The following is a 71,862-nucleotide window of genomic DNA, read 5'->3' as shown; positions in this document are numbered from 1 at the left end:
TGGGTCCATTTTTCATGACGTCACATATATGTTGATAAGTTTATTTTTAGATGTCTACAATAGTCGTGACCATGTAAAGGATGTTTTTGGTTCTCTGTTATGGTCTGAATAGCCTCTATTCATGGTCTTATTTGTTCTTTGCGTGTCATATCACAGCAGTCTGTATGTAAGCATAAGAGTCCACCAATTTTGTCACAGCATTGCAGAGTTCTCATGAAGGCATTGTATGTATGCACATGTTTTTGCAGATGATGTTCCTGCACAGTCACCATTGCTGAACAGCCGGGTCATAAACGAGGATGAACTTCCTGTTCAGGAAGAGTGCCTCAACGCAAGCAGACGAACAGTGGTCGTGCCAAATCAGAGCTCATCTGAAGGCATCCCACCAACACAAACTGCTCGCACGAGGGCAGGTGGCCCCCGTGTTGCTGCGGTAGAGCGGACGCTGGCTCCTGAACTAGCTGCCAGAATTACGGCCATTGAAGCTGAGGAGCGGCGCAAGGAAGAGCTGCACCAACTCGATGTGCAACTCCGCAGGAGCCAGCTGGCCGAGCAGCGGCTAAAAGTCAAAATGCAGCGCAAGCTGCTTTCTCTCGACATTCAAATTCGGAAAAAGCAGTTAGAAGCAATGCAGCGCTAAATGGAAAAATAAAATTTAGTTGTACATATTTGTCTGGGAACACTTCTGTGTATAATTACAAACACTGTCGTCATTTTGATGCAGTCGTACAGTATATGCTCATTCCTTCAGTTTCTTAAAAACAATGTTCTTTATTTAACACACTGCACATGTATAAACAGCACAAAGAAATATAATATGGAAAAGATCAATCAGAAAAAAAGGGAGGTAGCCTAAAAGCGGCCAAAAGGAAATCCGTCGTTGGCCGAAATTGGAGAGTGCCATAGTCGTTCACAAGGAAATTGACAAAATACTAGTTGTGAAGGGTGTCACGCAGGGAGACACGTCTCCAGTACTATTTGCCACGTGCTTCCAGGATATTTACAGAGAACTAGAGAGGAAGCAACTGTAGATGAAATTTAATGGCGAATGCCTCAATAATCTGAGATTTTCTAAAAATATTTCACTGCTAAGTAGCTAAGGACAAACTTCCAAGCATGATCGAAGACAAGCAAAGGAAGCAGAACGGTGGTTGTAAAAATAATATTGACATCTCCAGTAATGTTAACACTCGGAACGGAACAGCCCACGAGAGGCAGCAAAGCATTGAAAGTTGTAAGGTAAATGCATCTATTTAGAGCATAGTGACCACAGATCCGCACCACACGTGTAAACTAACTAGGATAATAAGAATGATGGTGCAGCGCATTTGGCAGGCACTCTCCAGCCATGAATGGCAGTTTACTAGTATTCTTCAACAGCCATATCTTGTGGGGCAAAGCCTATAACCTATTTATTTATTTATGAATACTGTCAACCCTCATTTGAGGGTCATTACAGGGAGGGAAAGTGAACAGAAAAAAAAATGCATGTATAACCATGAATGAACAAGCTTCTTTGAGCATACAATACAAGAGAGCATTGAAACGCAACACAGTTCACACCACTGTAGAACCACTTGCTATACAAAAAGTAATATTGGACAATCAGTTACGCGCCCATCTACAAGAATCCCATGCCTAGACGGAATCCCCAAGTGCATTCAAGAATGCCGCTACACCTGTAGACTCAGTAACGTGAGCGGGCAGTTTATTCCAGTGCTCAATAGCATCCGGAAAGAATGAGCAGCAAAAGACGTTAGTTCGTGTCAAGTATGGCCGAATCGCTTTGTGGTGGTTAAGGCGGGAGCTTAGTCTACCTTTAGGCTGCAGATATTTTTCTTTATTGATGTTAATTTCTCCGTGAATTATTTGGTAAAGTATTTTTAATCTCTGCTTTTTACGTCTTTTTTCTAATGTTTCTAGACTACATGAGTTTAACATCTCCGTTACCGAATCTGTTGTCCTGTATTTTGAACAAATGAATCTCGCTGCACGTCTTTGAATCTTTTCTATTTCCATTGAAAGAATCTTCTGCCGAGGAGACCATACTACAGATGCATATTCAAGGGAAGGCCGTATGAGAGATTTGTATGCTAAACGTTTGACATCTTTCGTTGCTCTCCCCAACTTTCCTCTTAGAAAACACAGTTTTCTGTGTGCCACCGCACAAACATTTTCGGCATGATTGTGCCAACTTAGGTTGTGAGAAATTGACACCCCCAGATACTTGAATGTACTAACCAAATCGTGACCTGCAATACTGTACTGAAAAGAAATTATATTTCGTTTGTTAGTTATATGGGTAAATGTGGTCTTATTGAAGTTGATTTTCATTTCCCATTTCTCACACCAAAGTGCAAAAGCCTGCAGGTTTTGGTTAATGTTAATCTGATCTCCTTCACATGTGACAGGTGCATAAATGAGGCAATCATCCGCAAATAGTTTCAGTTTAACAGAATTTCCAACAGCACATACTACGTCATTGATATAAACTAGAAATAGCAATGGCCCCAGCACAGAACCCTGTGGTACACCAGAATACACATCCAAAAAGCGAGACTCACAATTGTCAACACGTACCGCCTGTTTGCGTTTCGCCAAGTACGCTTCTATCCATCTAAGGATGTCTCCATTAATGCCAGCCCTTCGCACTTTCAGGAGTAATTTGTCATGAGGAACCTTATCAAAGGCTTTTTCAAAATCTACACAAATAACATCAATCTGTCCCCGGTCATCTATAGCTTTAGAAAGGTCATGTATTGTCTCAATTAACTGTGTCACCGTTGAAAACCCTCGACGGAAGCCATGCTGACATTCAGAAAGTAGTCCGTTTGTTTCCAAAAAAATGATAATATGTTTCGCAATAACATGTTCCATTACCTTACAGCAGATTGAAGTAAGTGACACAGGCCGATAGTTGTTCATAAGTGTGCGATTGCCACTTTTAAATACGGGTATAACAATGGCAGTGCGCCAGTCTTGTGGCAGATAATGAGTTACGAGTGATTTTCGGAATATAATTACCAAGTAGAAGGACATCCATTCAGCATACCGTCTCAAGAAGCATGTAGGTATTCCATCCGGGCCGATAGCTTTTTTTTCGTCCAATTGTATCAGCTGCTGAAACACGCCCCTCTGAGTAAAGCTGATAGCATCGATAGACGTTTCACGAGAATGTGCTTCGTCGTGTGCGTCGCTTTGGCTCGTGTTTCTTGCGAATACAGATTGGAAATACTTATTGAAGTGGTCGGCCATATTCGTTTTATCTGCAATAAGTTCGGCTCCCACTGTCACCTGCTTTACTCTTTCCTTTCTTTTATCAAGATAGCGCCAAAATTTCTCTGGAGAATTTCGCAGAAAACCACTAAGAGTGTGATTGAAAAATCTTTCTTTTGCAGCCGATAGCAACATTTTTATTTTTTGACGTAAAACCTGTATGTCGTTGAAGTCGGCCTTCTTTCTACGCAATCTTTTCAACTTCCGTTTCGCGTGAATGATATCCCTGGTGACCCATGGGTTGCGCTGCTTTGTTTTCTTAACTCTAGTTGGAACGTACCGGTCGACACAAGTACTGATGATAACTTTAAGACGCTGCCATAAACATTCAACTGATGCATTTTCAGAGGCACTTTCAAATTCATCAAAACAAGTTTCCAGGTAATCCAGGATAGATGTATCATCGGCCTTCCCGTACTCTTTGATTTCTACTCGAACCATAGGTTCCGCGGGAACGTTTGCAGAAGTAAGCACTGTCACGAAAATAATTTTGTGATCAGATATTCCATCGGTGACATTTGTTTCAATATCTCCTACATTATTTGAGAGGAACACCAAGTCTAGTAATGACTGTGACTGAGGCGATATCCGTGTAGGTTGTCCAACTACTTGTCTCAAATTGTAAAAGAAAGCAATATCCAGCAATTTTTCAGCGCTAGAAATTTCTGTATGCCCAGGCGTAGTCAATCCCCAATCAATATGTGGCAAGTTGAAATCTCCAGTCATTACCAGGCGGGTGCTCCTAGTTACATGACTGAAAAGAAACTCATTCAACTTATCTAGAAAATCGGATGAAGTATTCGGTGGCCTGTAAATTGCTCCTATGACGTACGCAGCACCAGAAAACATAATTTTACACCACACTGACTCCGGCATTTCGCTCGTAATCGTGGAAACTGAGAGCGATGACTTCACAATAATGGCCACACCACCCCCACGGGAATCTCGATCCCATCTGAGCATTGTGTAGCCAGGAGGAACAATGCAATCAGAAGAAACATCACTGTTGAGCCATGTTTCCGTTATGCAAACGACATGCGGGTCCTCTGAGAGCAATAAAAATTCCAATTCTGTGACCTTGTTAAGAATGCTGCGAGCATTCAGCAGAACTATCCTGAGCTATGAATTACTTTCACTTCTGGAAGGTGATCCATTATGGCTGTTATCTGTTGTCTCCGATTCGTTGTGGGTGTTTCGAGCACCCTTACGTTGGGTCCGGCAGAGGAAACGCTCGTTTCGAGTGTTGTCCCAAGAGTACAGACGGTCATCTATCTTCAGTTTATCGTGAACCAGCGATACCTTTTGTCCGTTAGATCGTTCGACAGCAGCAGACTGCCACAAATTCTTCCGAACTTGTACAATATCTTTTGCGTAGTCATTGCTGACGCTAACAGAGGTGCCTTTAAGTTTGTGGCAGTTTTTAAGAACGCTGTCTTTTTCCCTGGAATCATAGAATTTCATAATTACTGGTCTAGTAGCTCCTGTTTTCTTTCTTCCTAGACGATGAATTCTTTCGACTGAAGTAACCTGAACACCAAGATCCTTGTGGAAAATATTGTCTACAACTGCTTTTCTCAGATCTAACTCTGACTCAGTGGCTTGTTCAGGGAGCCCAAAAACTAAAAGATTGTTACGCCGGCCGCGGCTTTCAAATTCCACTAACTTTTTAGCTTGCTCTTTGATGATAGACTAAAGGTTATCAATTCTTGTGCTCATTTCCTTGAATGCCGCTAGAAAGTCCAATAACCCTTCCGTCCTTGCATTCAGCTCACCGATTTCGTCTTGAATAGCTTTCAATTTTCGATCCGTGTCTGCCTGATTCTTTACAATCATCTGCAAGTATTCCTCTGTTGTAGGCCCCGGATTCTCCTCAATATCGCCCGACGTCAACAGCAACAACAACACTGTCCAGAAATCACTCAAAATTGCGCGACACCTGCGAGGGGGGCCGATACACTGCAGAACTACAAAAAGGAAAATGATAAATGTAGCGGTTAAAGTGCAGAATGAATGAGGGAATAAATGAGAGTTGGTGACATCCTAGATGGAATCAAGAAGAAATGGGCATGGGCAGGGCATGTAATGTGAATTCAAGATGAATGTTGGGCCATTGGTAACAGAATGGATCCCAAAAGAAGGCAAGCATAGGAGAAGGCGGCGAAAGTAGGTGGGCTAATGAGATAAGGAATTCTGCCACAACAAGGCGGCCGCAGCTGACACAGGTCAGGGTTAATTGGAAAGATACAGGAGAGGCCTTCGTCCTCCCGTGGACGAAGTTCAGCTGATGATGACATTAAATTGCTATAAGAAATAGAAAAAAGAAATAGGCAAAAACAATGCAAATACCATAAAAGTAACGGTTCTTTAACACTAGAAAAGTATTGTACACATTTGCCGAGAAGGTAATTAGGACACCTAACGGAATGATCTGGCTATAAGCCCCACCCGAACATGAGAGCCATTCACTGTGTTGGCAGAAGGCTGCGGTGGCACATGGAGCTGCTGGGGTTGCACGCTGGGCCGTGGCTGCTGGATAACGGGGAGGGCCACAGCAGGTGGCTCCGGGTCCTTCCGTAGAACAGCGAGGTTGTGAAGGGCGCCGCAGGCAGTTATTATAACTGCTGAGCGCTCAGGGCGGTTTTGGAGGCCCATATCTAAGCATGGAAAGCGGCGCTTCCAAACTCCAAAAGCCCTCTCCACACTGTTTCGGGTTTTGATGTGGGCCGCCTGATACCTGCGTGAAAGACGAGCAGTTTGAAGTAAAAAGTTGTATAGCTGTGCTAAACTGAAGAGCACAGCAGTCTGCGCATTACATTCTCAGTGGCCCCATTGCAGCTACTAATGAAGCTTTAATTACATTTGCACGCCTCGGGAAGTATTAAGTCATCTTCAGGGGCCTTGTCCGTCAACCGGTGGCAAATGTATTAAGTCTGAATGTTGAATTTGTGTTGAATTTGATTAGAAAAATGGGAAAAGCATGGGAAAATTAAGTGTTTCGGTAACAAAAAAAATGGAGGATCCACTCTTTGATGTAAAGAGTTTACAGAGCAGAACAGCAGCAAAAGGAGATGACATTCGTACATTTGTGTTGCCTTCAATCAAAGAAACTATGATGTATAAGTTCCCTCTTGTACTTACCTGCCCTCTGGGGTATTTGGTGGGTTGGCATCTGCCAGAGGTGTCATTAAAAATGACATGCAGGGATAACCTGCGTCTCCCAGTAGCAACCCGGGAACTCTCTTCGTCTCGTAGAGGACTCGTGCACGGCTGTTATCAAAAATTCTGCTGTCATGGACTGATCCAGGCCAGCCGACGACCAAGTCGTAAAATTCCAGTCTTGGCCCCGTTATTGCCTGAGGATAAAATATTATGTCTCTGTCATGAAGATATTCTCAGGAAATGAATATAAATTTTTGTGGCTACATGTCAAATCACTGTACTCTTCAGCAATTAATATCTATTTATATAGCTTAGGTTCTATGTTTTACAAGCAACAAGAGCCAGAAAAATTAGCACATTCATTAAAACGGCGCAAATTGTTTGCTTGCAATGCAAGTGAAAATTTGGTGCTTCATGTAACAGGAACGCTAGGTAACATACATGGTATTTATTAATTTTTACCCTCAAGGTCATGCAGGCATTTCAGAAGGGTGCAGGCAGAAAGAAATGTAAAACAAGCAACGTGAAAAACAAATGACTCCTCCTACATATACAATGTTAGCTAAGAAATAGAGAACAAATTTATTAGTGGATACAGAAGTGTGCAAGCCAAAATATTGAGGCATAACTAAAATATTGTACAAAAATATCCCTCCATCACTGATAAATTGATAGCACAAGTCGTGATGCAGCGCAGGTTCAAAGCACAGCAAGAGATCGATTATCTTTTTTTGCTCAATGTTTACATGAACATTATTTGAATAAGACGACAGCTATAATGGGCAATGTGAAGGAAAGCGGCCCTTATGTTTGTTCTAAATATCAACACGCGTTAATATGATATAATGTCACCTAGATCGCGATAAAGTTTTGCACAAAGAAAAATGGGCTCACCTGCACATTGATCGAAAAGTAACCTTTTCGGTTGCGGAATACTTCTCCGAGTTGACCGCCAGGAGACTTGATTCGGATGTGGGTGCAGTCTATGCACCCAGTCACCCCAGGGAAACGGCCAAGGCGGTAGAAGGCCGTCGTATCCGCTTGGAACTCGGCCGCTGTAGCAGGGAACTTCACAGTTCGCGGGAACAGATGTGCCGCGATCAGCGTTGATATTCGTTCCACTGCACGGCACACCGTCGGTTGCGAAACATTTATCAAGTCACCGGTGACGACATGGAATGTTCCACTTCCATAAAATCGCAGCGCAACGGCCAGCTGAAGCATCGGTGGCAGCGGGTGACCGCGATTGCTGACGCTCTCTTCCATGGGCAGGCACTTCAGGAGCTCTCGCACGGTGTCCTTCGTAAACCGGTACCGGGATAAAAACTCCCCATCGCTGAAATGCTCCAGCGGGTTTATTCTATCCCGCAAAGCCCACCGTGGCACAACTGCAGCTTCGCTATCGTCGGCGCCATCGTGAAACAGTTCGTCCACACGTAGCACATGTTCGGCGAACTCGGCGAGCGAGCCGGCAGCCATCTTGACACTGTTGAGGGGGGACGCTTCGGCCGAGGAGGCGTTCAAGGTAGCAACAGCGCCACCTCGAGATTTTGGAGGAAAGCGTGGAGGAGTTCCTCCGTTCGAGGGCCGGTAGGAGTGGAGGAGGGTTTAAGAAGCACGAAACCGGCTTCGAGGAGCAACTCGAGTGAAATTTCAAGTGGAGGTCTGTTTAAGAATACGGGGGTAAGTCTAAACACTGAACGAGGAAAGGGGGGGGGGGGAGAAACGTTGTCAAAAAAGGGGCCAGCTATAAAGGAATAGTTCTGTGGGCACTTAGGGCGTCCCCCTCCCCTCTCCCGTTTGGACCCTGACCTGTGTGCTCTTATTTATGTTAGACGTACACCCCCCGTCAAAAGTATACGGCCCAAGAGGTTTGCTTGTGAGGCCTGCTGCGTGCCTCGTTATGCATGCCCAGCGACCTCTCGAGAGAGGAATAGCATCGCTTCCTCAACCCTCCCAATCTTTGGAGTGCTAGATGTGCTAAACGCCCCGCTAAACAGCTTAGAAGTAAACCCCTTGGGCTGTATACTTTTGACGGGGACTGTACATCTTTCTTCTTGCATCCAGTTTGCCTTATTAGGTTGCTTACTGCCTTTAGAATTTTCCATCGCGTGCTGAAATGTATATCTTACTCGCCTTGCGTCGATTTGCCCCGATTTGGGGTTGGTCAAAGATAGAAAAAGCGTGCGTGCGTGTGTGCGCGTTCACGCACGCGTACCTGGAAATTGAAGCGACAGCTGTTATTTTCACACCGTCTGTTGTCAGGCAGCTATAACATCCTTGAGATATTTTTTGATATTTTTTTTCCGCGATATTTTATTTGACACTGAAATGCGATGCCAAGAGCGGCACGCTATGGAAGAACGTTGGCAGCTGCTTCCTTGTCTTGCTTCAGCTTCCCGTAATAATGCACGCGCTAAAAGCAGAGTGCATGCCTTTGTAGTTTTCGAACCAATATATTGGGCGGACTACTGTCCATTATTTCAATGTAACCGGAGTGTATTGTCATATTTATTGCACAGGGAACACGTAAGAAACGTGTGTACAGTCATGAAATTTATGAGCGTGAATACGGGAGCGCATGGCAAGTATCCTCAAGACCTACTTGTGGCGACACGCGGCGGCTGCTTTTATCAACGTGGTGGAAAGGGCTATGCCGCCTTGCCTGCTTCCAGCAAGCAGGACACACATCCCTTTCCACTTTGTTTATGAAGGCGACCGCCGCGTATCGACAAGAGTAGGGTTCGAGGCTATCTGCCACGCGCTGCTGTGTTCACGCTCATAAATTTCACGACTGTACTTTCGTGTTGAGCCCGCCCTTTGGTTTCATGGGTTAGTAGCAAATCATTTTGAGATGGGCCAGTTGCCATGCATTCACACATTCGCAGCAAAATAATTCGCTTACGATTTTCGCTTACGTTAACATTTTTCGGTAACTTGAGGTGTCACGTTACTAGTTATTTCTTATTTCAATTGCCCAGCTCCGCCTATTTTTCAGAAAAAGAAATGCCAAAAATGTTGTTGCAAATAAACAACATCTACAGACCGGTGTTCTCGACGACCCTTGTTGGGGCTAGCATGCATGCCAGAAAACACCTGCCCTTGACGACGCATTCAAGTAAAAAAAAAATGCACGAACACGCATTCACACACTTGTCCCCACACCACTCACGCACGGAACTCTCTAAAGAGTGCACGCATGCCGAGCCACCAAAAGACCATTTGCAGAAATCTGTAAGTCAGTTTCTCTGTAAGCTTGTTTTCCAACCAAAAGGTCTTGTTCCTAGGCAACACTCTCGCATTCTTTGTGGAAGCAGTTCCCCTTCTGAGTAAACTCAGGAATGTCGCCAGTTTACTTCAAGATGGCCCCAAGAGAGCCGTCGAAAGAGTACAATGGTACAGAACAGAAAAGGGGACTGCAGTCAACCGGCTTTAGCACTGAAGTATCGGAAAAAAGAAGGAAATGGACCTTTGTCCCTGTGCTGGCAGTAGTGAGCTACCTCATACTAAACTTTCTAAAAACTTTCTGCTCAACAACACTGTCACTCCAACTTTCTCCCTTCATAGTCATACAACCCCCCCCCCCCCTTTCTCCCCTATCTTGAACAAGGAACAACCCACTCCCCCACTAACAACCCCACTAGGAAGAGAGGCAAGCTGTCCGATGACAGCTTTGCAGTGCAGCTGCAGTAGCAGCAAGTTGTAACTATTAGAAAGTTGTCGTTGTTTATCAACATTGTTTTCAAAATAAATTTTGCTTATTTCTATCTGCAACTGCGGCTACGTTTCTGTTTATTGAGTTCCTAAGCGAGCGAGGCTGACCTTGAACACCTTGACATAAACACTAACATATTTGTGATAATTATGCAGGTTCAAGTGACAAAAAATGTTCATGTGCGCAAATGAATTTTTTTCCGGAACTAAGCATTCCTTTATTGCTACACAATTTCCGCGTAATTTCGTAAGCAGGAGCACACCAGAATTACTGTAAATTTGTTGAGTTCAGCTATGTTTTCTTTGTGAGGTCGGAATTATGTGAAAAATGAGCTTTATAAAATTGTTATTTTCAGTTCTTACATCGAAGCCGCAGTGTAATTATGGCCATGGAGTAGCGGCAAAGTAACGTGCGATCCTTTTTTTCGGCAATGGTAGGTTACGTAGGCGGTAACGCGTTGTTTTTTTTAGCGTAACGAGTAACGTATTTAGTTACTTTTTTTCGATAACGCCTACAACACTGGTTGTACCCGACTTATAGATCCGTTCGATTCGCCTGTACCACATGAACTGGTTCCCGCGGCACTCCAGCTCACATGGCTTCATTTCAGCGGTGAAACACGGTGCGCTCTGAACCACGGCATTCGTTTGAAAGTAGTGCGAGTGTAGTTCAGGAAAACTGCAACCCTTCTCGGTGGTTAGTGCCGAAATAGTGCAGCTGCAGCCGCCATGAAGGCAGATGATGGTTTGCGCGTAGTGATAAACGGTGGAGACTCAAGTAATTCCACTCGTCGACAAGCTAGAACACTGCTCGAGTTCTCCAAAAAAACGGCTACACGTAACTGACATCACTGTCAAAAACAAAGACGTACATGCAGCATGATGCACGTCGACACAGTTCAGTCGCGTCGTTTCGCGCCAGCTGTCACGAGGTGCACATGCACGCATCGAGGCTGGTTCATGGCAACATTTTATTGTGATGTGCTCTTTGAAGATTTCTTCACGAGATACGAGATGTTGGCAGCTGCTGATGTGGGGTGTAAACAGAAACAGCTGGCTGCAATTCACTGGCGTCACCAAGGCTAGCAGACGACCAGGCCTGCACTCGACCATCCGTTTTGGAAGCAGACAGTGCCAAACTGCGCTCAAACCACGGTGAAAGACATAGCCTACTATTACACCGTGGCTCAAACTGCCGGAACTAGCGCTACACACTCAGGGGCACCGCCGCACAGCTTTGCCGAAATGGTACAGTGAGTGCAGGCGAATCGAGCGCTCTCCAACTTCCCCTCCACAGCGCTAGCCGGAACAACGAACAACCGACGGCACGAGGCAAAACCCTGTCTCCTTCCTTCTTCAGCAATGCCAAAGCTGTCTTCGAAAAATAAGACGACGCCTAGAATGCTTTTCGTAGGGTCAGGGAGAGGCGGGAGAGGCGATGGAGAGCGCGCGGCAGCGGCGGTGGCCCCGGCACGCTAGCTATGCGCCGCTACTGCGCATGCGCAACTGGCGAGCACGGCGGCGGCACCTGAGTCACCGCCGCAGCGACGACGACGGGCGCCGTGTGACGTCACTGCTCCTCGCGCATGCGCAGTACCTCCTTTCCTCAGCTCTGCGAAATGGCTAGGCGACTCACGTAGTGTTGCTTTCGCAAAAAGCAATCCAGTAAAGCAATATGGTGTAAATCTGCTCGGAAGCTACAGAGGGCAAAATGGAAGGGAACGTGCAAATATTGTAGATAAATGATTCCCTCTCGTGAACACCTCCTGATATTAGGTGTTTGGCAGCGCCACACTTGTCATTTTTCTGAGCTGTGACCATTTAGTACATGTGCGCTAATGTACATGGCGCTACTTACTACATTTATCGCATGTCGCTGCGTTATTGCTATTATTGTTTGTAATTTGTGGACTTTGTAGTCGATAATTTTTACAAGTTGAATAAAAGAATAAGAGCCCGATATTTTAAGAGTATATTTACCTGAAAAATAGAAGCTGCGGAACGTTCCGAGAGCTTGTGCCCTTCATAAGCACAACGAAAAAGGTAGCTAAAATCAACATTTTTTCAACTAGACAGTGCACGTTCCCCAAACGCCGTAGAGGAAAGGCGATGCTTAGCCGCGTATAGCGCAGTACTAAGTTTCTTCACGCAAAATCTCAGAATTGTGAAGTGCTGGTTAACTGAACAGTTTTGCATTCCGTTTTTAAATATTTCGAAAAAACGCTAACTTTGATCAGAAATAACTTTTAAATTAAACAAGGCAAATCAATGAAAGTTTCAGAATAGATGAGCGATTAAACGTTCTCAAACTGTACAAGAAGTCGCCGCAGTGCAATGCATATCCCAAAAGTTATTGCAGATTATATTGTTCTGTTTTTTATGCTTTTCAAACAAGCGTGGCTAATAAACTAATCTATACACGTACTTCTAAATGCTTAAATATGCGCACTAGCATCACATCTCAAAGCATCTCGAAATATATTTCTCTAGGTGCAAGAGGTTTCTCACAATTTTGCATTTCCTGAGGCAAGTTGAGCTCAACTGCCAGTTTTCATCTTTGCGTTTTCTTTTACAGTTGAAACAAATTTGCAGCTACCGTTAAAAGAAATGCGTCTTTTGAAAGCAGAGAAAACTAGCTTTTGGGAGATATCTGAACCATATTTATGAAGCGAATGAGCGAGGTACAGTCGACGTACAAATATCACCAAAAATGGTTCCCGCTCACCGCCAGAGTGGGACCGCCCCCTTTCTTTACTTACGGGCGCGCTTCGGGTGTGCACCGAGGTATACGAGACAGGCGTCATTTCTTTGACCTCTAGCTATATTCAAGGTCAAACTTGCGGCCCAATGCCTCCAAAAGGAGGCGTAGCGAAGATTTTCGCTTCAATATCTGCAGGGTTTGCGCGTCATTTGGAACCGCATTTGGTTCCATATCTCTGAATACAATGAGCAATAATAAAGTTGTAAATATTGTCACGACCTGAGGAGCCGTGCAGGTAGACGTCGGGGGGAACAGAAGGCTAGGCGCTTTAATCAGACAGCCAGGGCCCAAAGCACAGAGCCAGAGCGCCTCGGGAGCCAACAACACTTCGTCGTCGTCGTTGACTAAGCGTGGAGGCCGCGCGGCGCGTTCGGCACGTGGCATTATTCCCCCCCGCGAAATCAAACACCGTCTCGGTGTGGAATGGGTATGTACAGGGAGAGAAGAAGGGGAAAAAGAAACGAAAAATATGGGTGAGGTGAATTATACATCCGGCGCTAGTTGAGAGGTGAGGAGAGTCAAGTTCACACGTGGGGTAAGGAGGTAAAGGGGCGACACACAGCGTTCACACAGCGCTCAGACACGCGAAAAGTAGGGTTTTAGGCGCACTACATGGACGACTTCAGGCCGTTGACGCTGACGGCTGGCGACCACAGTTACATCGGGGACAACTTCTTAGTTGAGGCTGTTCAGGCGGCGCAGGACTTTGTACGGGCCAAAATACCGATTGATAAGCTTTTCGCACAACCCCTTGCGGCGCAAGGGTGTCCACACCCATACCTTGTCACCCGGCTCGTAGTGCACGTCCCTGTCCCGAAGGTTATAGTGTCGAGCATCGACGGATTGCTGGTCCTTGATGTTCAAGCGGGCCAGCTGACGGGCTTGCTCTGCGTTTTCCACGAAGTGCCTGCTTCAGGGGTTACCTCTTCATCGCCGTACGGGAGCATCGCATCCAACATCATGCGGACCTCCCTGCCATAGACGAGACGGAACGGGGTAAACTGGGTGGTTTCCTGCGTCGCTGTATTATATGCGAAGGTGACGTACGGCAAGATCTCATCCCACGTTTTATGTTCAACGTCAACGTACATCGAGATCATGTCCGCTAATGTTTTGTTGAGCCGTTCCGTTAGACCATTGGTTTGGGGATGGTACGCTGTTGTGGGTCGATGAGCTGTGTGGCTAAGCGTTAAGACGTCACGTAAGAGCCGGGCTTGAAACGCCTTGCCTGGGTCAGTAATGATGATCGATGGGGCGCCGTGTCTAAGCACGATTTCGTGCATTAAGAAGAGGGCAACTTCGGCGGCAGTAGTTTGCGCAAGGGCCTTCGTTTCAGCGTAACGGTTCAAGTAGTCGGTGGCGACTACGATCCACTTGTGGCCGGACGACGAAAGAGGAAATGGCCCCAAAAGGTCCATGCCGACTTTGTCGAATGGTTTTTGTGGCGGCTTGATGCACTGAAGCAGCCCGGGAGGCTTGAACGTCGGTTTCTTCCGCCGCTGACATTGCCGGCATGTCCACACATACCGCTTGACGCTTGACGTGAGCTGGCGCCAGTAATAGTTCTGCCGGATTCTGGACAAGGTGCGGGTAACACCTGGGTGGCCGGAAGTTGGCTCATCATGGCAGGCCAGAACTTCATCTCGTAAATCAGACGGTATGACGAGCAGGTAAGTTGTCGGACTGGAAGTAGAGTTCTTTTTATAAAGCACCCCGCTCCGGAGACAAAACGATGATATCCCACGAGCTAGGTACCGTGGTATCTCAGGGTGCCCACCTTCGAGATGTTCTATGAGCAGACGCAGCTCGGCGTCGGCACGCTGTCTGGAGACGAGCTCAGACGTGCTGACGGCTCCGAGGAAGCTGTCGTCGTCGATGGTGTCTTGTGGAGGAGGTTCGACGGGAGCGCGTGACAGGCTATCAGCGTCGGTGTGGTTCCGGCCGGACTTATAGGTGACAGTGAAATCGAATTCCTGCAGGCGTAATGCCCAACGGGCGAGGCGGCCGCAAGGGTCCTTTAAATTTTTTAGCCAGCACAGCGAATGGTGGTCGGTGACGACACAAAACGGTCTGCCATACAGATATGGGCGGAACTTAGCTACTGCCCAGACTACGGCTAAGCATTCTTTTTCGGTGGTAGAGTAGTTCAACTCAGCGCGCGACAGTGCCCGGCTGGCGTAGGCAATTACTTTGTCGACACCGTCTTGCCGCTGGACGAGAACGGCGCCTAGACCGACGTTGCTCGTATCCGTATGTACCGCCGTGTCGGCATCTTCGTCTAAATGTGCTAGGATTGGCGGCGATTGGAGTCGGCGTCGTAATTCGTTGAAGGCAGTCTGCTATTCGTTGCCCCAGGAAAATGATGTATCATCCCGTGTTAGGAGCGTCAGAGGGCTGGCAAGCTGGGCGAAGTTTCTAATGAGGCGACGATAATAGGAACACAGGCCCAAGAAACGTCGGACTGCTTTTTTGTGAACGGGGACCGGAAAGGCAGCAACGGCAGCAAGCTTCTCTGGGTCAGCTCGGATTCCATCAGCACTAATGACGTGCCCGAGAGACTTCAATTCGGTGAATTCAAAGTGACATTTTTGTGGTTTGAGGGAGAGGTTGGCGGAACGAACGGCTTCGAGGACAGTTCTGAGACGGTGCAGATGTTCCGTGAACGTTGAGGAAAAAATAATGACATCGTCAAGATAAACAAGACAAGTCTGCCACTTCAGACCTGTGAGGACGGTGTCCATCATTCTTTGGAAAGTGGCAGGAGCGCAGCAGAGCCCGAAGGGGAGGACGCGAAACTCGTAGAGCCCGTCCGGTGTGATGAAGGCGGTTTTCTCACGGTCCCTATCATCGACTTCTATCTGCCAATAACCGCTCCTGAGGTCTACCGAAGAGAAGTACTTGGCTTGGCGAAGACGGTCGAGGGAGTCATCAATACGGGGCAGCGGATACACGTCTTTCTTTGTCACACTGTTAAGCTTCCTATAGTCGACGCAGAATTGCAGTGTTCCGTCTTTCTTCTTCACCAGGACGACAGGAGATGACCACGGGCTGCTTGACGGTTGGATGACGCCGTCCGTGAGCATCTCTTTGACCTGTGTTTGTATAGCATCTCGCTCCCGAGGGGACACACGATAGGGCTGCTGATGGATGGGTCGAGCTCCTTCAGGCGTGATGATGCGGTGTTTAACTATCGACGTTTGTCGCACCTTAGACGACGACGTGAAACACGCACGAAACTCCCGCAAGAGGTCCTGGAGTTGCCCCTTTTCAGCGGATGAAAGGCCCGGATTTATGTTGACGTCGTCGAGCGCTTCTGCGTCACCTCCAGTGGTGTCCTCATCGCAAGGAAAACATTCGGCCACTTCCTGGGCATGGTCGACGTAAGCGATGGCTGTGCCACGGAATAGATGTCGATGTTCATTGCAAAAGTTGGTAATAAGGACCTCTGTCCAACCGTCATGCAGGCAGCTAAGGCCTCGTTTCACCGCAATCCCCTTAGTGAGTACGAGAGAGACATTAGGCTCGACAACCCGGAGTCCCCGCTGTGGTTCATCACAGGTAACTCTAGCGAGAATGCTGGCACGTGGAGGTACCGTAACGTTATCCTCGGCGACTCGCAGGGCGGACGGAGAAACCTGGTGCGCCGGCTCTGCTGTGGCCAATTTAGTGGAAAACGTAACCAAGCGATTCGGGAGGTCTATTATAGCACCGTGCTCACGAAGAAAGTCGATGCCAAGGATGACATCGCGAGAACATTCGCGCAGAACAAGAAAAGTGGCGACGAAGGTGCAGCCGCGAACCGTAACACGGGCCGCACACATACCGAGTGGTGCGACATGTCCCCCCGCCGTACGTATGTCTGGGCCTTCCCACGGTGTCGTCACTTTTTTCAGGGTCGTCGCAAGCCGTCCGCTAAGGATGGAGTAATCTGCGCCCGTATCAACCAACGCGCTGACCTCCTTAGTGTCGACGAGAACAGGGATGTCCAAGGAGATCCGGCCTTCAGCGCGGCCTGTCGATGGTTGTGGGGAGGGACTCAGTCGGTGCGGCGGCGGAAGCTGGTCGACGACTGGGGTTGCGACGTCGGGGCGATTCGGGTTGAGAGTCGGGGAAAACTGTGCGGCGATGCGGCGTTCTACGTCGGGGCGAGTCGGTCGGTGCGGCGGTGGAAGCTTTGCGCCGGATCGGCGTTCGGCGGCCTCGCCTCCAAAGGTCGCCGGAGCTAGTTTTCCCGATGTGGGATCGAGGAACCAAGTTGTTCTGAGGCATAACGGGACCCAGAAGGCGAAGACCGGCTTGGAGAAGGCGAACGCGACTCGCGGCGCGGAGACGGGCGGCGGGGAGGAGGCAGGGAACTACGCTGGCGGTTGACATACTCGGCGATGTCAAATCCGCGCAGACCCATTTCGCGATACGGGCACCGCCGGTAGAGATGGCCGGCTTCACCACAGTGGTAGCACAGCGGGCATTGATCCGGAGTGCGCCAAAGATCAGTCTTCCGCGGTGGCTGGCGCCGATCAGCCCAGTAAGGGAGCGGTTGAGCAGCGTGCACCGCGTCCACTGGAGGGGAGTAAGGGGAAGGCTCAGGAAATGGGGGTGGGCGGCGCACGACGTCCGCGTACGTGACTGGCTGAACAGGGGCCGGGTACGGCGCGGGAACGGATGGGGCCGGTTGCGGCGCCGGCACGACCGCAGCAGCGGTTTGTGCCCTGAGCGCCTGCTGAACTTCCTCGCGGATGACGCTGGTGACGGAATCGATGCGAGGGGCAAATGTTCCATGAAGGTGCTGCAGCTCCTCGTGGACCACGGAACGAATGAGTTCGCGAAGGGAGCTCGGGTTCATCCCGGGATCGTGGTCGAACCGGTCCAACGTGGACAGCGACGGCACTGGACGCAGTTGCCGGGCGTACTGATTGGCCCTTTGCTGCAGCAATTTCTCCATGTGGGCGGCGTCGGCCAGAAACTCCGCGACGGTGTTGGGCGGGTTCCGTACGAGACCGGAAAAGAGCTGGTCTTTTACGCCGCGCATCAGGTGCCGCAGCTTTTTTCTTCACTCATGGCTGGATCGGCGCGATGGCAAAGACGCGTCACATCCTCTACGTACATTGCAACACTCTCGTCTGGAAGTTGAATTCGAGACGTCAGGGCGCACTCCGCGCTCTCCCGGCGGTCACTGTTGGCGTACGTAGTCAGGAGCTGACGTCGGAAGTCCGGCCACGTAGACAAGGTAGCCTCACGGTTCTCGAACCACGTGCGGGCAGAGTCTTCGAGGCTGAAATACACGTTAAGGCAGCTTGGTCGTGTCGTCCCAGCCGTTGAAGGTCGCAACCCGTTCATAGTGTGCCAACCAGTCCTCGGCATCCTCGAACTGGCCACCGTGAAAGGGCTTAGGTGTTCGTGGGGCCTGAAGGGTCAGATAGGTGAGGCTGGTCGAAGGTACAGTCATCGTCACGGCGGGCAGTGGCGTCGCCATGAGGGGAGTGAAAGTCGAGGGTTCGCCTTCACGAGCGGCACGAGGATTCGCCGTCACGACCTCGGGGGATAGGCCTCGGATCCTCCGGCTGGCACGATGGGCAGGGGTAGTCACAAGAGGCGGGCGCGTCGAGTCTTCCGCAGGAGAAGGGATCATCAATCGCACCTCCACCAGTAGACGTCGGGGGGAACAGAAGGCTGGGCGCTTTAATCAGACAGGCAGGGCCCAAAGCACAGAGCCAGAGCGCATCTGGAGCCAAGCAACACATCGTCGTCGTCTTTTACTAAGCGTGGAGGCCGCGCGGCGCGTTCGGCACGTGGCAATATCACCGAAGCTATATAAATATATACTGTTTTGTGTAGGCGCCTTTAATGTCGTTTCTAAGAAAAGTATATATTTATCAAATTAGATAAATGCCAGTAGCTTAGCTCGGCTATGCCAGGATATACGTAGCGAAAGCTGAGGCACAGCATGGTAAGCCTTGGTTAATCTTGATTGCAAGTCCACGTTAGTCTGGTTGTCTAGCTATGTTGTTATCGCATTAAAGACGACACAACTGAGGTTGCGGCACACGCAAGCTCTCCTTTTCAATCCTCCGACATGTTATCAGTCGTGCAACGCAGCTGGCGAAACGAGCGGAGGCGAGCGCAAAGGCGAGGAACACGATGTGACGTCATACGAAATGGCGGCGGCGGCGAGCCGCGCGGTGTGACGTAATGCCAGATGGCGCGGCGAGCGCGCAAAGCACAGTAACCATCTCACATGTCTCGGTGGAGACCCGAACCGCTCCGTAAATGAAGGGATAAAAGAGGGAGAGAAAGATGAAAAACTGAAAATTTAAAGTTGCATTTTGAGGAAAGGCGCGGCGCTGTGGCGGTACTGTGGCTCGGTGCTACTAGTGGCTCATGCGCAGTTGTGACTAGGGAGCGAGAAAGAGAGAGAAATATCCGCGGCGAAGCGCACGCTGTGACATCATATGCCTCCTTGGAGTGCGGCCACGGCGAAATCGCAAGTTTGCGGCCAGTAAAGCTTTCGCTCTAAAAGTCTACTACTGTGTGTGTTTCAGTATGGCTACCTATGGAAACCGCCAGTCGCTCGAGCACAAACGTAGCCAGAGAGACGCAGCTTTCCGCTTTCGACCGGGGATAACCAGAGCTAAACTACCTGCAATGATTTTAACCCGCTGAGGTGGCTCACTGGTTAGAATGCTCGCCTGCTCAAGCCCAGGACGCAGCGTGCAATCCCGCAGCGGCGGCCCTGTTTCGATTGATGGGAATTTCAAAAGTCGCCCTACACTACGGAGGCTGTCCCTTACTTCATTCTCTCCCAACTTCTTCAACTTGTCCTTCCCGGCAATAAACTGACACCGAGGAGAAGTTGAAATTAGCCTGCATCGAAAGACCATGGCGTTCGAACGAAGAAGAGACCACTCCAACGGACACCGGAGCTTTTATACGCTAGAAAAGAACAAGACATAATACAGGCGTTGGCACCACCGCCAAAATACGCAAATACCGTGTATGCGGACAGAATTTTTGCGCAGATCCCACTTCCTATTATCCTTCACTGCCATTTTCATCAAAACGACAGCAAACGGTCGTTCTAGCTGCGCGAAAGCTACTACAACACAGCTTCGGTGGTAGTTGATAACGCAGGCAATCTAATCACCGCGCAACTGCAGGTAACGTCAGGATAGCGGAAGCGGAGGAGGTCGCTGTTGCGCTGGCAGCGGCTTAGGGCTATCGAAAAGACGAATAACTGGTTATCCTAACGGACTGAAAAGAGACATGCAGAATCGATACGAAAGGTGGAATCTGCAGGGCTGCCTTGGCTATCCTCAGCGAAGCAGTACACCTCTAAAAAACAGCAACCCACAAATTAATCTGGATTCCGGCACACACGGGGATAGAAGAAAACGTAAGGGCAGACAGCTTGGCTCGAGATATCACGTACCGAGCCGAGCGGCCATACGCCCTGGGCCACCACTTCACCGTGGAGATCGGATTTTCAGAATACCTAAACTACCAAAGAGGTAGGAGAATTAGACACTCCACGCCACATAAGGGCCTCACACAACAAGAAGCAGCTAGTTGGCGGAGGCTGCAAACGGGAACATTCTTTAACTTACATATACTTAGCAAGATGTATCCTACACAGTATAGGAACACATGCCTGTGGTGCGGGGCAACCCCCACGCTTTACCATATAATCTGGGAGTGTAAGCGAAACTACACGTTCCACCAACACAAAACGCTGAGTGCGGAGCAGTGGGAGAGTCGGCTCACCAGCTGCGAGCTCGCCACCCAAAGGGCAATGGTGCAGCACGCAAGCGAAGCAGCGCGACTCAGAAGGAGCCCTGGACTAGGGCTCCAAACCTGCTTTCAAGGTCGAGTCTGCAGCGATGCAGACGAAGACCGAACGCTAAACACTTAATGGACCAAATAAATTTTTTCTCTCTCTCTAGCTGCACGCTTCCAGACTTTTATTTCAGTGGCGGGAAAACTATTAATTTCATTTTGCTCTGGCATGAGTCTTTTTTTTTCTGCCTGACAAACGTCAACATAATTGCAAAGAGCAATTGAATAAATTTTTACTGAGAACAATAATTGCACTGAGCTTCCCTCAGTTTCCCTTGAAACAGCCCCGATGATAGGATAGGATAGGATAAACTTTGTTTGCTCTAATTACAAGGTCATTCAACTGTCCGAAACAACCCTTCCATCTTCCTGATGGTGATATCTTCTGTCTGGCAGGGTTGGTGCCTTTATTCCAGGACTCCACTTAGGGTGGTTGCTCGTCGGGCATGCTGTATGAGCACCCGTTGTATACACGGGTTCCCGCTGGAGAGCGCCCTCTCCCACTGTTCCGCACTTGGGTTTTATACTCTATAGAATGCTTTGTTTTTGCTGCATTGCCATGTAATGTGATAAAAGGTGTGCTTTGCGCTGCTCCATGGGCATGTGTCCCTATATTGCCCAGGCAATATTTTGCTTAGAATGTTTAAGTTTGGGAAAGTTCAGGTTTTCACTTTCCGCTAGTGTACTGCGTCATGTTGGTTTAGTATGCTGTGGGGAGGGGAGTATCTTATCCTCGTTCCTCTATAATAATTTAGTAGATCTGTATACGTCGAGGTCACCGTCATGAAGTCCTCAGGGTCTCCGTCCAAGCCAGTTCGGTTTGTGTGCTCTCGAGCGATCTTGTCGACACTTTGGTTGCCTTTCCCGGTACACAAACCGGGTGTGTCTGACTCGATTTTTCTTGCCAGCGCGGAGGAGGATCTGGAGCGCGTTGCGGCCAATTCAGCCATTTGTATAATTACGGCATGCATCCTTAGAATCTGTTAGTATTACAAGGAATGTATTTGTGCGGTAGCGCCCCCCCCCCCCCCCGGCCGCTAGAGCAACAGCCATCTCTTCCCCCTCGGCTTCCGTACAATCTCGGGCCGACGCGCAAGTGATTTCCTTAAAATCCAAGCCTATCACTGTCGCTAAGACCTTTTGCTCTTTCGTTCCTCGTTTCCAAGGAAAAACCGCGGGGTCCGTGTAGACCGTGTTCGCCTTGGTTGCTAGGTGTTTATCTACATATTTTGCCTTGGCGTTTCGCCTGGCCGTATGTAAATTTGGGTTAATGTTTTAGGTAGCGGTCCTACCTTGGTAGAGCTGTGGAACTCATGCGGTAGGTTCGCCGTTCTTTGTTCTTCTCTGATTGATTCTTGATAACCCAGCCTGGCCAGGAGTTTTCTGCCGGTGGCTGTCAGCTGGAGCCTGAGTATCTGTGATCCCAGTGGCGCCTCCTTCAACTCCTCGAATGTATTGTATAGCCCGAGGGCCAGCAGCTTCTCCGTTGAAGTATTGTTTGGGATGTGTAGCGCCGTCTTGTATGCTTTCCGTATGATGGCGGCGATTTGTCCTCTTTCACCCTTGTTGTTGTTGTATTAGGGGAGGGAGAATGTGATTCGGCTGATTATGAGGCTCCTAACCAGCTTGAGCGTATCTTCTTCCCTCATGCCACTTCGTTTCTGCGACACGCGGGTGATCATGCGAGCCACCTGCGTGGTCGATTGCTTCAGAAGGTTGTTGATGGTGTTTGTGCATCGCTGTTGCTTTGCACCCACATTCCGAAGATTCTGATGACTTCCTTCTCCGGTATCGGCTGACCCTCTAGGGTAACGTTGAGGGTTTCTTCGTTTCACTTTCCTCGCCTGACTCTCAGGAGCTCGGACTTCTCCGTTGAGCAGGCGAGGCCTCCTGCCTTAACGTAATCTTCCACGCAATTTGCTGCAGCTTGGAGTTGTTCTTCTTTATCAACATAGCCGCAAAGACCAACTGAATAAATATTTACTGAGAATAATAATTGCATTGAGCTGTCCTCGGTTTCTCTTGAAACATCCCTGATGAACGAAATCAACCAGAATCCCTCCTCCGCAACCCATTTCTGTCTTCCGTGGGGTGTCCAGCGCTAGTGGTAGAGTTAGTGGGTTTTCCTTTCCTACAAAAAATATATAATTTTAATGGCTTCGCTATTGCGTTCTGAACGTGCTGGCGCGTGCGCGTACGGGCCGGGCCGTCTTCAGACAACAAACAGTGTGTTCGTTTATAAGAGATGCAACGCGCAACAGACAGACACTAGGTGGACACCTGACCGGTGCTATGAAGGCAGTGACGTATAAAGTAATGAAAGCGGGCAGAAAATAAGCTTATCCTTCGGGCAACTCGCATAAAAATTTATAAACCGCTTAAGCTTCGTCTTTAAGAGTGAGACGCGAAAGCGTGTTGCAGCGCTGCCAATGAGTCCACGGAACGAACGCCAACGCCCGTTCGGCGCGACGCGTGGCCCTCTGATAATACTTGGTCTTGGGGGAAAGGAAATGGCGCATATCTGTCTCATATATCGATGGACACCTGAAACGCGCCGTAAGGGAAGGGATAATGGAGGGAGTGAAAGAAGAAAGGAAGGAAGACGTGCCGTAGTGGAGGACTCCGGAATAATTTCGACCACTTGGGGATCTTTAACGTGCACTTTCATCGCACAGCACACGGACGCCTAAGCGTTTTGCTGGACAATTTAAGGAAACGACGCCTGTCTCACATATCTCGGTGGACAACCGAACCGCGCCTTGAGAGGAGAAGAATCTATTCCCTTTCGGCGTTATTCAGGTGTTCACCGAGATGCGCCATTTTACGCTCACGGCGCAAAATGGCGCATCGAGGCGACATGGCGCCGATCACCATCTCTCTGGGGCTCGGATCATTACTCCATCCTAATTGAACCCAATGCGATGGAGGCGCGCCCCAAACGTGCCTACTCCATTACCAACTGGAGTGCGTTCAGGCGGGCGGTCGACGAGGCGGCGGCCACTGGCGCAGATTTCTTTTCAAGTCTAGTCCGAAGCGCTCTCGCAGCCACCCAACGAGCAGAGGTAAGGGCAGGGCAGCCCACACCTGATATGAAGCTGCGCAATCTGCGCGAGAAGAGAGATCGCGCAGAGCGACTGGCGCGACGGACTGACAGAGCCGCCGACTGGACTGTCTACAACCGCTTGGACGCAGCAGCGCGCCGCCACGCCAACAAGCTATACCGCCGGCAGTGGGCTTCACTATGCCAAAGGATGGAGGAAGATATCAGCTCGCGGAGGCTGTTTGACACCCTGCGGCGCATCACCGAACCACAGGCAAACCGTCAACCGCTGGCCGCCCTCGCAATCTCCAGCGGGCTCAGCTTTGTAGAATTGGCAGAGCGGTTTGCCGATCGGTTCGCGCCGCCCAGCCCCGCAAACGCCGCTAACATAGCTGCTCCTGAGAGCCCCAGAAGCGACGCCAGTCCCTCGCCCGTCGCCTCGGAAGGTCCATGTGATGCGCCGTTCACCGCGGCGGAATTGAACAATGCGCTGCAGCGCTGCCGCCGCCGCTCGGCGCCCGGACCGGACGGGGTGACATACCAAATGCTGCGAAACCTGGATGCGCAGCAACGACAGATCCTCCTGCAGCAGATCAACCTGGTGTGGGAACGCGGGGAGCTACCGGAGGATTTGCGAACCGCGGTCGTTTGTCCCATCCGAAAGGCAGGGCGCCCACCTACGGAGCTGAGCGGATACCGGCCAGTGGCATTAACATCGGCGGCAGGTAAGCTCATGGAGCATATGGCGTTGCAGCGTCTGAACGAGCGGGCTGCGGAGGCTGATTTGTTTGACGAGCGGCAGACGGGTTTCCGTGGGATGCGGTGCACGGCTGATTCTATATCGGACGTTGTTACAGCGCTGGAGCATGCCAGGGCAGCAGGCCAGGGGCGCGATTACGGATCAGTCTCAAAAAACTGTCTCAATATTGAGACAGTGACGTCAAAATGACGACACCGAGAAATGCCGACCGCCGAATCGGCCAATGCGGAGCAAGGAGGCGGTGGGCTCCGCCCCGAAACCACTAATCGCACGACAAGGGACCGTAGACAAATGTTTTGCAGTAAAAACGCAGTGAATAAAAACGAGTAATGTTTTATTTTGCTAAGTAACTGTATTTCAAACCCAACAGCACCAAGCAAAAGAACCAGTGTTTTCATTTTTGCAATTAAGTTTGCTGTTCAGTCACTTTTTTTGCCGCGAAGGTGTGCTGTCAGCGGTATAGCGTGAACATGTTAGTCTGAAAATGAACAAAAACGCAATGAAGAAAACAAGCAATGTTTTATTTTGGTAGTAAACTGTGTTGCAATCTCAACAACACGAGGGAAAATTAGAAGCATTCTCAGTTTTGCAATGAAATTTGCTGCAGGTTAACTTCTTTTGCCATGAGGGCGCGCTGGCAGTGGTATCGCGTGAACATGGCGGCGTGCAAGAAAACAGCTGATTCCACGGCTAGTTCCCGATTTTTTTGCGTGTCGTCTAAAATCAAGGTACTTTGCGTATGTCTTAAGTGCGCCGAAAAATCTGATTGAAGGCAGTGAATGCTACGGGCCTGCCGAGATCAACTTACAAGCAGCGCTCGGCTCGAAAATCGACGAAGACAACTTTAGTCTGTGTTCTCGGTCGGCGCCTATCGATCACCGAGTGACGTGTGGTTCTGTTTATTTTCTTTAGAAAATACCAGAAAACCATGAATCATCACATAGAAGCAACTGCCGACAGACAGGTGCAGCTGCTGATAGCTTGCAATCTCGGCGCGGGAAATGAGAGCCGACACGGCCTGCCTCTGTGGCAGCACTCTTCTGCCTCGTAACCAAGTGTTGCCGCCCACATCGGGCTAAGCACTTGATGTTCCGTTTGTATTTTTGTAGCTCCGTTCGGTTTATGTTCAGTTGTTGCCGTAGTTTCTTTTTTTTTTCCTGTGCAAGATGCAGAAATTGTGATGTTTATGCTCCTCTTTGTTTAGAGAGAAAGGAAGCACTGGACTTGATAACTTTGGTATTGTCACCGAGGAGAGAACGAGCTTGTTCCATTAACGTTATTTACTGATCATGTAGTAGATCCAGGGTCAACCAGGAAAGTAGTAGTTTGCTTGTATAGAGGCTAATTGCAACTGGGCAGAAAGTTGAGCAAGTTTGTTCATGTTTGCTGGTACACAGCGCTTGAATTGCATATGATCCAGGGCAGTGAGGTAGGTAGGACAGGGCAGTGGTGTGTAATATTGTATTTTGCTCAGCAGGCGGAGTGATGTTGGTATAACTGGGTTTGGTGAGGGCAGTGTTTGAAGGGCTTTAAATACTTTGCATAGCTTCTAACATGCACTTCCTTTCAGGTCGGAAGACCACTTGTTTTCTTTTTTTTTTAAATTATGGTCCATCATATCTGAGACACCCTGTATACAGGCCACTCCAGTTTGAAAGGGAACAGCCAGTTGAAAATGACTAGGACATTAAATACCTAGGCGAAAAGTAGCTTGAAAGCAGTTGCACTTATCACACATATTATATGATAGCACAAGGAGCTTGTCCGGCCATTCGGCATTGTCACCGTCTCGTGTCATCATGGACAAGACTTCATAGCCCTGTGTTACGCAAACCAAGCTAGGTGTCAGTTATGGGGCAATAACCGAGTGCTCAAAATTTCCCACAATGGAGCTGCCTGTATCATCTTAGAGCTGTAGAGCATTTCCAGTAACGGTGTTGCATGATTTGTGATTGTAAACTAACCTCTAATCACACACCATCTCCTTGGTGATGTGTCTGTGATGTTTACACATCTTTGTCTATCAGTGAAGATGTTCTAGTCATTCAGCAGTCATTGTAGCCACTGCACCTTACAATCTTTATTATGCATTGTTGTACAGCGGTTTCCTTGCAGTAGGTACAGCTTTTAGCACAGAGCGAAACCCCTAGCCACACACCATTACGCTAAAAGCTTAGCTTTGGTATTTACACTACTTATATGTGCCAAAATGTTTGGTAGTCCGGAAAATGCATCATGTACACTGTACTATGCCATATTTATTGTACAGGTAGCCTCTGTATGAAAGAAAACATGCACTTTGAACTCAATTTTTCAGACTTTTTTCTTAACTGCACTCAGAAATGCCATACGGTAATTGTACATCAAGGTAAAGTATGCTTGTATGTACGCTGCCTTTTCTGCAATAGAAACACTCGTGTCAAATGCTGTGCCTAAAAAAATAAACGCGCTTACTGAATGTATGATGCAATAAAAAACAGCTTTTTGATTCCAACAAGCATCACAAATATTTCATGCCTTATTCCAGCACTACACGTTTGGTTCATGCATGTTCGTCACACAGGTAATGACCACAGGCACTCCACCAAGCTGGAAGGAGACAGCAGAGAAGGGGCAGGTGGGCTAACATAAGCATTGACAAAAGAGAGTTCAAAATGATGCTTTTCAGAAATTGGGCGAGCTGCTTCAACACCTTTTCCGTCTTCAGGAAGAGACTGTGCAACACGCTGCTGAGGGACTGGAAGATATATTAGCAAACACACTGAAAATGAAGTGGCAGCCGGTGGGGGGCACTTGTTTGTCACTGCTGGCTTCTCGCTGCACACAGGTTGGCCAAGGGCACAACCACATCACACAATTGCTCACACACTTGCAGATGTGTGTTGTGCAATGACACAAGGAAATGACAGTGGCAACAGGGGAAGAGTGCCTGATATGACTCTCTATGCCAGCATGGTGAGTCGTCTCTGGACGCTAGATTTTCCATCGCAACTGCCGCTGCACCATCCCTCGGTACGCCTTCCTCTGGAGACGGGTCGTCCTAGAGAGGCCAAAAGTACAGCACCGCATGCTCTTCTCAGGAGGCAGGTGAGGAGAGATCCCGTCTGTACAAGGCAGCCACCATTTAGAGGTGGCCCGTTGTTATCTGGGTCAGAGGCAGTGTCGCCTGCAGCCTCTGCTGATATGGGCACATCCAAACAGAGGCTGTGAAGTGCAGCACGTGCGGTGATGATGCGCACTGTCCACTTCCACTGGCACTGGTGCATCCGGTGCCCTTGAAAGCAACGGAAGCAGCTCTTCAGCACACCAATACAGCGCTCGGCCACAAATTGTGTGAAAGCATGTGGCGTGTTGTACAGGCCTTCTGCTGAGTCAGGTCTGTAATGTCGTGCAACTGGTGCAGGCAGCCATGGCTCCAGTGGGTAGACATAGTCTCCTGCATAACAAAAAATGATGCGGCTAAGCATGTCCTTTCTCAGTGATCTCAACAGCATTACAGGACACTCTGCTATACAGTAGAAGACTCACGCCAAGTAGCCCACATCCAGGCTTTGCTGAATATGACATTCAAGAGCATACATACATGCAGGATTTAGATGTATAAGTGAGCACTACTGTAAGGTCAGTCTTTTACCACCATATTCATATAAATGATGCGCTATGATTGCCTACAAAACACAAGCGATGTCAGGTGCATTTTGCTTTGGTTTCTTCAACAGGAAAGGCTATGCATTTCAACAATGTAATATGTGTCCTGTGTTTCTGCTGCAATTTTATTTAACAAAAGGAAAGGGTGGCAATACATTGTATCATACTGTAAAGTGTCTGCATTTGTGTAACTGTCCAGACTGATTCTTGTAGCTTTAGCAGATCCGGCCAAATGCATAGTGCTGGAGCTCAATAGATGTGACTGAGTTCGCCCGACGGGTGACACGGCTATTTTACTGCTTACCCAGAAAAAAAATCACCGTCGTCCAGCAGGCCTTCCTCCGCCTCGGAATGCCGCCAGACAAACGCGTCGCGGAAGGATCCGGGTCAGCGCGAGTCCACGGCCAGGATGCACATGTTCGCGCCACAGATCTGAGAAAAAACAAGCACAGCCCGTACTCACTCTCGCTGCCGAGGCCCGCACTTGTAGCTCATGCACTTGTAGCACTTGAACTCATGCGGTCAAAAACAGTGGCCGAGGTATACTCACTATTACGTCCGCAGCGTAGAACCGCTTGCGGCTCGTTCGCAGCACTGCCCCCAGACTCCTTGATAGTGATGAGTGCCCAATCGACACACCCGACGACGCCGGAGATGCTGCCGCGGCGAACGTTTAGGCAAAGGACGCCCTCCTTCGCCGCCGCCTTCTCCTCGGGTCTCCTCGGAAAGCAAACACCCCCCTTCTGTTACCCAACGTTGACATTGGTCTCCGCTGCCCGCCGCAAAGGCTTGTTCACAGTCGGTTGGGCTGCGCCGACGTTTTCTTCATTTCCAACGGCGCCTTGAAACCCACCGGAGGCGAAGAAGCGCAGCGCGCACAGCACCTGCCGCTCCACTGACAGCGCACTCACCCGCGCACTTCCCAGTTCAACGGCGAGTTCGTCGCACAGACACTGCGCAGTCTTCTCGAAATAACTCTCCCGCGCGTCAAAGTCGTCTTCATGCACCCTCCGACACCGTTGCTCGCGCGGTCACCCGCGTATACGACGCGGGTGACCGCGCGTATACGCGGTCACCCGCGGTCACCTCAGCATGTCAAGCTCCTCGCATACAAATCATTAGTCCGATCAAAACTAGAATACGCATCTCCCATCTGGTCTCCAAAGCAAGCATATCTCTGTAATTCAATTGAAGCAGTTCAAAACCGAGCAACTAGATTCATTCATTCATCGTATTCTTTTGATATCAGCATATCATCCCTCAAATCACAGTCCAGCCTACCTACCCTTGCTCATCGCCGCTACATTGCTAGTTTATGTTTGTTTCACAAGTTTTTTTACTCTGAGCTACGACAGGAACCCTACATCTGCGCACCACCACCACGCATCTCCCTCCGCACCGGCCATCAGCAGCAAGTGTCACGACCTCGCGCCCGCACCACTACATTTTCTTCATCATTCTTCCCCCGGACCGCGAACGACTGGAACGGCCTTCCCCGTGAACTTGCTGCTATCACATGCCAATCATTGTTCATCGAAGAAATCACGCGTGTACTTGCTTAGTGATAATCTTATATTTGTATAACTTTCAACTTATCTGTTTAGTCTTTCTGTTTTTCATTTCTGTGTGCCCCACCCCTTATGTAATACCCTCTAACGAGGGTTTTTAAGGTATTAAAGTGAAGTGAAGTGAAGATGTAAACAGCCGCCATTTTCTGTCTCAAACGTGTTGATACTACTTTTTCCAGTCTCAAAAAATCGTCTCAATCTGCCCGCATAATTAGATGGCCAACGTCACCACTTCTGCGCCATTTACGACGTCAGTCAGTGACGATAAAAATCAAAATGGCCGCCGACCAATAGGAGAGAGGCAAATGATATACTTTTTGAGACAATTTCGATTGAGACTGATCCGTAATCGCGCCCCAGGTTGCGCTGCTGCTGCTGCTGGACGTCTCGGGCGCTTTTGACAACGTTCACCGCGCACCAATTCTCGCGGTGCTTGAGGGGGCCGGTGTGAGCGGGCGCCTTTTGCGATACGTTCATGGCTTCCTGAGCGGGCGCACCATGCGCGTACGAGTAGGGGGTAAGCTCTCCAAGCCTCGCCCGGTCGACATGGGCGTGCCGCAGGGCTCTGTACTATCACCATTTCTGTTTAATGTGGCCATGTCGGTGGTGCCGGCCTCCCTCCCCACGACCGGGCGACACCATGTGTACATGTCCATATATGCAGACGACATAGCTCTGTGGTGCCGGGGATCACCGGGCGAGGCGTTCCGCGTGCGGGGGTGCCTTCAGGGAGCCCTGACCGCAATCGATGCCAGCTTGCGCGGCCTTGGTCTGTCGCTGAGCGCGGACAAATCGGTGGCCATGGCCTGCGTTTCGCGCTCGCGCGCGCACCTTGCGCCACTGTTACTGGACGGGACTCCGATTCCTTGGCGTAAATCGGTGCGGTACCTTGGCCTGGACATCGACTGGCGCCTTTCCTTCCGCCCCGCGGCGACCAAGGCCTGTCTGCAGATGAAGAGGATCACCGCCGCCGTGCACAAGCTCACCGCTCGAGGCCAGGGCATCTCCCAGCAAGCCGCGCTGCGTCTATACAATGCCGCAGCTTTGGGGGCGGTGCTCTATGCGCTGCCGCTCGTCACGGTGCGCAAGCCGTGCTGGAAGAAGCTCGAGCTTCAGCACCGCAAGTCCCTGCGCGTGTGCCTAGGCCTGCCCAAAAACTCGCAGTGCGCCGCAACGTTGGCCGAGGCAGGAGCGTGGCCCCTTGAGCTCCAAGCAGCGCGCAGGGCACTGAATCACATCGACCGGCTTCACCGCGCACCGGACGGCGGCTTGCTGCTGCAGCGTATGCGCTCGCACCCGCGCTCACGAATGGGCGCGGCGCTGCTCGAGTATGAGCAATTGACCCAAGGCACACCCCCCTACGGCTCCTGCGCGCCCTGGCCTGCTGCCTCGGAGGTACAGCGAGAGATCGTCGGCATCGCGGGAAAGCGGATCACACACCTCTGCGCTGTGCAGCAGCTGGCCAGAGCCGTCATACACGAGGAGCTCCAGGACCATCTCCTCGTGTACACCGACGGCTCAGTGGCCCGCGACAGCTGCTCCCTTGCTGCGGCGGCCACCATCCCCGCCCTGCGACTGCACAGCCAGCAACACGCAACCTTCCTGGGCTCCTCCACCACGGCGGAGTTGATGGGGATCCGGCTCGGGCTGGACCTGCTGCTCACCCTCGGCCCTCCGCCGCCCAGGAGTGCTCTGCTGAGCGACTCCCGCGCCGCGTTCAGCCGCCTGCAATCTAACGGCCGCGGTACCCCACTAGTGCGAGAAATTCGCTCGCGCATCGAGCGCCTCGCGCAGAGAGGTTGTGCCGTGCGTGCACAGTGGGTGCCCGGTCACTGCGGCATCGCCGGCAACGAAGAAGCTGACGACCTCGCGACCGCTGCACACCAACTACCTGCCAGCGATCTGCCCCTTGCGCTGGAGGACGTGCGTGCGGCCATTCACGACCATCTCCGAAAGCAGCACCCCGACCCACGCATCGTGGGAGGTGAGCGCATCGACAGTGTCACCGGCTGTCGTGCACTTACACGGTCGCAACGTGCAATGATCCTCCGCGCGCGCATTGGCTGCGTGTGGCCCGGGGAACGACGGGTGCGTCACGGAATCGCGACGAGTGATGTGTGTGACAGATGCGGTGCAGTGGAAACACTAGAACATCTGCTCCTTCGCTGCTCCGCGTTCGCCGATGCTCGTCGCGATATGCTCGCGGCCTATAGGGCGCAGGGCATACTACCAGACTCCATCAAGACGCTATTGTGGCCGCAGGGCAGTGCGCGCACTCGTGATCGAACTTTGGTGAGCCTCTGTGCATTCCTCGAACACACGGGCTTGACGTCCCGTCTGTTCTCCGTCAGGTAGTTACACGCAGTGACCGAACGCTCCGCGAGTTCTACCTTGAACGATTAATAACTGGACGCCCCACTCCAGTTGTAACCTACACAGTGCTGTGCGCGTGTGTGATTTAATTCCTCTAAAATGAACTAATCACGCGCACAACCTGGACACATTACTTATTGTGTAAATAGTTTGTACATATTACTTCTCCCCCTGTCCTCTATTCCTGTCCCCTCACCTCTTTCATTTCATTTCTCCATTCTGCCTGCTGTCCTTTATTTCCGCTGCCCCAGCTCAGGTGCTTCAGTATCGATGGCAGATGCCGGGGCTAGCAAAAATCTTTTCCTTCCTTTTTACTATTATTTTTAATAAAACCACTACCACCACCACGCTCACGGCGCCGACGACACCGGCTTTACTGCAGCATAAGCTCCTTAACGCTGTCGCGTTAAGAAAAAATTGGCTTATAGAATGTCGCGCGATAGCGAATTAATTGCATACTATGCGTTGTGCCCTGATATCTCAATGATATTCTGCAGTTCTAGAAGGCAAAGCTTAAGATAAACTAGTACTTCTACGACCGTTTGACAGTACGTCATGAAGGTAGAGCACTGACTTAAATCGGAACTCTTTTTCAGTTTTCAGTCGGTTCTTGCGAGCACTCATGCTTAAACTTTTATACGCTGTAAAAAAGAGTGTAAAATTACAGGCGTTTTTGCGGAACTTTATTGTTGCCGCGCGGAAAAAATCTGTTACTTGAAATAAGAAGCAAAAAAAACAGATATTTCCTCTTTTTGACCGCCGTTGTCTAGTCACGTGCTTTTCTAGTGAGAAATAAGCAACGAAAAATTCACCTGGAAATTTTACAAACTTTCATTTAATTTTTAAAGCCTAGAATGTGCAGCGCTAAATTTTCCGCACAACTAGTAATCTGTGGTGCTGCTTTGATGCGGAGCTGCACTTCGCAAGATGGCTGCCGAATGAAGATCGGTGGATTTCTTCCTGCGTCGATTGGTTCGCTTTATTTGGACAGATGAGGAAAAAAATATTCTCTGCCGCTTGATACAGACAGTGTGTTTTGCTTTGTGTCACCTGAGGTGGTCTGTAAACTGTATTCTAGATGACACGTGCGAAGGAGGTGGATTATTGTAGCGGAATGTTAAGTCATGGGTACCGAGCTCGCATTTGACAAAATGGCGGGAAAGCCCGAGCCGTGTAACTTTCATCCTCCACCTTGTGGTTTCAAGCTGTCTATGCTCCGTAAACTGTTCAAGGTGAAGGTGCAGCTCTGACGCGCAGTCAAAACGAACAGGACGAGCGCTGACGCGCGAATGCGTTTCCGCCGCGGACGCCGCCGTAGTGGCAAGCGTCGTGTGTTTAGTTGCATCCTTCTAGCTTCTAAATCGTGCTACGGCCTCGCTACAGCAACCACAAAGCCTAAAGTTTCCTTGCGTCCATGATTGTCTGTAAGGGCTATTTGAAATATTTCCACTGCGTTTTCGCGTAGTGTGCGCGTTATAGTTCAGATTTGCCAGGGGCCGGGTTCTCGCTTGGGCTGCGGCTCGCGGGATTGGCCGCCGCGCGGGCTGTCGTCATGCGACCGGCGCACCGGCCAGTCGAGCGAGCTGAAACTAGTATCGCAATATTCCGGCACCTGCGTCATGTCGTTCCGAACGCAGCGGCATCTCATCTTGCTCAAGTGGGGCTACGGCTGAGCGGAGGCCGCTATCCTCGAGCTCACGAGTGTTCAAACTCTATGTACGCAAACCTTCTCGTGAAAACAAAGCTGCGGTCTGGGCGCTTGCCTAGCTGTAGACAAGCAACGTCGACCCGGAGGCGGATCGTTCGTTTCGCGCTTTGCGGTTGCTGCGCGGCTGCGCTGCCCCGTGTATTGCGGTGGAGCATATCTTTGCCTCAGTAGGCTCGGTGGCCTGGTCGCCGCCGCTGTATCGGCTTAAGCGTCTAATAGATTCCACACGACTTTTGCTATGGCCGTGAAATATAATCTAAAAATTAAAAAGTTGAATATCCTGTTTGCTCTATTTGCTGGGTAATGACAACCACCATATTGGATTATATCACGTAATACCGACTGTTATGACGGTGAGATGTATGTTATGTTGGGCCCGGGCAGTCGATCACCCGTACGTATCCGTTCTCTTCAAAGGCTGGCGCTGAATTGCAAACGGCCTAGATGCTTGACAGCATGCTGAAATTACCAGCAGATTGAGGGCGCAGGCTACTTGACTGCTTTTTAAGGGCTAAGCTTAGGCTTCGAACGGATGCGCATTTCTGCTGACGTAGTCCGTCGCATCCGCTGTCGCCGATGCTTACATGCAAACTGGTACGAGTTAACGGTGCTTGCCGCGCGCAACCAGGCGTGCAGATGGCGATCTGTGCTGTGTTGGTAGGTGCGCATCTTTGTAGCATCTCGAAAGCAGCAAATAGAGCGTGTAACTTAACTGTGTTGCCTATTCATTGTAGAGCGCGAAGCAAGCAGCATGGAGGGCTCCCTTTGAAAGAGGCTTTAGCCATGTGTTTACAGCGATGTTCGCCGTAACTTAATGATGAGATTCCACGGAGAACGTTGTAGGCATAATTAAATAATTTGCTTATTTTAACTCAAGGATGAACCAACTGGCCCGATTTAACTCTCGAAGTCAGTGTTCGCTAGATCAGTTATGAAGCGTATAGAGGGCATGACACACGTATGCCCGAGATAACCACGTCAATTAGTTTTGATTTGTACGTCGCTGTGAGACATTCATGTTGTACCGGGCCTCTACTAGAACTGACTGGAATCAGAGCCTGCTGAAATACAAGTATATTTTAGTGCATAGACCTAGTGCTTTTGTCCTGGCTTAAGTATATTAATTAAGCAACTTGCTTAACGATATTTGTAAGGCTGAGATTAAGTCTGGAGGCAACGAGCAAATCGGTAATGTAAATTACTCCTCCCAAATATTAATATTTAAATGCCGTAATGTATTTTCAACATAGCAAGCCTGCTGGAGTCAAAGAATTAAAGCTGAAGCTGGCTACTTTCGTTACTCTATAGTGGGATCGGGCAATTCCTGCAAAAATCGCTACTGGATTGTGCGGAGCGCGAAAATCTTACGCGTGCACAAGGGTTAAAAGCGAGACAGCGAGCAATGCCTGCGTCTCATCAACCTCACCGTCATCCACTTTCCGCCGCATTGGTTATTTCACCTTTAGTACGACGTTCTTGCGGGATGGTTGCTTCATTCTCGATGATGAATCAACATTTAATCACAACGGCCTGAGGAAGCTCAGGAACTGCGCAATAGGACGAGGGCAAGAAAACGAACACTATACCAGGGGCGCAGACTGCCAACTGCTTATCTGCCCGTGGTGTGGTGCACGTTTCTTCACCTTCTGTCCTCGTCCTGTTGAGCAGTTTCAAACCTTGGTTAGTTATTTTATCGTTGGGGATGATGAAGGAGTGAACACACACACACAACAACACACAACAACAACAACAACACACACAACAACAACACACACAGCAACAACAACAACAACACACACACAACAACAACAACAACAACACACACACACACTGTTGTGCTCGCGCTTCCTTCCTGCTGTGGAATTCGGCGAAGTTGGCCATGTGAAGGATTCCCTGAAGACCACCGCGAGGGTGGGTGAGCCCTCTGGGGGAGACGTGACTGCAGGGCTGCCTGAGGGAACGACGACAATAGCGTCCCCACGTGTTCGAACAGGAATGCCGGAAGCAGCGACGACAATAGCGTCCTCACGTGTTCACCGGGAATGCCAGCGACGACCATAAGCGTATTCATTCCGGTCCTCACCACGACGAAGTGCGGTATCAGTGTGGTCCCCTTCAGTCACGCTTGATTTGAACAATTGCCCTAGTGCCGCACCTTCGACAGAGCTTCCGCGTTCCGGTCACCAGTACAAGCTCTTTCGACACGTGCGCGGCCACCTCGAGGCCACGGGTACGACAACGTGACCGGGTCCTGTTCCCTTTCCCTCGACCGAGCTGCGAAGAAACATCAGTACCGCCCTGCCGTGGTTTGTACCATCATTGCCATCGTGTGATTGGACATCATTCTTCGAACTGTATTCCCCAGCCAGGGATCTGGGGAATACGAAGAGTATTTAAGGAGCTGCTGGTTTGATACCAGGGGAGAGCCCCCTTCTTGAGAGGTATCAGAGACTCCCGACTCCTAAGAAGCTCTCTTTACTGAGAAGCACTCTCAGTTGCCCGTACTTGTACATAATCTAAATAGTCCTTGTATAAAGTTATCCAAGTTTTCTTCCTCCGATCGTCCTCGTTTCTTTTCCGGCCCAGTCACGCTACCTGAATCCCAACAACTGGATGGCAGCTGTGGGATGTCCACGTGAAGTTACCGGCTCCAACGGACCTTGGCAGCTACGAGACTGACAGGCGTCAGCTATACCTTGGCAGGGTGAGTGCTCAATGTTTTCCATTCATTTCGCCAGACCGTACTAGCACAGGCAGATGCTAGGGGCGGATTCCTGTTGTCTGGAAAATTGATTTAGGGAAACTGCTTTGTCCACTTCAAGCTAGGGCTTTTGTTTTAGTGGGCTTGCTAACGCATGGTGGAACTCACGAGTGAGAAGTTAAAAGGGCAGGACCTGCTCGAAATTTGCCAGGAGCTGGGGATTTTGCTACGTTCTGCGAAAAGAAAAAAGAAATTCAAGAGGTTATCTGGCAGGAGGAGGTGCTACTGAGGAGGTCGACGAGGCTTTGGAAACGATTGTTGGACGCAAGAAAGAAAAAGAAGAGCTTCGGTTGGCTCAAGAAAGACGGGAATTGTGCGAGCAGAAAGAAAAAGAAGAGCTTCGGTTGGCTCAAGAGAGACGGGAGGTCCGTAAGGGAGAGGAAAAAGCGAGAGAACATGCTAGAGAAATGAAGGAGCTCGAAATCGCGTCGAACGGAGGGAATACGGCGCGTCTTAGCCCTGTAGCTTCGGTAGAGTAGCAAGGGCGGCAGAGATTGCAGGATCTCATCTCGCCATACCGCGTGGGAGGCGATATTCCACTCTTTTTGGTAAATTACGAACGTGCATGCGGGAAGGTGCACTTACACACGAGCGCTTGGTCAAAGAAGTTACTTCCTCTCCTTCCGTGCGAGGCGGCCGAAGTGTTGGCTCGTCTCTTACAGGAAGAGCGGGACGACTACGAGAAGGTAAAGAGCGCACTGCTTAGAAAGTACCGGCCTTTAGGCAGCGATTCAGGCAGGCAATGAAAGGCGGGCAGTCGCATACTGACTTCTCGTACCGGCTTTAAGTCAACTTAAACGAGTGGCTTAAGACCGCTGAGGTGCACGGAAGTCATGACAAGGTACTGGAGTGCATCGCACTAGAGCAGTACTATAGCGCGATTCCAGAAGATCTGAGGATATGGCTGCAAGATAGGCTAACAGATATAGACTTAGACAAAGCGGCACAGCACGCAGACGAGTATAACGTTCGCCGAAACCTCCAAAGCAAGGCAGGGTACGATAACAGGTTATGAAAGGGAGAAACCTATTTAAAGAGAATCCCCGACCGAAGGTTGCCACCAGCACGCCGAGATCGCCGAACAGAGGAACCGGGATCAAAAGAAGGAGGTAGCGAAAACAAGATGGAGTCACCCAAATCTGCCGATTCGCCGAAACAGCAGGCACCTGGAGCTCGCGCGTTTGAAGCGCGAAAGCCCATTGTCTGCTATAATTGCAACAAGGAGGGTCACATCTCAGTGAACTACAAACAGAAAAAGATGGCGTTCGCGTGCATGCGAGATTCGGAGGAAAACCTTAAATTGCTGGAGCCATACTTGCAGGACGTGGTTATAAATGGCAAGAAATTCAGGGCACTGCGGGATTCAGCGGCTACCATGGATGTTGCTCACCCGTCCTGTGTTTCCTCCACGGACTACACCGTCGAATGCGCCTGGATTAAGCAGGTCGCCGAAGAACAGAGTGCATGCTTGCCTATAGCGAAGGTGACCCTAGAGGGGACTTTTGGCAGGCTAGACAAAGAAGCGGCAGTTAGCGCAAACTTGCCGACACACTTGCCCTACCTGTTTTCGAACAAATCCGAGCAGCTGCTGAAAGAGAAAGGTCTCTCTTTCACCTCGGGCTTGGCTTGCATGGCGCTAACACGTTTTTGAGCGCGAGAGCTCGCAAAGAAACTCGACTGCGCTCTGATAAATGAGCAGGCACCGAACCATTCTCCCGACCAGCCGGGGGATTCTTGTAAGAAAACTGATCCGTCTGAACCGCATCAGCAGGACCATGAAGGTGTTCCCGAACCAGCGGTAGCTCATGAAATCCAAGGAATTGCCGATTCCGTAGAGAATGGGGCAGCAGGAACCAACGCGAAGGGTTCGACATTGACACCTGCTTCGACTTGTTGGGAGGATTTTGCGAAGGTTGATAGGAAAGCACTCATTGCGGAGCAGAAAAGCGACCCATCGTTAAGATCTCTAAGCAATAATGTCAGAGCAATGCAGTCACTGTCTAAAGTGTACTACGACAAATCTGCACGCAAGCGCATCTTTCAATCTGGCGACCAGGTGATGTTGCTGCGTCCGTCAAAAAGGAACAAGCTTGAGGTGCAATGGGAAGGGCCAGCTTAGGTGGTGTCCAAGCATTAAGAACAACCACGATCGGATAATCCACAGTAATTTGATGAAGCCTTATGTGCAGCGTATGGCCATGGTTAACACACACACACACACACACACACACACACACACACACACACACACACACACACACACACACACACACACACACACACACACACACGCACACGCACACGCACGCACACACACGCGGGCACACGCGCACACACTCACATACACATACACGCACGCACGCAGAGAGCGCCACTCATAACTGATTTTCCCAACGGGTTTCACAAATGTTCCGTTCTCTTCCCTCGCGTCTGTGCGCGTGGTTTTTGGTGCCTTTAAATTACTATTATGAATTACCAATTAAGCCAGTCGGAAAAGAAGTTATCTTAAGCTAGGAACCTTGCCGATACCCAAGGGCGGCAACCTAAGAGCTGTCCTAGAAACCCCCACACCTCTTATGCGGTCCATTTCATGCACACACCTACTAACGGAGACGAGGCACACTGCCAATTTTGAAGCGAAAAGTTTCACTCTGCCAGGTTTTTGAGCCGTCAGCGGAGCTGCAAGTTTGTCCTTGAATGTAGGTAGAGGTCAGACCATGAGCATAACTCACGGTAGTTAGGTTCAGCAGATGAAGTCAGCTACAGCAGCGACACCAGCGGCTCTTACAGCGGCTGACATTTGACCTTGACCTTTGGCTTTGTTGTTTACATTTGACCTGTGACATTGACCGTGGTCAAGCGGAAAAGTGTCTGCCGGCATCGCATAATATTGAAAAAATTGGTTTCTGAGGAAAGGAAATCGCGCAGTGTCTGTCTCACATCTCGACGGACAGCTGAACCGCGCCGTAAGGGAAGAGATAAAGGAGGGAGTAAAAAAATAAAATAAAAAAGAGGTTAACAAGATGATGGTTCGGGCTAGTGTGTATGCGTTATGATCCATAGCGCAGCAACAAAACAGGGGACAAACACAAGCGCTAATTTTAACGATTGTGTTTGCCCCCTGTTTTGTTGCTGCGCTATGGATCATAAAAAAGAGGTGCCGTAGTGGAGGACTGCGGAATCATTCTCACCACCTGGGCATCTTTAACGTGCACCGAAATCGCACACCACACGGGTGCCTTAGCATTCGCCTCCATCAAAACGCGGCCGCCGCAGTCGGGTTCCAACCCGGGTACTCCGGATCAGTAGCCGAGCGCCCAAACCACAGAGCCACCACAGCGCGTAATTGAAGGAAAATGAAATTAAAATTCGTTTTAAGGAAAGAAAGTTACACGTCTCGCATATCTTTCTGGACATCCGAACCGCGCCGTAAGCGAAGGAAAATGAAAGTCGGTTTGTAGCAAAGGGAAAGCATCTGTCTCATATTGCGCCATTTCCGTTCCCCGAAAAACCAATTTATTTTACAATTTGGCTTTCTCAAAAAAATTGTTGGCGGTTTAGCTCGGGTTAACCCTGGCCGAAATCGACGAGGAGGATAAACTTCATTTTCATCGAAAAAAGTAGAAGATGGTGTGGGGGTTAAGGGCCCCTAAGTGGCCATGAGCCCGTGGCGTTCGGCGACTTCTAGGGCTCTTATCGCAAGCCAGATCTGTGTGTCTGTGTCGGAACTGAGTAGTGCGGCCTCCCACTGGTCTGGATTCGAGAGGTGGAAACCTCGCGGAGGGGTGTCCTGAGGGAAAGTCCAGAGTATGTGGAATCGAGTGGCATGTTGGCCACATACTTGACCGGAGGGAGAGTAGAACCCAGGGTATATGCGTATATGCATATATCGGGTATATGCATATATCGCGGGGTTGGGGAAGGTGTTCGTTTGGAGTTGCCTCCACGCAACCTCTTGGGGTTTGGTTAGAGAAATATGTGCGGGTGGATATAGAAGTCTACCTAAGCGGTAGTGCGCGGTTATGTCATGAATTGTAACCATACGATCTCTCGCCGTCCTCAGGACGTGCGACACCACATTCCGGTCGACGAATCATCGGCCATGATTGTGGGCCACCTCATTCCCTGGATGAGGTGAGTGCGCAGGGACGCAGATCAATTCTATCGGATGGAGTTGGTCCTTGGTGGAGTGGAGGAGAGATAGGGTGACGGGGGAGACCCGGCGTTTTGAAAAATTACGAATCGCAAGTTTTGAGTCGTTGAAGATCAGTTTTCCAGAGATGGAGACCCTCGCCAAGGCTATGGCCGCCTCCTCGGCCTCTCCAGTCGATCTGACGGGAATGGAGCACGCAACCAAAGGCCGTCCACAGAAGATTACAAGGGCGAGCGAAAAAGCATCGCGATCGGAGTATTCGGTGGCGTCGACGTGGACCACTGTCTGATCACTTAAACACTTTTTATGCAGCGACTTAGCCCGGTCCTTGCGGCGAGCGCCATGATACTCTAGGTGCATGTTTTTCAGGAGAATGGTAACGATTAGGTTGCTGTGGATATGGGACGGAAGCTGGGTCTTGTGGGCGATGGTCGTTTCGAAGCTTATTCCAAGCTTGTCGAATATGTGACGTCCCGGTGAGGTGCGGGTGCAACGTTCGTACTGCGAGGTGAGATGACCTTCCGAGAGCTACGTCTCAGTGATGTAGGCCCCAATGCCAGTAGTTTATACGTGGAGGTCCGGTGGGGGAGATGGAGAGCCGCCTTGTATGCCTGTCGAATAAGGTAGTCAACGCGGTCCCGTTCCTGCCAAGTAAGCTAGAGGTAAGGGAGGGTATATGTGAGACAACTGATAACAAACGCCCAAATAAGACGTCGGACTTCAGCCTCTCGCATGTCTCTGTTTATTAGCAATGCGACGAATTAGACGGATGGTCTGCGAGACAGAGACTGTGAGTTTTGCCAGAGCTTCGGTGTTTTTCCGATTGCTCTTTATGAGAAGCCCCAATACCCTAAGGGTGGATACTTCGCGTATGGGTTGGCCACTAGCAGTAATGCAGATGGGAGGATGGACGTGGAGGCCGGGTTGACCTCGAATCTGAGGTGAGCACGAGAGGTCGGCTCCGGTTACGTGGCGCTCAATGACATCCACCTCTTGTTGAAATCTGGAATCAACCTCATCATCGTTGCCTGTTGAAACCCAAAGGGTGATGTCGTCTGCGTATAAGGTATGGGATAGCCGGGGGACAGCGTTTAATTTTGAAGGTAGCGTGAGAGAGGCGACATTGAAAAGAAAGGGGGAGTGAACGGATCCTTGGGAGGTGCCATTGCTACTGAAGGTTATAGGGCCTGAGAGGAGAGAGCCAAAGATAAGTTCTGCTGTACAACTAGAGAGGAAGGTGCGTATATTCTCGTAGGTTAGCTGACCAGGATTTAGTAGGGAGAGGTTAGCGAGAATAGCTCCGTGGGAGGCGCTGTCAAATGCTTTAGTTAAATCAAGCCCTAGAATAAGCCTTTGTTCCCGCTCTGGTAGATGGGCACAGTACCTCTCGAAAGAGAGGGCTGGAGTATTATGTCTTTCGTAGAGATATATGAGCGGAAGCCAATCATGGTGCGGGATAGGAGATCATTATCTTCCACATAATGGTTAAGACGGTTGAGACTGACGTGCTCCGTCAGTTTCCCGGCACAGAAAATGAGGGAGATGGGGCGGAGGTGTTCGAGAGCTAGTCGTTTGCCTGGCTTCGATATGAAAGTCAAGCGTGCATGTTTCCATGCTGCAGGGATTTCACCCTCTCTCCAGCAATCATTCATGAAGGCAGTGAGAGCCTCAATGGACGGGTCATCTAAATTAAGGATAGTTTGTTTTTCTTGTGGGGGTAACAGAGCAGCGCGAGACAAAGACGAAAATCTGGTTGTTATTCAGCGTCGTGTCCTGTCTGTCTCTTCTTTCTCTCGTGCTGCGCTGTTCCTGCCACAAGGTCATGCACCAACCAGTCCAACTTTTCACCTTGCTAAAGTATGGAGAGTTTTGTTGGAAATGCCGTCCGGTCCCGGGGCAGAGTTAGGGCGGAGCTGAGTAATTGCGAATCTTACCTCAGCGTCCAAAATCTCCGCATTGAGGGCAGGGTTGGCCCCACCCATGTAGGGGGGGGGGTCCGGGGAAGTAGTATTGAGATACCGGACACGGATTTCATCAAGATCCTGGTCTGAGCCCGGGCGTTGATGGACTGGAGAATGCTGTGTCGTTGGGATGTTTTGAAACCGTCCGGGTCTAAAAGGTATCGGAGAAGGTGCCAGGTGCGGGTTAGCCCGGGCTGGCCACGCATGTTTTCACAAACTTGACCCCATTGCTGGGTAGCCAATGAGAGAGCGTGCGCCTTAATCTGTTTGTCTGAGCTTTTCGATGCCGAAGCGTTCTATTGTGGTGTTGTGTTTTCCAGCGGTTTTGAATGCTTTCCCTGACCTGCCATAGGTGGAGGAGACGGCTGTCTATACTGGATTGATAAGCCGTGGCAGATGATTACTTAGTAGAAGCAGAGACGTCTGCTGGAGATTGGAGATCCACTTGTCAAGGTTATTATTCCGGGTAGGGGCGTTCTGAGCACGTAGGGAGCGAAACTTCTCTCAATCCGTGATTAGTGTCGGGCAACCTTTCCGTCTGTACGGTTACGTGCTGAGGGTGGTCGCGAGGATACAGTGGTCAGTGCCAAGGGTATCCCCAGTGTTGAGCCACCGATCGATCCGCGCGTTTTAGCAGAATGTTAGATCAGGTTAAGTGTCAGCAGACCCGCTCTTTCCCACGCGGGTGGGAATGTGAGTGTCAGTAATAAAGGTGAAGCCCTGTACCTGTGCCCGTAACCACAGATTGTTACCTTTTCGGTTGGCGGCGCAGTAACCCCAAGGGGGGGGGGGGGGATGGCATTGAAATCTCCTTCAATGAGGAGACCTGAATGGTGCGCGAGCTTGTTGACACGGGAAAGAAGGGGGCTGAAGTCGTGTCTTCTGTCTTCTTAGGAGCAATAAACGTTAATAATGAAGAGGCTTTGGTTGCCCCTTTTACGAGGGAGGAGTTCGAGTAAGACGCTGTCTACGGCAACGTCGTCTAAGGAGCGCTGGACGGCCGGCAGGTTGTGTTGAATTAAAATACCGGTGTCAGGAGCGGTGACATCTAAGGGGGAGGATGGTTTATAGCCAGGTAGTTTCACTTGGCCACGAGTTTCCTGGAGGGTGATATCAGGCGGGATCTCCGAATTTTGGGCGTACTCCTGCAGGTTTCCTCGCTTGCGGCGAAAACCACCTCAGTTCCATTGCCACACGTTAAGTAGGTGGCGGAGCGCCATGGTGAAGTGTGATTGAAGCTAAGATGCGTTTGGGGGCTGGAGCGGGAGGCGAGCGATCGTACGGTCTAACTCGGGTCGTGGTGAGGGCGGTCGGTGCGCCTACCTTAGCTTCAAGGCCTGTGACGCGTGTTTGGAATCGTTGCGTGAGGGTGTTAAGATGTTTTATTTTTCCGGAGAACTCAGCAAATTTTGCTTCCAGCTTAGCATCAATTTGAGCCTCCAATTTGCCTTCTAGGGGAGCCTCAAATTCCTCGAGGTCGGCATAATTAACGAATCGTCCTGAGCGGCAGGTAGTTTTCCGCTTAGAGGTATGACTGGAGGTTATCTTTGCGTTGCGGGGGAGTAGAGGTGGGCGCCTGAGACGAGGCGGTGGGAACAGGTTGAAGTGGTAGAGTAGGATTTGTTTGAGATGGTGGATCAAGTGCAAAGGGTGGACGCTTTAAAGAAGCGTTTTCTTTTTGGTGTCTATGGTTGCTAGCTTTAAGGGCCGTTATCTCGTCGCGCAGGGCTTGCAGCTCTGAATCGCGAGACAGATTGCTGAGAGTGAGAAGCCGCTGCGGCACAGCTCACCCAAATTTTCGTGGAGGACGCTCCGCGAGGAGACAACCTGGAGTCCTGGGGTGGGAAGGACCGAGTGCGAATCCGGCTGGAGCGCCGGTAAGAGGAGGAGGAGCGGTCCGAATCTCTTATGGCCGAGGTGTTCTGCCCGTGGCGACGGGTCCGGGATCGGGAACGATGGAAGGTGGAAGCATTGTCTGAGTTCGTAGCGTGTAGCTGGCGTTGCATTAGGACATAAGGCACTTTGTAGCGGCGTTTACACTTAGATGGACCAGTCTGGCGAGGACCAGAACAAACTACACAAGTGGGGCTGCATTCATGGGCCTCGTCAGGGTCGCCAGCTCCGCAGTGAAGACACTTGGAGAGCTTGGGATACGGGCAGACATCCTCTCGGTGTCCCGTTTTGCGACAGTTAAGCAGGCTTCCACCTCGTTTTTGAAGATGTAGCAGCGCACAGCACTGTCGGCGTAGGAGACTTGGCAGGGTACCTTGGTCCCTGCGAAAGTGATGACAATAGATTGTGTCTTGCCTAAACAGTGGGCGTAGAGAATGCAGTGTTCTGGATTCTTGGGTATCAAGTACTCCATGATTTCCTCCTGGGCCTCATCCACGTATTAGTTGTGAATGATACCTCAGGCGTATGCGCTTGGTGGGGCCAAATAGGTGGCAACTGGATAGCTTGTCGGACCCAGGATGATTGCCTGGAGTTTTGTATAAGTGATAGCGCTGTTCCGGTTCGGGGTGCTAAGGGTGAGGGTGTTGTGAACAAAATTAACCCGGAGGCGGTCCTGTGCGGCGTCGGAGTAGGTCAAATCAAGGCTTGAGGTGATTTCTCTGCGAAGAGTGTTCTCGCCCCCGGCATGCAGATTGAGGCCCCCGGGAGGGCGAATGATGAGTTTAAAGTCATCAACAGGGAGACGTAGCACTAACGGAGCGCGGCGCGGCAGCTTACGTGACGAGGAGTGAGATGGCTGTTGGGACGCGGTATGCTGTGCGGACGCCGAAGGCAACGACGTCGGCGGTGGCTTGTCGAAGGTGATAAAACGGATGAGTCACGTTCGTAGCAGTGGACTACGTAGGTCGAGTCCGTTTGTATATGGTCAAGAGGTGGTGACGGGAACTCCGCCGGGGTCACGTAGCACCGACTGGGGTCCGGTCTTGAGGAAGGCACAGAGCAGCTCGTAAGAGAATACTTTAATAGGCTGGCTTACGCCCACTAAGAACAGCTCTGAAAACTCAGCGGCGGCGACAGCAGCGAACGTGCTCGGCGGTCGTCGACTAAAAGAATGCCCGCCGCTCTTAGCCGTGCTCGATTTTAAAGGCGGCAAGGAAAGTTCCAGAACATAGTAGGCACACTTGCGCGAGGCTAGGAAAAATCGAGATAACTCTGGTCGTGTCACGCGTCCCAGAAAAGTGATAATGCGGCGTGCCTGCCGCGATAAGAAGAACAGACAAAAAGCAAGCTTCACGGCAATATACTGTTCAAGGGCTGAATCGTCCCCCTCTACGGTGACGAAGTCCATGCTTGACGAAGCACTGGGCCGGGCTGCGAAGCGGAGCCTATCTCCAGCGTAGGTAGGCTTAGCGAGGCTGGCACTGGGCTCGGTGGAATCAAGTGTGCAAGTAGGCCACAAAAACGGAGTGCCGGTTTCGAAAATGGGCTGGGCAGTTCCCGCGCACCTTCATGAACTTCGGTAGACACAATAAAATTCAGCGGAAGTTGAAAAGTTGGTCAAAATAGGAAAAATGACTGGAGCCCATACGCACCGGCGTCTGCACGCCAGAATCCGAAACTATAAACCTCGGTCGAAAGCGAAAAGCTGCATCTCGCTGCCTATGTTTATGGTCGAGCAAATCGCGGTTTTCATAGATATTCATACTTACACACGGTATTAGGCATTTTTTATTTGTTAAACATCTTGCATTCTTCGAAACAACATTAAAGGCGCTCACACAAGAGAGTATATATTTCTTATAGTTTCAGTGATATTTAGAACTGTATTCTTGCTCGTTGCATTCGGAGATATGGAACCAAATCCGGCTCCAAACGACGCACAAAACCTGCAGGTAATTTCAGGAAGCCAAACTGAAAAGAAATTGGGTTTTTGGGGAAAGGAAATGGCGCATTGTGAGACAGGCGTAATTTACTGTTCTTAAAACCAACTTTCATTTAGCTTTCCTTCCCTTACCCGCCGCGTTGTCTCAGTGCTTAGAGCGTTCTGCTATTGATGCGGAGTACCCGGGTTCAAATCCGAGCGCGGCGGCTGCGTTTGGATGGAGGCGAAACGCTAAAGGCACCCGTGTGCTGTGCGATCTCAGTGCAAGTTTAAGATCCCCAAGGTGGTCGAAATTATTTTCCCGCCACGGCGGCTCAGTGATGCGGGCGCTCGGCTACCGATCCGGAGTACCTGGTTTCGAACCCGACCGCGGCGGCCGCGGTTCGGTGGAAGTGAAACGCTAAAGCGCACGTGTGCTGTGCGATGTCAGTGCAAGTTAAAGATCCCCAGGTGCCAAAAATTATTCTGGAGCCCTCCACTACGGCAGCTCTTTCTTCTTTTCTTCTCTTATTCCCTCCTTTATTCCTTCGCTTACCGCGCAGTTCATGTGTCCGCCGATATGTGAGACAGATAATGTGCCATCCCCTTTCCCCCAAGACCAAATTGTTAAGAGCGTTAGCTCTTCCTCAAAATAATAATAAGTTTCGTGATTTCGTGGGGCCTGCTACCACCATTGTTCACAGCGCCATCTGTGCCAGCAACTACTCATCACGTTTCGAGATTTCGTGAGGTCTCCTACCACCCTGAGATCAAAGCGCCATCAGTAGCTGCAACTAGAAAACAGCGCACCTCGCATTGAGATTTGTAGCGCTCTCTACAATGGCATTGTAGAAGCAGCCACCTGCCGCGTGCCAATGATGACGTCACGGTCGAATATGGTGGATAGAGGTGGAGCTGTGTGAGCATGAGGTCAGGGGACGAAATGGCAGCGTAGTTTCAGTTTCTCGAATACAAGATTGTGGCCATTAAAATTGGTTGTGCCCTCTCATCCCTCCCTCCACCAAACATTATCCTAAACCGGGTAGGCAAACTGTGCCGTTAGGGGACCGCTACACAAGCATATACATTCGTTCCTTTATATATGCTCCGACACCAACGGGCACCCATTCGGGGACAGGTGTATTGGGAGCGAGCTCCACCACTGGGGCGACTGGCTCTAGCGTCGACTTTACGTATAGTAAGTGGGATTGCCGGACTCCTCTTACTGTTGTGGAAGCAGGCGCAAGATCTGGAGAAGCGTCTTGCAAGCTGAAAATTGCGTTATTATCTGTATTTTTGTGCTAATGGGTGCCAACACTGTACATTCTGATGGTGTGCGTCGCTGGGAGTGCTACGGTTCATTTCAGCTGTTGCCATGGTCGCTTACTATTCGGTGCCTCAATGCCGGATGTACGCGTGAGAGCTCGACGTAAGCTTCCATTTCTACCCGAAATGCAGGAAGATGCGCGAAGCTTGGATGATCAAATTGCGAATGGGAAAAGGCGCAAGTGCTCATTCTCGTGTGGGCTGGCAGGAAACATTTCGGTCAGAAAGACTTCGTGTATGGCGCTGGCGCTAAACTGTTCGGTGAGTAGTGGGCGACTGAGCCGTGCGCGTTACCGCCCTCGCGCGTATCACTTGTGAAGCTAACGAAGGCGTATTGTTGGCAGGATGGAAAAGGCGCTGTCTTCTACGCGAAGCAGTACCGACCCAGAACCTGTCTGTCCGATCTTCGCACCGCCAGCCGTCAAGTCGGCGTCGTCGAAAGAGGGTAAAGAGCCGATGTAGGCAGTATGCATGGGGCCGTGAGCGCGGTTATCGCAGTTTCGCGCATAGCTCGTCATCCTGGAAACATATTTAAATGTTCGGAAGTCAAAACCATCGCATTCTGTGCATGTTTAATAACGCCGTTTTAGATTGCTGCGCCTGTTGTTATGAGTGGCAAAGCTTTTGGTACTGTGGTGTTGGTCTGGCCTGTAACTGATAAATTGACGCGTTCATTGTGCCGCGAGTCTCCTAAAAGCTTGCTTATGACATGTGAATTCCACGGTAAAGGCAATTTTCTGATTTGGCACTCCTATTCTTGCCGATGTGACTTTTTCTCATAGCCACTTTAATCAGTGCGTTTGTGGCATGTTCATATCTTTGCTTTTCATTTTTGTGCCCCTTGTGCGAACATATAAGAGTGCTATTTAAAACAGATAGAATAAATATTCGCGTTTTATACATTATGATATCACTGTACGTCAGTGCTAAGCTAAAATTTTGTTTGCACAAATGAGCGACGCAAACAGACGCGAAGTATTAAATGACGGACATTAATGAAATACAAAGGCCAGGTAAACTGCTTTTCATGTGATGGGTAATCATAATTTTGTCTGTGTAGCATTACGTAACGCCTGTTTATGAACTGAGATTTGTCATTTGTTCGTCAACAATGCCATTAGGTAGGAATTAAGGCTGATATTACATTCAAAGAAGCGGGCGTGAAGAATTTATACCTACTTGAATTGCAGAGGCTGTGGTTGACTGTTGTAATTGTCGGCTTTTGTGCAGCTAGAAATTTGCAGTACCATTGTAGGAGAGACATATCTGAAGCAGATTTTTATTTTCAGAAGTCAGGCCATTACGCCACATTTTCCCTAAAGAGAATTTGGTCCCATTGCCTGCACATGACCCTGAGAAGAAGACAACACATCTGACTTGGCAGAAATTGAACTTAATGTGCCTGACTCAGGAAGTGATGCAGATATCAGTCCCAGCCCAGGTAGAAATCAAGGTATCATTATTAGATACATGTTTATTTTATTATTTCATTCATTTATTACATATGTTAATTACAGAGATATATTTTATTTTCAGATATCCCTGCCGATCTTCAGTCCATAAGGAAGGAGATTGGTGTGCAAGTTAGTACGGTCGATGCTGCACGACAACAACCACTGAGCACGCCAAGTATGCAGGGAGGAAAAGATTTAAACATATTAACTGGGATTCCCTGCTTTCAGCTGTTCTACAACACGTGCGATGTTTACAGTGACAGTCAGATAGTCATTCAAGCAAAAAGCTTTTACTTACCAAATGAAGATGCGGTACTGTTAACTTTCGTCAAGCTAAATCACAACATGTCATTTTCACTGCTTGGTGTGCTTTTTGGCATTCTTCGCACCACAACGTCAGAAATATTCAAGGCTAATGTAGTAATCCTAGCTGCAATCTTGAAGATGCAGTCTTCTGGCCGAGCAAGGAAGCTGTTGTTGATAATTTGACTGTGTACCTTAAGGACTACTCGAGTGTGAGAGCTGTGTTAGCCTGCACGGAGATCCAAATTCAGAGGCCACAGGATATGGAGTCCCAGCTGTTGGCATACAGCTGGTATAGGGGCGTGTACACAGCCAAAGTTTCAGTCTGTGAGACACTAGGAGGCCACATCAGTTACGTAAGTGAAGCTTATGGTGGTCTGGCATCTGACTCCCACATAACAAAGGAGAGCAAAATACTGGAAAGGTTTCTCCCTTCAGTTGATAGTGTCATGGAGGATAAAGGATTCTTAATAGACAAACTCTGCCTCGAGCATCACATCACAATAGTGCGTCAACCGTTCGTACGAAAGAGAAAGCAAGTTGATAAACATGAAGCAGAAAAAATCAAAGCATTAACGTTGAACGTATTAACTTTGAACGTGCCATTGAGCGCATGAAAGTGTTCAAGATTTTGGTGGGGAACTTGGGCACAGAGTTTTTTGCTTACATTTATTCTGTTGTACAGGTCATTGCGGGAATTTTGAATTTATCTAAGCCCCTTTTCTTTTGTGACAAGTTTTTGCTTAAGTAGAACGTTACCAAAGTACATATGACATGTGTTCAAGTCGTTCTTTCTTTGGATTGTGGTTCCTATGGCTCATTTGTTAATTCGCTTCCACCAAATGGTGCAGATTTTTCTATATTGTTAAGTGAGATCAGCATTGTATTTGCTCTGCTCTTTAAAAAATTCTTGTTTTGCATCTTGTTACCAGTGTTCATCATCTATTTCAGTTTCGTTACTTCCTTTAAATGTGCACATTAGATGCGTTGCTTCTCTTGACAAAAATGTTTTCCTATAATATTTAGTATTTTCATTTTTCTCGTGGTTTTTTTTCTTCTTTGCATCAGTTCCTCCCAATGCATTCCTGGTTTGGAATCTCAAGCTATTCCTGCATATCACTAATTTATGCAGTGAACAGCATGACCCAGAGAAAAGGTGTATTGCACAAAACAAACACTTTATTTACAGCCATTAGCATAAAAAAATGAATAATGGTGAACACCTACTGTGCTTAATGAGTTAAAAGGCAAGGTAGCACGTAAGACTTCAAAAAATAGACAGCCCTGTCCACAACGTCGATAAAGAAAGACTTGCTGAATATTTCAGCAAGCAGCAAGCAGTTTTCGCTCTCTTGAAACACGAGACGTCTGCACTCGATACCCTTGCCAATCCCATCTGCACCTGACAAAAATACTTGCTAGTCTTCTTTAGACAGAAGCTTACAGCGTCAGTTATTATTTCTTTGGCTTTGAATTCTTCTTAACTGATGGGGAACTTCACTTCAAGAACTGTTTGAGTGCAACAGTCGCATGTAACTAGCCCATCTGGACTGGCGCCAATGCATGGGTGCTGGTCTGAAATAAGAAGCCCGCACTGCATATATTCGAGTTTTTGTGCTGACTTACAGCTGAATAGGCCTCCTTTGCTGTCTCTTCTACTAGAGTGCCTCTTACCATTGCAGATGACTGCACTGAGTTCTCTTTCAGAACCTCTTTTGGAAGATGTCGCACATCATGCAGTCCCATCCTTGTTTTAAGTGTGTGCACCCGTGTATATAGAGAATATGCAATTGATGCTATTAGCATTCCTTTTTTGTATATCAGCCAATCCTGAGAATCTGCTTGGGCCTCTGTTAGCTTAGTTATCTGTTCAATTTCCGTATTTGTGTACGCTTCGTGCACGTAGCCATAAATCTCGTCTACAGAGAGCATTCCTGCTGCAATGGCCTTCCTGGCAGCTTCAAAAAGCGCTGGTGGCTTCTTAAATGCCATCATATGTATGGCCTCCTGCGTATGTTGCACTCTCTTGACACTGCTTATTAAGTTGAAGACTAAAAGAAGTCTTCATGGGCAGCAGTGGCGCTGCATCGTTGCATGAATGGTCTCCTGTCGTGCTCTTTGAGCATTTACTTGGCACCGTGCGAGTCAGGTGGTGACTACGATTTCATAAAATAAAGTTCAAATTTTAAGGTGTACCTTAAACAATAAATTCCTATGCATTTTTGTGTTTGAGAAGGTGGTTTTTACTGAATAGCAATACATGAAAAAGCATCTACTTTTCCCTGAAACCATTGATTTATAGGTATTTAAACAGCAGGTTGAAGTGCCATGCACAAACAGTGATAATGCACCGTATAAGAGTCTGCAGACAGTAAGGAAGCTTGCTAATTTTTTGGCATTGGAACATTTAAACTGGCAAGTTTTAACAAGGTGTTCAGTCACGAAACAGCCTGCATCAAACAAAGCCACCTACATAATATATCCACTTACTGCCTTCACAGTGGCGGAGAGCAACACAGTTGTACGGCAATTCTTTCAGCAGCCTCTTCAGCACGTCGCCTTCAGGCACCTTGATGTTTTCATTTTAGCCTACAACTTGAAAGGTTCCATCAGCCTACTTTCTTGAGCACACCTTACAGCATTTTCACTTCCCATAAGCACTTTTTAATCCTCTTCAAGGACACAACGCCTGAACTTAGTGTATCTCTGGTGGTGTTGCGCAGCTGCCATCAGGAAGCCTGGTGCTTCTCAACTTGATAAGCGCTCCAGATCCTCAGAGTGCACTGAAAGACTCTTTTAGTGCCCTCAAGCTTATGAAAAATCTAGGTTGAAGTGCGAAAAAAGTTTGACACAAAATTAAACAACACTTTTTGCCAGTATATACAGCAACATTTCCTTGTATTATTTATTTATTATGGTACACATAGCACCACGACATCACAGTTGGGGAGGGGGTACAAGAAGGCTCCACCAATGCATTTAACAAATCGTTTCTTCCTTGTGCGATTGAATTCCGGAATAACCTACCCGAAAACATTGTTGCTGAGACTAATTCTTCCAACTTTAGGCAGCTACTCATCGAACATTTTCAAGAATAATAAAACCGTCCTATACCCGTTGTCAACTACGATGCACTGTAAAACACCAAACACTTTGCTGGACGCGTTCTATTACTGTAGTATGTATTTCTGTGTGCTTCTTCTTCCCATTTTCTTTCATTGACTATATTAATTTGTTTCTCTTTTACATTGCCATGTTTTCTCAATTTTGATTGAATTTACTATGTATGACCGTCGGACACTGTATCCCCACTTATGTAATGTCCCTACGGGACCCTTAACGGTTAATAAATGATGGTGACAAACGATGAACAGACATTCATCCGAAGCCCGAATGGCAATATGATCGCGTTCAGTGCCGATGGAACAGATAACCTGAAAGACTGCTCTGCACAGTTGAAGATTTTTCCGTGTCATTCCCATCGTTCACTCGGCTATATACGAAGCTCAAAGGAGCAGTCGAACGGCGCCCTCCCGCCGGCGCTGACCGTAGTCACTCGCACCTGTCACAGAAATCTTGCTACCGAGGTTCTGTAATCACTTACCTCTGACTGGTGGTGGCGGTGTTGCAGCTCCCGTAATCTCCATAACGGCATCAACAACGCTGGTCTTCGAGCACAGCCGTTGCAGTGGCGAAAACTCGCCGGCGTACACTCCACAACAGCTCGCTCATTCGGGGCGTGCTTTGTTGCCGGATGGGGGGGGGGGGGGCAAATGCCTCAAATAGACTTGAACAGGCCCAGACCGAAGCAAATATTTATTAAATAACTGAATGAATAAGTAACTAGACCATTAACGCGCAACTAAAGTGGACGAAAGAGCATCGCTCAGAGCAGCTCAACGCGCGCTTTCCATCTTATTACGTCACAAGTTCGCCGGCGAGAGGGGGCGCCACGGTATGTCCTCGCTCACAATACCGAAGTTGGTAGGCAAATAAAACCCTATGGGTTGTGGAGTACAAATAAACCCACAATTAAATAATAGGTAAACATTGTATACAAGCAATTAGTAATTGAAGCGTTACCGTATCGCACCGCAAGCCGAATTCTAGGCCCACCTTGGCCCCCGAAACGAAGAAAATTTCGTTTCGGACGTATTTTGAGGGAGTGCAAATCGGCAATCGGGGGTTGGGGGGTGGGGGGGTAGACGTGCATCGTAATTTTTCTGATAGATGGCGCCAGGGGGCGTGCGTGCACGCGTAGCCCAGCCTGGTGGCAATCCACCCCGTTTCAAAGGATATTTCATTCCGTTTCTCGAGACGAGCGGCGCGTTCTTCGCATTCTTCATCTCGTAAACCAAACAGCTAACGCTCGTTACTTCAACGTCTTCCAGACGGTGGCGGCGACACCTTTTTATTCCATAGTCCTTCACTACGGCGCCTCTTGCTTTCTTCTCTTAAGGTGGCGGTTCCACTGCCGCCATCTTGCGAGTAGTTCAAATTCTGCCACCAGGCTACGACACTGATCCATGACTGGGAAAGTGTCTACCCGTCTTGCCCCTGAGCGACCCGAGACTGGTTCTGGTTGAGATGTGTTTCCGGTCCTTTCTTGACCCACGCGATGAGTGAACGCTTTTCTTTTGTTGCTGCGCCTGCCTTCAGAGGGTTACAGATGAACCATGGCAAACCCGGCTGCTTGTCCCCGTCGTGCGTGGGGGGAGGTGTTGGCTGGGGTGGTTCGGCATGCTTCTTTCTCTGCCTGCTCCTTGCTGGTTTTTCCACATCCACACACGGTAGCCTTCTGCGGCTATGTAGCCAAGGCTAAGCATAGAGGGAAGAAGGGCCTTGTCTTCGCGAGTGGAGCTTCCTTTGTTCGGGTTATGGTTGTGGAAGGGTGAAGGGAAAAAGTTGGAGAGCCGGGACAAAGAGGGTACCGTCTTTGCCCAAACGGCATCGGAAGGGGGATTATCTTTGTTCGGGATAAGGATGCGCGGCACGGGAACAAAGGACCGCTTCCCTCCCTCTCTTGTTTAGCCTTGGCTCATTTGAGGGTATGTGCCGCTTCGTTCTTGCGTTGTACCCGACTACAGACTTTTGTATTTTCAATGTCGATACATAAGTGTTGGCAAAGAAAAAGAAACCCAGCACGCAGTAAGCGAAAAGGGAAAGCGGACGACAAAAATAGAAAGGTGTGATATCATGCAAATTATACATGCTTTTTTATGTCCCAGGTATATGCTTCTGGCGTTTTTTTTTGCACTGAACCTTATAGTTGAAGTCGGTGCCTTTCTTTTGTTCTTTCTGCCCTCGTCTTTTGCGCGTACAATCACTTCGTCCCTGTTGATGCATAGTAATATTAGTAGTAGTCGGAACACTCCTGGTGTAGAGTGTAACCTGCCAACTCGAGCGCTGAAAAAAAAATGTTTTTTATCAAATATTGTTACATCTATGATAATACAACTGTAACAAAGACAGCTAGACAACTTCAGACAACGCTCGACGGATGCTTGTCCAACCATAGAATCTAGGGTTGGTGAAGAACAAGGTTTAGAGAAGTGGGCAACTGTCAATTTCTGTTTACCGCTGAGATGAATCGATATTGCACAAGAGACGTGAAATTTCTACCGAGAGGGTTATCACCGCAGCGTGTCGGAATGAGTTCGCCTCAGAAAAAAAATATTCGTCGTACATGCGGCGGCATCTTGCAACCAATTCGGGACGGTCAATTTGAACAGAATTTTGCCAAGGTTTACAAAAATGCAGCATAGATGCATATCATTCACGAAGCGGACTAAGTCTAAACACTGAACGAGGAAAGGGGGGGGGGAGAAACGTTGTCAAAAAAGGGGCCAGCTATAAAGGAATAGTTCTGTGGGCACTTAGAGCGTCCCCCTCCCCTCTCCCGTTAGGACCCTGAACTGTGTGCTCTTATTTATGTTAGACGTACACCCCCCGTCAAAAGTATACGGCCCAAGGGGTTTGCTTGTGAGGCCTGCTGCGTGCCTCGTTATGCATGCCCAGCGACCTCTCGAGAGAGGAATAGCATCGCTTCCTCAACCCTCCCAATCTTTGGAGTGCTAGATGTGCTAGGGAGACCCGCTAAACAGCTTAGAAGTAAACCCCTTGGGCTGTATACTTTTGACGGGGACTGTACGTCTTTCTTCTTGCTTCCAGTTTGCCTTATTAGGTTGCTTACTGCCTTTAGAATTTTCCATCGCGTGCTGAAATGTATATCTTACTCGCCTTGCGTCATTTGCCCCGATTTGGGGTTGGTCAAAGATAGAAAAAGCGTGCGTGCGTGTGTGCGCGTTCACGCACGCGTACCTGGAAATTGAAGCGACAGCTGTTATTTTCACACCGTCCGTTGTCAGGCAGCTATAACATCCTTGAGATATTTTTTGATATTTTTTTTTCCCGCGATATTTTATTTGACACTGAAATGCGATGCCAAGAGCGGCACGCTATGGAAGAACGTTGGCAGCTGCTTCCTTGTCTTGCTTCAGCTTCCCGTAATAATGCACGCGCTAAAAGCAGAGTGCATGCCTTTGTAGTTTTCGAACCAATATATTGGGCGGACTACTGTCCATTATTTCAATGTAACCGGAGTGTATTGTCATATTTATTGCACAGGGAACACGTAAGAAACGTGTGTACAGTCATGAAATTTATGAGCGTGAATACGGGAGCGCATGGCAAGTATCCTCAAGACCTACTTGTGGCGACACGCGGCGGCTGCTTTTATCAACGTGGTGGAAAGGGCTATGCCGCCTTGCCTGCTTCCAGCAAGCAGGACACACATCCCTTTCCACTTTGTTTATGAAGGCGACCGCCGCGTATCGACAAGAGTAAGGTTAGAGGCTATCTGCCACGCGCTGCTGTGTTCACGCTCATAAATTTCACGACTGTACTTTTGTGTTGAGCCCGCCCTTTGGTTTCATGGGTTAGTAGCAAATCATTTTGAGATGGGCCAGTTGCCATGCATTCACACATTCGCAGCAAAATAATTCGCTTACGATTTTCGCTTACGTTAACATTTTTCGGTAACTTGAGGTGTCACGTTACTAGTTATTTCTTATTTCAATTGCCCCGCTCCGCCTATTTTTCAGAAAAAGAAACGCCGAAAATGTTGTTGCAAGTAAACAACATCTACAGACCGGTGTTCTCGACGACCCTTGTTGGGGCTCACATGCATGCCAGAAAACACCTGCCCTTGACGACGCACTCAAGTAAAAAAAAATGCACGAACACGCATTCACACACTTGTCCCCACACCACTCACGCACGGAACTCTCTAAAGAGTGCACGCATGCCGAGCCACCAATAGACCATTTGCAGAAATCTGTAAGTCAGTTTCTCTGTAAGCTTGTTTTCCAACCAGAAGGTCTTGTTCCTAGGCAACACTCTCGCATTCTTTGTGGAAGCAGTTCCCCTTCTGAGTAAACTCAGGAATGTCGCCAGTTTACTTCAAGATGGCCCCAAGAGAGCCGTCGAAAGAGTACAATGGTACAGAACAGAAAAGAGGACTGCAGTCAACCGGCTTTAGCACTGAAGTATCGGAAAAAAGAAGGAAATGGACCTTTGTCCCTGTGCCGGCAGTAGTGAGCTACCTCATACTAAACTTTCTAAAAACTTTCTGCTCAACAACACTGTCACTCCAACTTTCTCCCTTCATAGTCATACAACCCCCCCCCCCTTTCTCCCCTATCTTGAACAAGGAACAACCCACTCCCCCACTAACAACCCCACTAGGAAGAGAGGCAAGCTGTCCGATGACAGCTTTGCAGTGCAGCTGCAGTAACAGCAAGTTGTAACTATTAGAAAGTTGTCGTTGTTTATCAACATTGTTTTCAAAATAAATTTTGTTTATTTCTATCTGCAACTGCGGCTACGTTTCTGTTTATTGAGTTCCTAAGCGAGCGAGGCTGACTTTGAACACCTTGACATAAACACTAACATTTTTGTGATAATTATGCAGGTTCAAGTGACAAAAAATGTTCATGTGCGCAAATACACTTTTTTTCCGGAACTAAGCATTCCTTTATTGCTACACAATTTCCGCGTAATTTCGTAAGCAGGAGCACACCAGAATTACTGTAAATTTGTTGAGTTCAGCTATGTTTTCTTTGTGAGGTCGGAATTATGTGAAAAATGAGCTTTATAAAATTGTTATTTTCAGTTCTTACAGCGAAGCCGCAGTGTAATTATGGCCATGGAGTAGCGGCAAAGTAACGTGCGATCCTTTTTTTTCGGCAATGGTAGGTAACGTAGGCGGTAACGCGTTCTTTTTTTTTAGCGTAACGAGTAACGTATTTAGTTACTTTTTTTCGATAACGCCTACAACACTGGTTGTACCCGACTTATAGATCCGTTCGATTCGCCTGTACCACATGAACTGGTTCCCGCGGCACTCCAGCTCACATGGCTTCATTTCAGCGGTGAAACACGGTGCGCTCTGAACCACGGCATTCGTTTGAAAGTAGTGCGAGTGTAGTTCAGGAAAACTGCAACCCTTCTCAGTGGTTAGTGCCGAAATAGTGCAGCTGCAGCCGCCATGAAGGCAGATGATGGTTTGCGCGTAGTGATAAACGGCGGAGACTCAAGTATTTCCACTCGTCGACAAGCTAGAACACTGCTCGAGTTCTCCAAAAAAACGGCTACACGTGACTGACATCACTGTAAAAAACAAAGACGTGCATGCAGCATGATGCACGTCGACACAGTTCAGTCGCGTCGTTTCGCGCCAGCTGTCACGAGGTGCACATGCACGCATCGAGGCTGGTTCATGGCAACATTTTATTGTGATGTGCTCTTTGAAGATTTCTTCACGAGATACGAGATGTTGGCAGCCGCTGATGTGGGGTGTAAACAGAAACAGCTGGCTGCAATTCACTGGCGTCACCAAGGCTAGCAGACGACCAGGCCTGCACTCGACCATCCGTTTTGGAAGCAGACAGTGCCAAACTGCGCTCAAACCACGGTGAAAGACATAGCCTACTATTACACCGTGGCTCAAACTGCCGGAACTAGCGCTACACACTCAGGGGCACCGCCGCACAGCTTTGCCGAAATGGTACAGCGAGTGCAGGCGAATCGAGCGCTCTCCAACTTCCCCTCCACAGCACAGCGCTAGCCGGAACAACGAACAACCGACGGCACGAGGCAAAATCCTGTCTCCTTCCTTCTTCAGCAATGCCAAAGCTGTCCTCGAAAAATAAGTTGACGCCTAGAATGCTTTTCGTAGCGTCAGGGAGAGGCGGGAGAGGCTATGGAGAGCGCGCGGCAGCGGCGGTGGCCCCGGCACGCTAGCTATGCGCCGCTACTGCGCATGCGCAACTGGCGAGCGCGGCGGCGGCACCTGAGTCACCGCCGCAGCGACGACGGCGGGCGCCGTGTGACGTCACTGCTCCTCGCGCATGCGCAGTACCTCCTTTCCTCAGCTCTGCGAAATGGCTAGGCGACTCGCGTAGTGTTGCTTTCGCAAAAAGCAATCCAGCAAATCAATATGGTGTAAATCTGCTCGGAAGCTACAGAGGGCAAAATGGAAGGGAACGTGCAAATATTGTAGAGAAATGATTCCCTCTCGTGAACACCTCCTGATTTTAGGTGTTTGGCAGCGCCACACTTGTCATTTTTCTGAACTGTGACCATTTAGTACATGTGCGCTAATGTAGATGGCGCTACTTACTACATTTATCGCATGTCGCTGCGTTATTGCTAATATTGTTTGTAATTTGTGGACTTTGTAGTCGATAATTTTTACAAGTTGAATAAAAGAATAAGAGCCCGATATTTTAAGAGTATATTTACCTGAAAAATAGAAGCTGCGGAACGTTCCGAGAGCTTGTGCCCTTCATAAGCACAACGAAAAAGGTAGCTAAAATCAACATTTTTTCAACTAGACAGTGCACGTTCCCCAAAAGCCGTAGAGTAAAGGCGATGCTTAGCCGCGTAGAGCGCAGTACTAAGTTTCTTTACGCAAAATCTCAGAATTGTGAAGTGCTGGTTAACTGAACAGTATTGCATTCCGTTTTTAAATATTTCGAAAAAACGCTAACTTTGATCAGGAATAACTTTTAAACTAAACTAGGCAGATGACTGAAATTTTCAGAATAGATGTGCAATCAGACGTTCTTAAACTGTACAAGAAGTCGCCGCAGTGCAATGCATATCCCAAAAGTTATTGCATATTATATTGTTCTGTTTTCTATGCTTTTCAAACAAGCGTGGCTAATAAACTACTCTATACACGTACTTCTAAATGCTTATATATGCGCACTAGCATCACATCTCAAAGTATCTCGAAATATATTTCTCTAGGTGCAAGAGGTTTCTCAAAATTTTGCATTTCCTGAGACAAGTTGAGCTCAACTGCCAGTTTTCATCTTTGCGTTTTCTTTTACAGTTGAAACAAATTTGCAGCTACCGTTAAAAGAAATGCATCTTTTGAAAGCAGAGAAAACTAGCTTTTCGGAGATATCTGAACCATATTTATGAAGCGAACGAGCGAGGTACAGTCGACGTACAAATATCGCCAAAAATGGTTCCCGCTCACCGCCAGAGTGGGACCGCCCCCTTTCTTTACTTACGGGCGCGCTTCGGGTGTACACCGAGGTATACGAGACAGGCGTCATTTCTTTGACCTCTAGCTATATTCAAGATCAAACTTGCGGCCCAATGCCTCCAAAAGGAGGCGTAGTGAAGATTTTCGCTTCAATATCTGCAGGGTTTGCGCGTCATTTGGAACCGCATTTGGTTCCATATCTCTGAATACAATGAGCAATAATAAAGTTGTAAATATTGTCACGACCTGAGGAGCCGTGCAGGTAGACGTCGGGGGGAACAGAAGGCTAGGCGCTTTAATCAGACAGCCAGGGCCCAAAGCACAGAGCCAGAGCGCCTCGGGAGCCAACAACACTTCGTCGTCGTCGTTGACTAAGCGTGGAGGCCGCGCGCCGCGTTCGGCACGTGGCATTATTCCCCCCCGCGAAATCAAACACCGTCTCGGTGTGGAATGGGTTATGTACAGGGAGAGAAGAAGGGGGAAAAGAAACGAAAAATATGGGTGAGGTGAATTATACATCCGGCGCTAGTTGAGAGGTGAGGAGAGTCAAGTTCACACGTGGGGTAAGGAGGTAAAGAGGCGACACACAGCGTTCACACAGCGCTCAGACACGCGAAAAGTACGGTTTTAGGCGCACTACATGGACGACATCAGGCCGTTGACGCTGACGGCCGGCGACCACAGTTCCATCGGGGACAACTTCGTAGTTGAGGCTGTTCAGGCGGCGCAGGACTTTGTACGGGCCAAAATACCGATTGATAAGCTTTTCGCACAACCCCTTGCGGCGCAAGGGTGTCCACACCCATGCCTTGTCACCCGGCTCGTAGTGCACGTCCCTGTCCCGAAGGTTATAGTGTCGAGCATCGACGGATTGCTGGTCCTTGATGTTCACGCGGGCCAGCTACGGGCTTGCTCTGCGTTTTCCACGAAGTTGCCTGCTTCAGGGGTTACCTCATCATCGCCGTACGGGAGCATCGCATCCAACATCATGCGGACCTCCCTGCCATAGACGAGACGGAACGGGGTAAACTGGGTGGTTTCCTGCGTCGCTGTATTATATGCGAAGGTGACGTACGGCAAGATCTCATCCCACGTTTTATGTTCAACTTCAACGTACATCGAGATCATGTCCGCTAATGCTTTGTTGAGCCGTTCTGTTAGACCATTGCTTTGGGGATGGTACGCTGTTGTGGGTCGATGAGCTGTGTGGCTAAGCGTTAAGACGTCACGTAAGAGCCGGGCTTGAAACGCCTTGCCTCGGTCAGTAATGATGATCGATGGGGCGCCGTGTCTAAGCACGATTTCGTGCATGAAGAAGAGGGCAACTTCGGCGGCAGTACTTTGCGCAAGGGCCTTCGTTTCAGCGTAACGGGTCAAGTAGTCGCTGGCGACTACGATCCACTTGTGGCCGGACGACGAAAGAGGAAATGGCCCCAAAAGGTCCATGCCGACTTTGTCGAATGGTTTTTGTGGCGGCTTGATGCACTGAAGCAGCCCGGGAGGCTTGAGCGTCGGTTTCTTCCGCCGCTGACATTGCCGGCATGTCCGGACATAACGCTTGACGCTTGACGTGAGCTGGCGCCAGTAATAGTTCTGCCGGATTCGGGACAAGGTGCGGGTAACACCAAGGTGGCCAGAAGTTGGCTCATCATGGCAGGCCAGAACTTCATCTCGTAAATCTGACGGTATGACGAGCAGGTAGGTTGTCGGACTGGAAGTAGAGTTCTTTTTATAAAGCACCCCGCTCCGGAGACAAAACGATGATATCCCACGAGCTAGGTACCGTGGTATCTCAGGGTGCCCACCTTCGAGATGTTCTATGAGCAGACGCAGCTCGGCGTCGGCACGCTGTCTGGAGACGAGCTCAGACGTGCTAACGGCTCCGAGGAAGCTGTCGTCGTCGATGGTGTCTTGTGGAGGAGGTTCGACGGGAGCGCGTGACAGGCTATCAGCGTCGGTGTGGTTCCGGCCGGACTTATAGGTGACAGTGAAATCGAATTCCTGCAGGCGTAATGCCCAACGGGCGAGGCGGCCGCAAGGGTCCTTTAAATTTTTTAGCCAGCACAGCGAATGGTGGTCGGTGACGACACAAAACTGTCTGCCATACAGATATGGGCGGAACTTAGCTACTGCCCAGACTACGGCTAAGCATTCTTTTTCGGTGGTAGAGTAGTTCAACTCAGCGCGCGACAGTGCCCGGCTGGCGTAGGCAATTACTTTGTCGACACCGTCTTGCCGCTGGACGAGAACGGCGCCTAGACCGACGTTGCTCATATCCGTATGTACCGCCGTGTCGGCATCTTCGTCTAAATGTGCTAGGATTGGCGGCGATTGGAGTCGGCGTCGTAATTCGTTGAAGGCAGTCTGCTATTCGTTGCCCCAGGAAAATGATGTATCATCCCGTGTTAGGAGCGTCAGAGGGCTGACAAGCTGGGCGAAGTTTCTAATGAAGCGACGATAATAGGATCACTGCCCAAGAAACTTCGGACTGCTTTTTTGTGAACGGGGACCGGAAAGGCAGCAACGGCAGCAAGCTTCTCTGGGTCAGCTCGGATTCCATCAGCACTAATGACCTGCCCGAGAAACTTCAATTCGGTGAATTCAAAGTGACATTTTTGTGGTTTGAGGAAGAAGTTGGCGGAACGAACGGCTTCGAGGACAGTTCTGAGACGGTGCAGATGTTCCGTGAACGTTGCGGAAAAAATAATGACATTGTCAGGATAAACAAGACATCTCTGCCACTTCAGACCTGTGAGGACGGTGTCCATCATTCTTTGGAAAGTGGCAGGAGCGTAGCAGAGCCCGAAGGGGAGGACGCGAAACTCGTAGAGCCCGTCCGGTGTGATGAAGGCGGTTTTCTCACGGTCCCTATCATCGACTTCTATCTGCCAATAACCGCTCCTGAGGTCTACCGAAGAGAAGTACTTGGCTTGGCGAAGACGGTCGAGGGAGTCATCGATACGGGGTAGCGGATACACGTCTTTCTTTGTCACACTGTTAAGCTTCCTATAGTCGACGCAGAATTGCAGTGTTCCGTCTTTCTTCTTCACCAGGACGACAGGAGACGACCACGGGCTGCTTGACGGATGGATGACGCCGTCCGTGAGCATCTCTTTGACCTGTGTTTGTATAGCATCTCGCTCCCGAGGGGACACACGATAGGGCTGCTGATGGATGGGTCGAGCTCCTTCAGGCGTGATGATGCGGTGTTTAACTATCGACGTTTGTCGCACCTTAGACGACGACGTGAAACACGCACGAAACTCCCGCAAGAGGTCCTGGAGTTTCCCCTTTTCAGCGGATGAAAGGCCCGGATTTATGTTGACGTCGTCGAGCGCTTCTGCGTCACCTCCAGTGGTGTCCTCATCGCAAGCAAAACATTCGGCCACTTCCTGGGCATGGTCGACGTAAGCGATGGCTGTGCCACGGAATAGATGTCGATGCTCATTGCAAAAGTTGGTAATAAGGACCTCTGTCCAACCGTCATGCAGGCAGCTAAGGCCTCGTTTCACCGCAATCCCCTTAGTGAGTACGAGAGAGACATTAGGCTCGACAACCCGGAGTCCCCGCTGTGGTTCATCACAGGTAACTCTAGCGAGAATGCTGGCACGTGGAGGTACCGTAACGTTATCCTCGGCGACTCGCAGGGCGGACTGAGAAACCTGGTGCGCCGGCTCTGCTGTGGCCAATTTAGTGGAAAACGTAACCAAGCGATTCGGGAGGTCTATTATAGCACCGTGCTCACGAAGAAAGTCGATGCCAAGGATGACATCGCGAGAACATTCGCGCAGAACAAGAAAAGTGGCGACGAAGGCCGCACACATACCGAGTGGTGCTACATGTCCCCCCGCCGTACGTATGTCGGGGCCTTCCCACGGTGTCGTCACTTTTTTCAGGGTCGTCGCAAGCCATCCGCTAAGGATGGAGTAATCTGCGCCCGTGTCAACCAACGCGCTGACCTCCTTAGTGTCGACGAGAACAGGGATGTCCAAGGAGATCCGGCCTTCAGCGCGGTCTGTCGATGGTTGTGGGGAGGGACTCAGTCGGTGCGGCGGCGGAAGCTGGTCGACGACTGGGGTTGCGACGTCGGGGCGATTCGGGTGGAGAGTCGGGGAAAACTGTGCGGCGATGCGGCGTTCTACGTCGGGGCGAGTCGGTCGGTGCGGCGGTGGAAGCTTTGCGCCGGATCGGCGTTCGGCGGCCTCGCCTCCAAAGGTCGCCGGAGCTAGTTTTCCCGATGTGGGATCGAGGAACCAAGTTGTTCTGAGGCATAACGGGACCCAGAAGGCGAAGACCGGCGTGGAGAAGGCGAACGCGACTCGCGGCGCGGAGACGGGCGGCGGGGAGGAGGCAGGGAACTACGCTGGCGGTTGACATACTCGGCGATGTCCTGAGGGTGCTCTCCGGGTCGTGGACGGGGACTTTCAAGAGCAAATCCGCGCAGACCCATTTCTCGATACGGGCACCGCCGGTAGAGATGGCCGGCTTCACCACAGTGGTAGCACAGCGGGCATTGATCCGGAGTGCGCCAGAGATCAGTCTTCCGCGGTGGCTGGCGCCGATCAGCCCAGTAAGGGAGCGGTTGAGCAGCGTGCACCGCGTCCACTGGAGGGGAGTAAGGGGAAGGCTCAGGAAATGGGGGTGGGCGGCGCACGACGTCCGCGTACGTGACTGGCTGAACAGGGGCCGGGTACGGCGCGGGAACGGATGGGGCCGGTTGCGGCGCCGGCACGACCGCAGCTGTTTGTGCCCTGAGCGCCTGCTGAACTTCCTCGCGGATGACGCTGGTGACGGAATCGATGCGAGGGGCAAATGTTCCATGAAGGTGCTGCAGCTCCTCGTGGACCACGGAACGAATGAGTTCGCGAAGGGAGCTCGGGTTCATCCCGGAATCGTGGTCGAACCGGTCCAACGTGGACAGCGACGGCACTGGACGCAGTTGCCGGGCGTACTGATTGGCCCTTTGCTGCAGCAATTTCTCCATGTGGGCGGCGTCGGCCAGAAACTCCGCGACGGTGTTGGGCGGGTTCCGTACGAGACCGGAAAAGAGCTGGTCTTTTACGCCGCGCATCAGGTGCCGCAGCTTCTTTTCTTCACTCATGGCTGGATCGGCGCGATGGCAAAGACGCGTCACATCCTCTACGTACATTGCAACACTCTCGTCTGGAAGTTGAATTCGAGACGTCAGGGCGCGCTCCACGCTCTCCCGGCGGTCACTGTTGGCGTACGTAGTCAGGAGCTGACGTCGGAAGTCCGGCCACGTAGACAAGGTAGCCTCACGGTTCTCGAACCACGTGCGGGCAGAGTCTTCGAGGCTGAAATACACGTTAAGGCAGCTTGGTCGTGTCGTCCCAGCCGTTGAAGGTCGCAACCCGTTCATAGTGTGCCAACCAGTCCTCGGCATCCTCGAACTGGCCACCGTGAAAGGGCTTAGGTGTTCGTGGGGTCTGAAGGGTCAGATAGGTGAGGCTGGTCGAAGGTACAGTCATCGTCACGGCGGGCAGTGGCGTCGCCATGAGGGGAGTGAAAGTCGAGGGTTCGCCTTCACGAGCGGCACGAGGGTTCGCCGTCACGACCTCGGGGGATAGGCCTCGGATCCTCCGGCTGGCACGATGGACAGGGGTAGTCACAAGAGGCGGGCGCGTCGAGTCTTCCGCAGGAGAAGGGATCATCAATCGCACCTCCACCAGTGTCACGACCTGAGGAGCCGTGCAGGTAGACGTCGGGGGGAACAGAAGGCTAGGCGCTTTAATCAGACAGCCAGGGCCCAAAGCACAGAGCCAGAGCGCCTCGGGAGCCAAGCAACACTTCGTCGTCGTCTTTTACTAAGCGTGGAGGCCGCGCGGCGCGTTCGGCACGTGGCAATATCACCGAAGCTATATAAATATATACTGTTTTGTGTAGGCGCCTTTATTGTCGTTTCTAAGAAAAGTAGATATTTAACAAATTAGATAAATGCCAGTAGCTTAGCTCGGCTATGCCAGGATATACGTAGCGAAAGCTGAGGCACAGCATGGTAAGCCTTGGTTAATATTGATTGCAAGTCTACGTTAGTCTGGTTGTCTAGCTATGTTGTTCTCGCATTAAAGACGACACAACTGAGGTTTCGGCACACGCAAGCTCTCCTTTTCAATCCTCCGACATGTTATCATTCGTGCAACGCAGCTGGCGAAACGAGCGGAGGCGAGCGCAAAGGCGAGGAACACGATGTGACGTCATACGAAACGGCGGCGGCGGCGAGCCGCGCGGTGTGACGTAATGCCAGATGGCGCGGCGAGCGCGCAAAGCACAGTAACCATCTCACATGTCTCGGTGGAGACCCGAACCGCTCCGTAAAGGAAGGAATAAAAGAGGGAGAGCAAGACGAAAAACTGAAAATTTAAAGTTGCATTTTGAGGAAAGGCGCGGCGCTGTGGCGGAACTGTGGCTCGGTGCTACTAGTGGCTCATGCGCAGTTGTGACTAGGGAGCGAGAAAGAGAGAGAAATATCCGCGGCGAAGCGCACGCTGTGACATCATATGCCTCCTCGGAGTGCGGCCACGGCGAAATCGCAAGTTTGCGGCCAGTAAAGCTTTCGCTCTAAAGGTCTACTACTGTGTGTGTTTCAGTATGGCTACCTATGGAAACCGCCAGTCGCTCGAGCACAAACGTAGCCAGAGAGATGCAGCTTTCCGCTTTCGACCGGGGATAACCAGAGCTAAACTACCTGCAATGATTTTAACCCGCTGAGGTGGCTCACTGGTTAGAATGCTCGTCTGCTCAAGCCCAGGACGCAGCGTGCAATCCCGCTGCGGCGGCCGTGTTTCGATTGATGGGAATTTCAAAAGTCGCCCTACACTACGGAGGCTGTCCCTTACTTCATTCTCTCCCAACTTCTTCAACTTGTCTTTCCCGGCAATAAACTGACACCTAGGAGAAGTTGAACTTAGCCTGCATCGAAAGACCATGGCATTCGAACGAAGAAGAGACCACTCCAACGGACACCGGAGCTTTTATACGCTAGAAAAGAACAAGACATAATACAGGCGTTGGCACCACCGCCAAAATACGCAAAAACCGTGTATGCGCACCGAAGTTTTGCGCAGATCCCACTTTCTATTATCCTTCACTGCCATTTACATCAAAACGACAGCAAACGGTCGTTCTAGCTGCGCGAAAGCTACTACAACACAGCTTCGGTGGTAGTTGATAACGCAGGCAATCTAATCACCGCGCAACTGCAGGTAGCGTCAGGATAGCGGAAGCGGAGGAGGTCGCTGTTGCGCTGGCAGCGGCTTAGGGCCATCGAAAAGACGAACACTGGTCATCCTAACGGACTCAAAAGAGACATGCAGAATCGATACGAAAGGTAGAATCTGCAGGGCTGCCTTGGCTATCCTCAGCGAAGCAGTACACCTCTAAAAAACAGCAACCCACAAATTAATCTGGATTCCGGCACACACGGGGATAGAAGAAAACGAAAGGGCAGACAGCTTGGCTCGAGATATCACGTACCGAGCCGAGCGGCCATACGCCCTGGGCCAGCACTTCACCGTGGAGATCGGATTTTCAGAATACCTAAACTACCAAAGAGGTAGGAGAATTAGATACTCCCCGCCACATAAGGGCCTCACACAACAAGAAGCAGCTAGTTGGCGGAGGCTGCAAACGGGAACATTCTTTAACTTACATATACTTAGCAAGATGTATCCTACACAGTATAGGAACACATGCCTGTGGTGCGGGGCAACCCCCACGCTTTACCATATAATCTGGGAGTGTAAGCGAAACTACACGTTCCACCAACACAAAACGCTGAGTGCGGAGCAGTGGGAGAGTCGGCTCACCAGCTGAGAGCTCGCCGCCCAAAGGGCAATGGTGCAGCACGCAAGCGAAGCAGCGCGACTCAGTAGGAGCCCTGGACTAGGGCTCCAACCCTGCTTTCAAGGTCGAGTCTGCAGCGATGCAGACGAAGACCGAACGCTAAACACTTAATGGACCAAATAAAGTTTTTCTCTCTCTCTAGCTGCACACTTCCAGACTTTTATTTCAGTGGCGGGAAAACTATTAATTTCATTTTGCTCTGGCATGAGTCTTTTTTTTTCTGCCTGACAAACGTCAACATAATTGCAAAGAGCAATTGAATAAATTTTTACTGAGAACAATAATTGCACTGAGCTTCCCTCGGTTTTCCTTGAAACAGCCCTGATGATAGGATGGGATAGGATAAACTTTGTTTGCTCTAATTACAAGGTCATTCAACTGTCCGAAACAATCCTTCCATCTTCCTGATGGTGATATCTTCTGTCTGGCAGGGTTGGTGCCTTTATTCCAGGACTCCACTTAGGGTGGTTGCTCGTCGGGAATGCTGTATGAGCACCCGTTGTATACACAGGTTGCCGCTGGAGAGCGCCCCCTCCCACTGTTCCGCACTTGGGTTTTCTACTCTATGGAATGCTTTGTTTTTGCTGCATTGCCATGTAATGTGATAAAAGGTGTGCTTTGCGCCGCACCATGGGCATGTGTCCCTATATTGCCCAGGGAATATTTTGCTTAGAATGTTTAAGTTTGGGAAAGTTCAGGTTTTCACTTTCCGCTAGTGTACTGCGTCATATTGGTTTAGTATGCTGTGGGGAGGGGAGTATTTTATCCTCGTTCCTCTATAATAATTTAGTAGATCTGAATACGTCGAGATCACCGTCATGAAGTCCTCAGGGTCTCCGTCCAAGCCAGTTCGGTTTGTATGCTCTCGAGCGATCTTGTCGACACTTTGGTTGCCTTTCCCGGTATCCAAACCGGGTGTGTCTGACTCGATTTTTGTATTTGCCAGCGCGGAGGAGGATCTGGAGCGCTTTGCGGCCAATTCAGCCATTTGTATAATTACGGCATACATCCTTAGAATCTGTTAGTATTACAAGGGGATGTATTTGAGCGGTAGCCCTCCGCGGTCGCTAGAGCAACAGCCATCTCTTCCCCCTCGGCTTCCGTACATTCCCGGGCCGACGCGCAATTGATTTCCTTAAAATCCAAGCCTATCACTGTCGCTAAGACCTTTTGCTCTTTCGTTCCTCGTTTCCAAGGATAAACCGCGGCGTCCGTGTAGACCGTGTTCGCTTTGGTTGCTAGGTGTTTATCTACATATTTTGCCTTGGCGTTTCTCCTGGCCGTATGTAAATTTGGGTTAATGTTTTTAGGTAGCGGTCCTACCTTGGTAGAGCTGTGGAACTCATGCGGTAGGTTCGCCGTTCTTTGTTCTTCTCTGATTGATTCTTGATAGCCCAGCCTGGCCAGGAGTTTTCTGCCGGTGGCTGTCTGCTGGAGCCTGAGTATCTGTGATCCCAGTTGCGCCTCCTTCAACTCCTCGAATGTATTGTGTAGCCCGAGGGCCAGCAGCTTCTCCGTTGAAGTATTGTTTGGGAGGTGTAGCGCCGTCTTGTATGCTTTCCGTATGATGGCGGCGATCTGTCCTCTTTCACCCTTGTTGTTGTTGTATTAGGGGAGGGAGAATGTGATTCGGCTGATTATGAGGCTCCTAACCATCTTGAGCGTATCTTCTTCCCTCATGCCACTTCGTTTCTGCGACACGCGGGTGATCATGCGAGCCACCTGCGTGGTCGATTGCTTCAGAAGGTTGTTGATGGTGTTTGTGCATCGCTGTTGCTTTGCACCCACATTCCGAAGATTCTGATGACTTCCTTCTCCAGTATCCGCTGACCCTCTAGGGTAACGTTGAGGGTTTCTTCGTTTCACTTTCCTCGCCTGACTCTCAGGAGCTCGGACTTCTCCGTTGAGCAGGCGAGGCCTCCTGCCTTAACGTAATCTTCCACGCAATTTGCTGCAGCTTGGAGTTGTTCTTCTTTATCGACATAGCCGCAAAGACCAACTGAAGAAATATTTACTGAGAACAATAATTGCATTGAGCTGTCCTCGGTTTCTCTTGAAACACCCCTGACGAACGAAATCAACCAGAATCCCTCCTCCGCAACCCATTTCTGTCTTCCGTGGGGTGTCCAGCGCTAGTGGTAGAGTTACTGGGTTTTCCTTTCCTACAAAAAATATATATGTAATTTTAATGGCTTCGCTATTGCGTTCTGAACGTGCTGGCGCGTGCGCGTACGGGCCGGGCCGCCTTCAGACAACAAACAGTGTGTTCGTTTATAAGGGATGCAACGCGCAACAGACAGACACTAGGTGGACACCTGACCGGTGCTATGAAGGCAGTGACGTATAAAGTAATGAAAGCGGGCAGAAAATAAGCTTATCCTTCGGGCAACTCGCATAAAAAATTATAAACCGCTTAAGCTTCGTCTTTAAGAGTGAGACGCGAAAGCGTGTTGCAGCGCTGCCAATGAGTCCACGGAACGAACGGCAACGCCCGTTCGGCGCGACGCGTGGCCCGCTGATAATAATTGGTCTTGGGGGAAAGGAAATGGCGGATATCTGTCTCTTATATCGATGGACACCTGAAACGCGCCGTAAGGGAAGGGATAATGGAGGGAGTGAAAGAAGAAAGGAAGGAAGAGGTGCCGTAGTGGAGGACTCCGGAATAATTTCGACCACTTGGGGATCTTTAACGTGCACTTTCATCGCACAGCACACGGACACCTAAGCGTTTTGCTGGACAATTTAAGGAAAGGACGCCTGTCTCACATATCTCGGTGGACAACCGAACCGCGCCTTGAGAGGAAAAGAATCTCTTCCCTTTCGGCGTGATTCAGGTGTTCACCGAGATGCGCCATTTTACGCTCACGGCGCCGACGACACCGGCTTTTCTGCGGCACAAGCTCCTTAACGCTGTCGCGTTAAGATAAAATTGGCTTATAGAATTTCGCGCGATAGCGAATAAATTGCATACTATGCGTTGTGCCCTGATATCTCAATGATATTCTGCAGTTATAGAAGGCAAAGCTTAAGATAAACTAGTACTTCCACGACCGTTTGGCAGTACGGCATGAAGGTAGAGCATTGACTTAAATCAGAACTCTTTCCCAGTCTCTTCTTGCTTCTTGCGTGCACTCATGCTTAAACTTTTATACGCAGTAAAAAAGAGTAAAATTACAGGCGTTTTTGCGGAACTTTATTGTTGCCGCGCGGAAAAAATCTGTTACTTGAAATAAGAAGAAAAAAAACAGATATTTTCTCTTTTTGACCGCCGTTGTCTAGTCACGTGCGTTTCTAGTGAGAAATAAGCAACGAAAAATTCACCTGGAAATTTTACAAACTTTCATTTAATTCTTAAAGCCTAGAATGTAGTAAACTAAAGCGCAGCGCTAAATTTTCCGCACAACTAGTAATCTGTGGTGCTGCTTTGATGCGGAGCTGCACTTCGCAAGATGGCTGCCGAATGAAGATCGGTGGATTTCTTCCTGCGTCGATTGGTTCGCTTTATTTGGACAGATGAGGAAAAAAATATTCTCTGCCGCTTGATACTGACAGTGTGTTTTGCTTTGTGTCACCTGAGGTGGTCTCTAAACTGTATTCTAGATGATACGTGCGAAGGAGGTGTATTATTGTAGCGGAATGTTAAGTCATGGGTACCGAGCTCGCATTTGACAAAATGGCGGGAAAGCCCGAGCCGTGTAACTTTCATCCTCCACCCTGTGGTTTCAAGCTGTCTATGCTCCGTAAACTGTTCAAGGTGAAGGTGCAGCTCTGACGCGCAGTCAAAACGAACAGGACGAGCGCTGACGCGCGAATGCATTTCCGCCGCGGACGC

At 49.7% G+C, this 71,862-nt stretch overlaps 1 protein-coding gene, 1 long non-coding RNA gene and 1 pseudogene across 2 annotated transcripts in view; 2 read left to right on the top strand and 1 right to left on the bottom strand.

The window, feature by feature from the left end:
• The window catches only part of LOC144098215 (uncharacterized), a 2,287-nt gene extending 619 nt beyond the window's left edge, over window positions 1–1,668 (top strand). Inside the window, exon 2 of the mRNA XM_077630715.1 lies at window positions 249–1,668. Coding sequence (XP_077486841.1) covers window positions 249–640 — 392 coding nt within the window. The 3' untranslated portion in view covers window positions 641–1,668. The remainder of the gene's footprint in view (window positions 1–248) is intronic.
• A 26,084-nt stretch (window positions 1,669–27,752) lies between these two features.
• LOC144098203 (uncharacterized) lies at window positions 27,753–29,144 on the bottom strand. The gene is made up of 3 exons (XR_013307143.1): window positions 28,739–29,144; window positions 28,493–28,620; window positions 27,753–27,976 (listed from the first exon to the last, which is right to left on the bottom strand). It is a non-coding gene; the product is annotated as an uncharacterized LOC144098203 (long non-coding RNA).
• Window positions 29,145–48,089: 18,945 nt separating this feature from the next.
• Window positions 48,090–64,086, top strand: LOC144119210 (uncharacterized; annotated as a pseudogene).
• The last annotated feature ends 7,776 nt before the right edge of the window (window positions 64,087–71,862 follow it).

The sequence above is a fragment of the Amblyomma americanum genome, chromosome 1, assembly GCF_052857255.1.
Source record: "Amblyomma americanum isolate KBUSLIRL-KWMA chromosome 1, ASM5285725v1, whole genome shotgun sequence".
Lineage (NCBI taxonomy): Eukaryota > Metazoa > Arthropoda > Arachnida > Ixodida > Ixodidae > Amblyomma > Amblyomma americanum.
Note: the sequence above shows the minus strand (reverse complement) of the source record. Positions and strands in the feature narration are given on the sequence as shown.